This window comes from Neolamprologus brichardi, chromosome 23, assembly GCF_056152115.1.
Source record: "Neolamprologus brichardi isolate AB-2024 chromosome 23, ASM5615211v1, whole genome shotgun sequence".
NCBI classification, from domain to species: Eukaryota; Metazoa; Chordata; class Actinopteri; order Cichliformes; family Cichlidae; genus Neolamprologus; species Neolamprologus brichardi.
The window spans coordinates 32,529,887-32,601,975 of record NC_142125.1 but is presented as its reverse complement, the minus strand read 5'-3'; the positions used below and the strand labels follow the sequence as shown (position 1 = coordinate 32,601,975).

Genomic DNA, 72,089 nt, shown 5'->3' with positions numbered 1-72,089 from the left:
ACTGCAACTCTGCTTCCTGGTCCCAACTCTGGATAGTCATGTTTTGAGGGGTTTAATAAATTTGTCGATATTTCTAGAAATGAGAGCTGCTCCATCCAAAGTGGGATGGATGCCATCTCTCCTAACAAGACCAGGTTTCCTCCAGAAGGTTTGCCAATTATCTATGAAGCCCACATCATTTCTGGGACACCACTCAGACAGCCAGCAATTTAAGGAGAACATATATGATGGTACAACAATATAAACACGCTAACTTTTTCCCACTCTATAAAAGTTATCGTGAGCTTTAAAATGATTAGCGGTAATAAAAGCCGAGGGAGGTCAACAGTGATCACTGACTGTTTTAAGAGGTTTTTGAGATTAAATAGAAGAAAATACAAAAATTTTAAACATGTTAAAAACACAAAAGCCATATTAAACGCAGACTACTTTAAGCAGGATTCGTCACATCATCACTTAAAGACCGGATACTTCGTGGCCCACCATATCCCAGAATTCATAGCGCGGCCCAGCCAATTCCAGTTTCCAACAATGGTGGCATCTACTTAGTTTTAATATTACTCTTATTACTCCTTCTGGGTCACAAAATAAACTTTAAAGATATTTTCAGGCGAGAATGCAGCTGTGTAAACTTCAAATATCTGCTCGGTTTATCAAGACATCACATATTTGCAAAAGTGCTCCAACGTTTTTGGAGACGTCTGTTACCAATAGCTAGCCGGGGTTCAAGGCTCACTAGGGCCGGCGAGAACAGCGAACTCCCAGCACATCGTTTTCATACCCCCCGCGGTCTTTCGCTACTCAGGTTAAACGTGATATATTAGTCACTTAGATAACTTAAAAATGTTAATGTTTGCCTTTTTTCGGTGTTTTAGTTGTTCATGAGTAAATTAGATTAAAGTTAGTTTTCACACAGCTGAATAAACGTCAAACAGAAAATTGATTAAACAGAAGTGTGAGATGGTCAAGAATTTACGCCAGTGTCCTGTTATATTTTAGATAGCAAGGAGCGGACGGCTGAGTTTATTAAACTCCACAGAGACAGCGGTGATGCAAATCTGAAGGCTAGACCGTCCCATTTCACAGCTGCTCACTTCCAGCCTACCCGGCCTTCGGAGGACCCGACCCACGTAGACCGCCTCTGGCCTCGCTTAAAATGCTCACCTGTCACCCATCTACTATAATCACTCACTGTGGGTTATTGCTCCTCACACTCAGTGGAGCTTCTTTGCTGGATCGTTGTGCTAACTAGTGTCAGTGTAGCACCAGCTCGCCTAGTAATTCCTTGTAGTTGTAGTCCTTGAACAACCTTCTCCTCTCCTTGTACAGACTTCCCTGGACCCCAGCCTGTTTCTGTGGATGTGAATGAGCACGAGTGGACTTTCGTGGATTAGATTAGGAGTGCAAGTGAGTCACGGACTGTGTGAAGAGGAGTGTTAACGTTTCCCTGCCCTGGACCTTTCTCCCTTGGATTCCCTGGAGCCCATCTTCCCCTTTTTCACTGTGCATATGTATATATTTCACCTGGTGTGCAACTGTAAATAAACCCCTTCACTTTTCTCCAGTTTTGGAGTCCTGCACCCAACAAATCGTGACATGAGCATGTTTCCACTTTAGTATTTTTAATGCTGCCTCAGACACGTGACCAATTAAAATGTGCTGCAGCTGTTTCCTATCCTCACACCTTGCACGCAATGATAACAATAACTCATCAGCTGCGGAGAACAAACTGAAAAGCATTTAATTGCTTTTAGAAATTGCTCAGCGCCACCATAAAAGATCAATTAACATCAAACTCTCTTCACGCCGCACCAAGTGCCATTTGGATATAATATAACATAATAGAGTTGGCAGACATTTATGGGAATCAGCCTTTGTTTCTACATGGGGCTGAATTACCTCTGTGGAGGGATTTTAAGGTTGTCAGGTTCAATGTGAGGTAAATAGAAGCGTTTCACTGAGCACCTCTGGGTGTGTTTGGAGCCTTATATGACAGCCACCACCATTGCGTAACATAACGTTCACCACCTACTTGCTTACTGCTGCTGTGTTGTTAAGAAGTTTTCATGTCAGCCTGGCTGCTTTGATCTCGCTCCAGGTTTGGCACGTTAGTTATTATCTCCTCTGTGTTTTCCTCTGGCTTCCTACACACTGTGAAAGCCAGGGAAAGGCAGTGGGAGTCTATCCAGAGGCTTATATCAAGCAAAGTCATAGCCAGATGCTCCTTTTAAGTGGTTCTTGGTAGAGTGGCGAAGGGGAAACTTGCTGACATGTTGGAAAAATGTTTTTTTTTAAGACAGATGGTTAAGCAAACGACATGTTAAACACACGATCTCTGTTACTGGGTGTGGCTTGATTGTTATTGCACAACATATACCATCAATACATTGTAAGTTTTAGACCTTTTTATTGGTAATTGTAAAGACAGGAGGATTAGTCTTAGGAATTTGCTAATGTAGTCATTTTCACACCATCCCTTAGGGCGGTGCTTGGAAATATTATTATGAGGTGATACTAAATACATGATTCGACACCAGTGATGTTCTTGATCAAGACTGTTCTAGTAGCTGTTTTTCCTCCAGCATCTAAGTCGCAAAGGTCATTCAGTCATTTATTACAATCCCAGTGTCTGCAGAGAGGACGCCATGCAGCTGGCGTTTGAAACAAAACTGACTAAAGCATGTTTAAGTGATTTAAAATGTGGATGCTGTTGTGATCCACTGACCAGTTCTACTCTGGATTCTCTGTCAGCAGATAAAAGTTGCCTCAGTTCTCATAAACATAACAGTTAATTAGTAATATTGCACGTGGTTCTTCTCCACAGCTGTTTACTTCAGACTCTAACCAAACAGACCATAAAAAGAGTATATCCAGTCATCTGCCAACACCAAGCCTTTTTCCTGGTACTATTAAATCACAGTGTTTACAATTTCGACAACTTTAAGACAAGTGATACACGTTGCTTCTAAAATCAGACCTGTCAGCTCATGTGGGATAAAATGTATATATAAGAATTTCCTGCCTCCATTTGTGTACATCTTGATTTTAAAAAGGGAAAGTATTAGATGTATTAGTCTTCTAAGTCGCACTATACATTAATATTAGCATTTTTTTTAATACATTTTGAAATGCCTAGTGAAACACACAAATCTTCAGATTTTACTTTTGTACATTTTAACACAAAATTTATGTTTATGACTTGCTACAATTTCACGTTTCTTAAGCAGAATGTGTCGTATTTTTTAAATCCACTGATGTTTTCTTTTATACACACGTGACTTTCAGATGACCAAAGTGATGGGAAAGTTATCCTGTTCCTAAGACAAATGAGGGATACTTGTTTTTTGTCCTGTTAGATTTCCTTCTGTTGCATACAAATGAGTTTTTCTGACCCTGATGAAGGCCACAAGCTGAAACGCGTTGGTCTATTATTAAAGTTGTTCATCTTCCCTCAAGTGTTGCCGGAGTTCCTGCTTTGTGCTTTCTAAATCTCTTTATAAAATACACTTGTTAGCATGACTGTTGGGGTAATGTTGGGCTTTTAATGCTGTCTTTGAACTGCTTCCAGGATGGAATGAAAAGCAAGAATTGGGTGCAAAGTTTGAACAAACACAAATTTCTTGTTTTTTAAAGTCATTAAAGATGCATGCTGTACAATCATTACATCCTGGAAAAAGAGCCCAACATTACCACGACATCCATTCCCATGATGAGTGTGTGTAAACTACCACAACTGTACAAAAATAACACAGTGCAAAGTTGTCCCATATGGAAAAACATACATCTTACTAAATTTTTGGACTGAAAAGTTTGTGCAGCAGAAATGACAGTTAAACCGCAAACAAGCTCCTAAATACATTTTTGTAATAATAAACTTCAGCATTTGGGAATTAAAAAATATTATATAGGTAATGTAATTTTAAAAATTAAAAAAAAAATAAAAAAAAACAACATAACAATACACTAAAACAGTGGCAGTGTTTGTAGTATTTACAAATACAGTTATGTAATTTAAAGATGTAAAAAGAAAATTATAAACATTATATTTAACAAAGCTGTGAAACGCAAGTATTCATGCACTTCTGTTTAACCAACATACACAGAAAAAAATGTTATTTATGAACTAGGAAAATGTAAACATGGCAGCTTTCTCAGGAGTCTTATAGGAGGCTATAAATAAATACGGTGTTACGACTTCTTTTAAAAAAGGATAAGCCTTTATTAGTCCCGCAAGTGGGAAATTTGCCTGGTCACAGCAGAAAGTGGACAGTATAAATTTAAGAGCAGCAAAAATTAAGAAGAACAATATAATAGAATAAAATACAATACAATACAATACTACATCAATTGCAGATGTATCAGAAAAATTGTACCCAGTAATATTACACATAAGCGAGACTAAGCGAAGACTACCATGGTGCAGGGGTGTCCAAGTCCAGGCCTCGAGGGGCGGTGTCCTGCAGGTTTTAGATCACACCCTGGGTCAACACGCATGAATCAAACGACTAGTTCATTAACAGACCTCTGGAGAACTTCAAGACATGTTGAGGAGGTCATTTAGCCATTAAATCAGCTGTTTTGGATCAAGGACACATCTAAAACCTGCAGGACACCGGCCCTCGAGGCCTGGAGTTGGACACCCCCGGTATATTGGATGTGTGTGTTTTCAATATGTGATTTGAGAACCTAGTTCAAAAAGAGTGTTTATATATATATATATATATATATGTATATACATATATATATATATGTGTGTGTGTGTGTGTGTGTGTGTGTATTTTAACTGGGTTTTTACTATGCAAAAGCCACACTTTATTTCTTTAACTGACCAACAAAACTACAGAACTGCGTTTCCTAAAAACATTCCTAAAATAAAAAAGTAAATTGCTCCACATGCTGGATGCCTAATCAGAGAGAGAGACACCCTCCACACATTGTGACTGACTCAAAAGTGTGTGATGTCTAACTGAGGTTAAAATTGTTTTCTAAATCATGTTTCCAGCTCTGATTTTGAGCATAAATTCAAACCCCTGAATAACCCAAATATGTCACCACATGTTTGATCTTTGCATTCTCGTGAGGACAGAATATGCACGCACATGCTGGTGCAGTGATTCCAGTGGCACCAGTGGAGAGTGCATTTACGTAACAACGCACGCTTGTTTGTGATTGTACATGTGTGTGACTGTTTTAAAATTGGAGAATTTTTAAATGACGGTAAAGAGAGAAAGTCTTTGACATGTGAAGCAGATAGACTCAGGCACTGTATGTTGCTTAAAGTGAGAGTGAACGCCTAGTTATAGTCCTAATGTGTGTTTGTGAAACCATCCAGCACAGCAGGAGCAGCTTGACTAATTTAAACCTGAAATCCTTGAACAGAAGTGACTCACCGACGCCGGCACGGAGCAGAAATACGACAGCGAGTTGTTGTGACTTCATTTGTACGAGCTTGAGACAATTTTTCCACGCTGGTGGAGACCCAGATATGTCATATCTGTGATGCGTTTTCTAGAAGACTTATCTTTTTGAATTCTGAAGCTTCAGACCTCTACTCCAGTGGCTGGGTGTTTTTTTGTTGTTTTTTTCTCCTCGGCCATAGATTTGCTTGTCAGATTGTGTAAACATGACGCCCTCCTCTCTGCATGAGAGACACACAGCTGCATGCACACTAACAAGAATGCAAGCACTGTAAATATGTGGACACGTATACACACTTTGCCCTCTGCTTGTTGTTAACAATGTCGCTGTGTATGTGTAAGACCACATGAACTATAATAACAAAAACTCTAAAATGCCATTCTTTTACTTTGTGTCTATTTTTTTATGCTGATATTGATAATTTACATAAATAAAGCAACACAAAACAGTTGGACATTGCAGGCTGAACTAAAGCTAAAGGAAAACAAGTTCAACTGGTACAAAATCTCTCACAGCTCTGGCTCTAGGGAAATATAAATTAATTGGTTCAAGACAGGCCAGAACACCACACGTGGGTTAATCCACAGCTGGAAATATTCCACAATAAATGTATAGCCTGCTGTTTAAGTCATGTTATGTTAGAAAAACAAGGTGCTAGAAACATGTCTGTGAAGGTTCTCAGTCATCCAGGTCATTGTAGTCAAAGGAGCTTGCAAAGAAAAGCGTCTGGACTTCTTTAAGTTGCTTGAAGACGTTTCACCTCTCAGGTCAAATGGTGGGGAGTCCCAGATATAAACCTAGTGGGACTATCCCCCCACAGATCTCTACATCGGAGAGACCAAACAGCCACTTCACAAGCGCATGGCACAACACAGAAGAGCCACCTCCACAGGACAAGACTCAGCTGTCCATCTGCATCTAAAGGTCAAAGGTCACTCTTTCGAGGATGCCAATGTTCACATTTTGGACAGAGAGGACAGATGGTTTGAAAGAGGAGTGAAAGAAGCATCTATGTCCACTGTGAGCGACCATCTTTGAACAGAGGCGGTGGTTTACGACACCAACTCTCTGCCATCTATAATCCAGTTTTGAGTTCCCTCCCCAGACGCCTTAACGCCCACTCACATCCTGGGCCATCTGACTTCAGGAATTCACATGATAAGGTGGGGCCAGGTTTCACAATGAACTCCCCCGAAACTCTGGCTGATTGGGACCACACCCAGTTTCACACCTTGGCTCAGGCGATTAGAGGATCATCAGGGGGTCCTTTTGTCCCTCTGTGGGGGGACACTCCCACTAGGTTTAAATCTGGGACTCTCCACCATTTGACCTTAGAACTGAAGAAGCTTCTCGGATGAGAGGTGAAACGTCTTCAAGCAACTTAAAGAAGTCCAGACGCTTTTCTTTGCAAGCTCCTTTGACAAGGTGCTAGAAACATTCCTCACACATTTTGGTCCATGTTGATACGACAGCGTCGCACAGTTGCTGCAGATTTTCTGGCTGCACATCAATGATGTTAATTTCACTCTATTAGATTGAGATCTGGTGACTTTGGAGCCAATCTGAGCACAGTGAACTCACTGTCCTGTTCAACAAGCCAGTCTGAGATGATTAGACTTTGTGCTTCATCCTGCCCGAAAGCAACTATCTCATAAATGGTCAGCAACAATACTCAGGCAGGCTGTGGTGTTTAAACAATGTTCAGTTGGTACAAAGGGGCTCAAAGTGTGCTAAGAAAATATCCCCCACGTCATTACACCAGCAGCAGTAGCAGCTTGGATCAGTGATGCTATACAAGGCAGGATGGGTCCATGCTTTCATGCTGTTCCCTTCTAAATTCTTCTTTTCTCTAAAGTCTGTGCTGTTCTGTGGCACCTGATGTGGTCTCCTGTTGCTGTAGCCCGTCTCCTTCAAGGTTCAACGTGTTGTGCGTTCAGAAATGCTCTTCTGTATACCTTGGTTATAATGAGTGGATATTTGAGTTACTGCTGCCTTCCTATCAGCTCAAAGCAGTCTGTCAGTGATCCTTCGACCTCTGGCCTGAACAAGGCATTTTCCCCACTGAACTGCCGCTCACTGGACATTTTCTATTTTGCGGACCGTTCTTAGTAAACCCTAGAGATGGTTGTGCTGGAAAATTATTGCAGCTCAGCAGTTTCTGACATACTCAGATCAACCCGTCCGATATCAACAACCATGCCACATTCAAAACCACATTTCTTCCCCATTGAGCTTCAGCACGTCGTCTGACCATGTTTACACACCTAAATGCACGAGGTTCTTGCCATGTGATTGGCCGATTAAACATTTGTATTTATGAACCATTAAACGAAGTGGTTGTGACTATGATTTGATGTAATTCAAATCATAAAGCTGAAGTTGTCTAAATATATTTCAGTCTTTGTGTTACCTCACAGCAAGAACGTTCTGTTGGCTGTAGCTGTGGGTCCAAGACACGTAACGGGTGTAAAAGCAATGGATAGGGTGCTGTATAAAAACTTGAATGTTGCCTATAGTGTTGCAGTTGAGAAGATGTGAAAAGTACATTTCAGTTGTTTTGATTGTGTCTGTCTCTGCAGCAGATTGTTTTCTGCCTTTTTTCGACCTTTTCAGATGGGCTGAAAGTGTGGCGGCATGTTCACCGCGAGCTACGAGCTTTCTGCATGTTTACTGTGAATAAAGGCTTTTACAGAAGCCTTCAGACGACATCCCTACTGGCTCTGCAGTGATTCTGGCACTGTGGCCAAGCTGTTTAACAACAACTCCAAACACTGAAAAAAAACCTTCAGAATTACTTGTTTTGTCATCCATTACTTAACTGTTCATCACAGCTGTGCTATAGTAAACAAAACAAAGCATCTATGTAGGTGTGAGGGGAGAGCACAGAATAAGATGATGTTATCAGATACAGCACAATTTGAGTTTGTATCATGACCTCCAAAATAAAGGTTTAGCAGCCAACAGGCTCTTTTAGCTTAGAGACATGTTTCCATTCATGGGTTTATGAAGATTTATTAAAACTTAAAGGTAAAGAGGTAGTTTATTTGTTATTTAGTCCTGCCAGAAATTGTAAAAACTGAACCTACTTTGTTATTTTCTCACCCAACTATAACTGTAAGCCATAAACTGTAACTAAAAGATGGAGATACTGAAGCCACTGTGATGTCATCTTTGGATTTCACATTTTGTAGCCTTAGTATTAGCACCATTGCCATGTCAGTGTTTTGGAGCCAGAAATGACTATATTTGGACAAGAATATTAAATAATGAGTTATCAGCACAGGCTAGCAAGCTTTGCTAACAGGCAGTGTTTATAAAATGTATACAAACACACACACATATATATATGCTAATTATCGCTAAGCAAAAGATTTATGAAATAATGAAAGTCACAAAAACTGAAGCACAGACTTCTTGCACAGCTTTACCAAACAGTGAGTAATATTATTCATGAGATAATTAAATGAAAAATGCTTCAAAAGGACCAACATGATGAAAAAGTCCAGTTCAGTGTGTTTAGTCCCTTTTCCATTCCATTTCCATTACAACCCAGTATGCGTGCTTGTTGTCATAGCAATGCTTGTCCCGTGATGTAATTAATGTGCGACACGAACGCTACAACAAAGGTGGACGTCGAGGCAAGAATATACCTGCTGCTCGGTCTGTGGCTTTTCGTCAGACTCGGGACCGGTTTTAATTTTCGTAAACGAGACGGTCCCGTGACTCATCGATTAACGTTACTGACCAGCCAATCGGTGGCATGGAGCGTGACGACGTCACATTTTAGTACCTGCTCGGATCGCCTGGAACCCCAGTCAAGTGGGTACTAAAAAAGTACCCAGTACCAGGTACTATGACCTAATGGTAAACCCTGAAATCAGTGGCAAACGGTAGATACTAATGGACAAGGAGGCTGAAGTGTCAGGATATAAAACAAATCATGCACCACACAGTTGTTATAAAGGTGTAAACTATCCGCAGAGGCTAAAAACCTGTGTATCAGACTGTAAACATGATGTAAAGTTTTAACATAGAAAACTACGGGAACTGACTTGTTTTTGGAGCCAGCCTTAAATATACTGGTTTCTGAAAGTTACACAGCTATTGTGAAATATTCACAAAATATACTTAATATACTTATTTGTGTACGTTAGCATGACTTTTCCCTTTTTTCCACTCTATGTAAACATTTAATTGATTTAAAGATCAAATATATTGGCGGGGGGGAGAATTAAGATATTTTGCCAAATGAAATTGTTTTTTCAGTAATTCTGGAAACTAAAGATGACACAAAGTCTCCTGGGAAATGAAGTCATTGAACAAGAGAGTCAAACGTAAATGGACATGTCCTTAAGCTTTAACAGGATTGGACGGTGATATGAACCTTAAGCTATGAACTTATTTTTTCTAATGTACCCACTTGACACTTCGCACCACTTGGTGATGGTTTTCAGCCTTTCCTGGCACAGGTAAAATAGATTTTCTGACTTGTCGTAGCAACAAGCAAGGGCAGAACACATGACCTGAAACAGATTCTGAATGACTTGATTACTTCAAGTTTTGCAGACAAAGACAAGGATCGCTCTTGTACTCCACCGAAAACTGAAGACAAATAAGACACAAATAAGTTGTTCTTTGGCAGTGTTGCCATCCATAATAATAAGTGTATCTGCAGTCTGTTTGCTGGATACCAGCAGCAGCCTTTTCATGATAAAAGCAGCCAGTCTGACGCTTTAGGCTCTTTGTGCTTTGTGCGGTTTGTATGTTTTGCTTTGTACTTTCAGGCAGTAAAGAATAAATCTGTTTTTTTTTCTCTTACAGCCAGAGGACAGCGCTCTAACAAAAGCAAGCTGCATATCGCTCATATGCAGAAGAAGACAGATGAATCAGGATTAAGTCAAAGAGAAGGTTTGCCACACTGTGTTGAACAGAATGAGGCAAACAGTGCGTGAGAGAGACAGAGAGGCATACACACCTTTACATCTCCTTACATAGAGGATGTTTGTCGGAGGAACTGAGCTAGCAGATTGGCTGAGTCACAGAGTAAACGCACAGGTGTTGTGTGGGCGTTAAGCATCTTACAGATTTAGATGTTTTGGTGGCGTTCACTCCCAGTGTTTGGACATCTGGAGTTCTTTATGATGTCTATATGCTGCGTGTGTGGGAAAAAAACAAAAACACATGGATATAACATGCATGCAAATGCAAAAAGGAAAGGGGAAGACACAGCAGTAGTCAGCTAATCATACAAGACATTTAAGCTGCTTGCTCCTGAAATGTGATGACATTGTGGAACAGATTATTTTCTGTCGCTGTGTGAGACCAAGCTCTTACTCTCCTGCAGCTCCACAGAGGCATCAGGTCACTGTCGCTGGGCTCATGAATGTCCTGCTGTGCAGCAAGTCTGCACATAAAAAGGCAAGTGCTTTTCTCTCTCTCTCTCTCTCTCTCTTTTTAATAACAAACTGATTACTGACCAAGCCGGTGACACAGGAAGGAAAAGACATACTGATGTGGAGATCCACGCAGGAAAGTCAGCGCCATTCCAGGTCTCTGCTGTCACTGCTTTTCTCATTTCAGATCAACAGCGAGCAGCTAGTAGCTGATGCAGATTACAGACTGCTGGAAGCCTATAGGGAGCTGTAGTGTTAATATGTCTCAGCAAAATATTTTAGTAATTACCTGAAGTAGTTTGCATGATTTTCTTCATATTTCACATTCACACTATTTGAAATATAAAAGTCATATGCTGATATAACAAGCAGATCTGCACTTTGTAATAATACAACTGAGATTTTTTTTACAGAAAAGGACAAGACTGTGAACAAATCCATCCACCTATCTATGTATGTCCCTCAGCTTATCTGGGTCAGCAGCAGAAATGCACAAACCAAACCAGGCTTCTTCCCAGGCACCACATCCAGGGGGACACAAAGCTGTTCCCAAGACAGCTGAAACATAATTTCAGCTGGGTCTGCCCCGGGATCTCCTCCCAATAGGCCATGCATGAAACACCTCTCCTGAGAGGAGGCATATTTCAATAAGGGAAGCATCTCCACCCTTTATTGATTGCAAAGGGCTTCATAATAAGAGGTGTTCATGCCTCCAATTTTTAAGAAATAAGTGGGCCCGTAAAAGAGGTTAGCAAGAATGAAATGAGAGTCCTGTGCGATGCGTTCCAAGTGGTTTCTGCAGTTTTAAGGGGACTGAAGAGGTCATAACAACAAGGAGAACAACCGATATCACAGAAGCACCCTCAGAGATGCACTCATGTGCCCTTCAAGTCCACACAGCACATGCTTGGGCCAAATTCCCTCCAACAAATAGCTTGATCACTTATATAAACCTCCATCACATCACTAAAGATGTTTTGCATCAAAATGCAATGCCTCATCATTTTAGGCCTCTGTTCTAATGTCATAAAATCAAATGAGCTGTCATGGTCCATCAACTTTTTTTAAAAATTATTAATCCTTTATTTATCCAGGTAAAAAATCTAACTGAGATTAAAAATCTCATTTCCAAGAGAGACCTGGCATCATGGCAACAAAAGTCACATAACACATAGGTATATAACATTTACAAACATGTGTAAAATATACAATAACAGATCAAATTAAGAGTACATTAAAAACTTCACGTGCAAAAACCGACAATTAAAGGAATTGTACTCTGAATTTTAGCACAGACCTTTAAAATATCCACCTGCTGGTATCATAAGTCCAAATATTCAAATATACTTACAGTACCTAAAAGTAAAGGAATTCATTATTCAGAGATGTCATTTTCATATTTAAAGACTATTAAAGGTATATTATTTATTATTTCTTACATGCTGCTTCTGCTTTATTTCCTTTGGATTTATGCTTAAAGATTTGGAAAAAAACCCCAAGTATGTATAGCTTTAAAATAAATGAAATATAGTGCATGGGGTATTTCTATTATCTCTTAGTTTTACTTTTTATGTGTTTTCCTAACTGGCTCCATTGTAAACTATTTAATCTATCAAAGCATTCAACATTTAAAGTCATTTGTGGAACTCTAAGAGAAAATCTAATCTCCTTCTATTTTTGGCTCCTATATGATTTGGCACCATTTAATCTTTTCTTATTGTCAGCGAGATAAGACTGATGGAGGGCGTTAGATTAGGAAATGAGATTTCATGAATTTCTTTTTTTAAATTAGTAAAGTGTGAAATTGCAAATTCTGAAATACCGACTTCCTCGGGAATAAGCACAAAAGAATATAGTGTTAATTGAAATTTGTGTTGCACTACAACTACCTTCTATATCTCAGCAATGAAGTAAAGAAAATCCAGGTAATTGTGTTTTCTTTATTATTATTGCTGTTTCGCTCTTTCTAAGCTGCTCTCTTGTGTCCCTGGAGCTCTTACTTGGTGTTTCTACTCCCATTTTGTAAATGGAAAAGTTTGGAATTTAATATACTGCAGGACATGTTTGCCTGGGAGTTCTGTGATTCAGGGGAAACATTGTTACTCACCTTTATTAGATCGCTTTGGTTGATTTCCAAATAATATTACCCAAGCAATGAAACTCTCACAGAACCTTTGACGTTGTTCCGCCAACTGCAGCTTTTTCTTTGTATGTACATTGGAAACTTTTACATATGAGAGCGTCGGTCCAATTCGTACATGCAGTAACCCAAAGGTGCTCTTGAAACGTAATCTCTGTGTGCTTGGATTAAAACTGATTTTCCCTGCCTGCAGTAAACACTGGAAGCATTTTATATGTAATAGTAACTCCTAAGGCAGGGTGGGCGATATTATTTCCACACGATATTGAATCAAAATTCCACATGTGCCACTGCACAGTCAGTTTATTTGACTGGGCTCATGCACAAAACTGCAGTTAAAAGAAACCAGCTACCATTAAATCCACATAAGGGCACAGCTGAAAAGTGCAATACAAAAAAAACGCAGACCATTCTCTTTGACATTTTTTCCTGTTATTTCTTAGACATTTAAACATTTAAACAGTAGCAGAAAATCAAATCAGCTTTCAAAAGCGTCCCAGTTTATTACACAAATAAGTCGCTTCATTTTATGCTTTTTATCTCACAGCATCTGATTCTCAGCGTGTGTCAGACAGCACAGCACACTGATCTCTTCACAGTTAGATCAGTATTCCAGTTGATTTAATCTTGTGATGAATATGTGTCCCCAGCTGTGACGATGATAAAGATAACTGCTGTAATTTAATCACCATCGTGCGCTGCAGTCTTCACACATAAACAAGGGGCTGGTGTGCTGTTGGCTCTGATGATCGATAATGTAAAAATATTAATAGCTGTTTTATAAGCAGATGTTTTAGTATATGTTGTAGACATAAAAGCTGCATTGATTTCTTTGTTCTTCTTTTTGACCGCTTGGATTTGTGCATAGACTGTATATAAAAGACGGCCACAGCAGCAGGCACTTAACCGTAAATAGAAGTCAGGTGGATAGTGTCATGTCCCAGTTTTTTAAATTCATTATGCCTTTTGATTTTGAGAATGGTTCATGTTTGAGTTTTGTTTGTTTTGAAACTAAACCAGTATTTAGTATATAGAGCTATTCTTTCATTAAGTTTTGTACAGATTTTCTTATGGTCCTGGGTCATTTTGACCCAGCGTTCTTAGTTCTCTTGTGTTCTTGTATCTCAGTTCTCATGCCTCGTGCCCCTCATGTTTTCTTCCATGTTTTCTCCAGCCCGTTATGTCTGAGCTCTCCCCGTGTTCTCTCCTCCCTTCCTGTCTGCGCCTCTGTGTACTTCCTGTTTTACTTTGACAGTCTCCCGTCTCGTTATAATTATCAGTGTCACCTGTGTTCCCCATGTGCCCCCACTTCCCTCGTTTACCCTCTGTGTACTTATGTCCGAGTCTCCCTCAGCTCTGTGTCACGTTCTCCCTCTTAGCTGTGTGACTTTCCCCGTGAGTTTAGTTTTCCCAGTTTAGCTTTGTACTGATTTCTGTATCGACTTTTCCGTTCTGTTAATAAAGCTATATTTTGAGTTAAGTCCCCGTTTTGGTGAATTGCGTTTGGGTGTAATTCCTGCCTGCACACAGCTGGATCATGACAGGTTTATTTTCTATTCTTCTTATTTGAGCCTTCTGTTAAGTTACTAATGATTCCTTAATCTTTCAACGCTCCCATGTTTAGTTATATCTCACTTCCCATTTTAATTTGGTTACTTTTACCTGTATCTTGTGTTGAGTTTCACTTTCGGTTTTCCAAAAAATAGTTATTGCATAATTCAGTGATTCTGGGTTAAAAAATACTGATACACATATTCAATCCCTCACAGCGTTGTCATCATTTTTTTTCACATATGGTATACACTTCTTTTAACCATGACCATGCAGCAGGACACATTTTGATTTACACTTTAAAAAATAAAACTGACATTTACTTAAGATTTTTGAGGCAACACTTTTACACTGAAAAATATTGAGTAGATTGGAAACCAGTCAAATCTGTTCAATATACTTGATCAATTGAATAACTAAAGCTTAAACATATTAAGATGAAATGAATAATTGTAGTTGTTACACAAAATTGAGTAAATAACACTGACATGCTTGGTCAATGTAACTGAAATATAGATGGTCAGTTAATCCAGAATTTTGTTCCATTTACTTAATATTGTAAACTGAACGTAATCAAAATTGTACTTAATATTAAATATGGTAAATGGCCTGTATTTAGTCCCTAAGGACCCCTTTACACTACATTCAGTCATCCACACATTCACTCACTGGTGATGGCAGCTACATTGTAGCCACAGCTGCCCTGGGGAGCACTGACAGAGGCGAGGCTGCCGGACACTGGCGCCACCGGGCCCTCAGACCACCACCAGTAGGCAACCGAGACTGTCAGCACTGGGGCTCGAACCGGCAACCTTCCGATTACAAGACGAACTGCCAACTCTTGAGCCACGATCACAGTGATTTAGGGATGCACCGATACCACTTTTTTGGAAATTTCAGTACTCACCGATACCGAGTACTTAATAAAAACATGATTTAAATTTACAGGTAACAGCTTTAGTCCTATAATTTAACAAAAATTTAAACAGTGACAGTGCAACTCAAGTATTGTTTTCAGTTTATTGTAAACTCTGCCGCTTTGGACAACACAAGGGGCATTAATAAACATCTTTGCTATTTAGTGCACAATATTTGAATAAACTAACAACATCCACTGACATAGAGCTGTGGCAGTCAGTGCAACTGAGGTAGGCATTAACATCAAGTCTAAGATGACTCACTTAATGGAGAGAAAAAGTGAGTGGCAGGTTTTTTTTTAAGAAAAGTAGCTTTTCTGCATTATCAGCAGTCAGACTGTTTCTGTTTCATCTATAAAGTGTGACACTGAGCTAAAAAGCCTTTCACTTTCCACACTGCTACATGGGGCTGAGAGGTATTTACGGGCTATTTTAGCCAAAGTGGGGAACCTGATTTTGTTGACAGCCCAGTACTTCGGAGGACTGTCTTCACGAGGGCTTGGGGCCTCTCCGAGGTATGTGTCGAGCAAAATGGCAGCACCTGCTGCCAGCAGCTGTGCTGCCTGGGGCTGCTCCTTAGCGATTTCGTCAAATACAGTGTCCAGACTGCTGCTAGTGCTGGCCTGGGCCTCGAGGAACAGTTTAGCAGGAGGTTCTGCAGCTTCTGCCCGACTCCCCTCTGCCTCAGCTCTGGACATCATCTGCAGCTCCTGCTTCAGGTGCAGCTCGGCCTCTGGAGCAGTGTTGTTGGAGAAGAAGCGATCTTTGTACCTAGACAAAATTCATAAATGTATTAATATGTGGAAAAATAGGACTGATTTTAGTTTCCCCTAAACCACTGTGACAAATGCCAGCCATTTAACTTTCTGGTAGTAATAAGGGAAATGTATTTCATGTTATATATATTGCATACATTTGTATTTGTGTATTTTAGTTACAAATATATAATATTTCAGATGTAAAATAATCTTACATTTAGCACTGTAGTTTATCATTGAATACCTACAGCACACAGACTTTACCTTGGGTCGAGTATGGTGGAGATGAAGTACAGTGGGTTGGTCTCGACGTCACTGAAGCGCTTCTTGACAGCTGCCAGTAAGGTTGCTTTCATTGTCTTGACGCCGTGGTCCTCATCTGTTTCTCTGTTTAGAAGTCTCACTAGCACAGTCACAGCTGGGATAACATCAGAGGCTAGTGTGTCGTAGCTGCTCACTTTTTTAGTTAGTTCCTCAAAGGGGGCGAGGATGGCAACAGTCGTCTCCATAAGAGCCCATTGGTGAGCGGTGAGATAGTCAGGAAGTTCGTGCTCGGACACCCCCAGCACTCGCATTTGCTCAGTGAGGGACTGGAGCATGTAATACGTGCTGTTCCAGCGCGTCTGTACGTCCTGCTGCAGTCTCTGTATTGGCTGGTTGAGCTGTCCCTGAATGTCCTCGAGGCGGGAGTAGGCTAAGGCGGAATGTTTAAAATGCCCAACTATTTTCCGTCCCACTGCTGTAGCATCAGCTATGCTCCTCTGTGCTAATAAGCGTGGGTAAATAAGCGTGGGTAAATAAGCGTGGGTAAATAAGCGTGGGTAAATAAGCGTGGGTAAACTCTTTGTACTCGTTGTCGTGTTGGGATTTTAGGTGCTTCATTAAATTACTTGTGTTAAATGCGCTACCTTTTGAGCCTCCTCTGGACAATTTCGCTGAGCACAATTTGCAGTCCGCCTTTGTTTTCACGTCTTCGTTCACTTTGAAGTAGTTCCACACCACTGACTTGTCTCACCTCACCTTCTCCCAGCTCTGAGATGCAGCAGGGGCCTGGGGGCGGGCACTCGGCGCCTGTGATTAACCCCTTACATGCCGCTCAAACATAGACAGGGCTCAAACCGTGGTATCGGTCCTCGGTATCGGGGGACTTTTAACGAGTACTTTAGAAAATGTGGTGTCGAGGCCGATACCCGATACCAGTATCGGTATTGGTGCATCCCTACAGTGATTGTATTTCACTGGAAGTCTAAGTCTAAAAAACCAAACAAACTAATATGTAGTTGTGTGTTTCATAATACATGTATGAAAAATGACCACATGTTAAACATTTTTCCAAATGAAATTTTCATAAACATGGCAATAACTTGAAATAAACAAGCACTAAAAAGACAAGAGCCTTTCCACTTTTAGCTCAAAGCCTTACATACTTGAAGGATATATGGCAAACCAGGAGAGCAAACACAAAAGCTCAGAATATTTAAAAAACAAAATGAACTAAACAATGAAAAAGGCTCATGGTAGTCAATTACTCTACGTTATCGTGTTTTACACTTTTCAGTTGTAGTTGCTGACAATAAATAATATTGATTTGAATAATTAATGATTTTAGTACAGGATACTGATGAGTATAGATACCTATATCTCAAATATTTTGATTCAATTTTAAACAAAAATATTAAGTACTTGCAAAGAAGGTATTCTGTGAACCACATACTGAATTTTTTGTCTGAGATAAATGTAAATGAATACCTTAATTTAACACAAACACACACGTTAACATTTTAGACATTTATTTCAACTTTCAACTCAAATAATTACTAAATGGATATTCATAGATTTTATCAGGCTCATCTAACATATTTATAGTGATATTTACTAAGTCTCTGGATTACTTTTTAGAGTGTAAGCAACCCAAAATTAGTAAAGAAAAAGTGTCAGATTTCATGCAGGAAATCAGTGTTTCTCTGTCTGCACTGACTATGTGTTCACTTTGCAGCACTGAGATCTATTTTATCAGACATCTGCTTGTATTTGAAAATTAAGAAATGAAATGAATTGTTATAGTGAATAAATTAAGGGCACAGGCTGCAAAAATCAAAACAATTAGCGGAGAGACGAAATTGAGAAGTCAGGTTGTAATGTTCTGCTTTCTCTGACCCAGTCTTTTCTTTGCCTTTTTAAGAGACAGAGGTGAGATGTGGTTTAGTTTGCAATTGCAGTGACTTGTTTTTACAGGTAAGGATGTAAATTTTAAAGCTACACTTCTCTTGTTAGTTACTAATAACTATGTTAATCCTGAACCAAAGCGAAGTAAAAAGCTATAAACTCAATAAATGAGTCACTAAGTGTAAATGTACATGAGGTTCTACATATGAATGATACTGGGTAGTGGTGGTGCAGAAGTTAGCGCTGTCATGTCATGTCCAAGACATAATTGTTATTAATTGGTGATTCAAAGTGTACAGAACAGTGTTATATGAACGTTAAAATGTGACTTAAATTGTTTTGAGTGGTCAATAAGACCCTAAAAGTGCTTGTACATTACATACTGTAAAAAGTAGTGTAACAGTATATATAATATAATGCTACTTTTCTGTGTAGAACTCAGATTAGACACTAAATATGAAGCTAGAGCCAGTAAGCGTTAGCTTAGCTTATGTTAGCATAGATACTCATAGCAGAAGAAACAAAAACTAGACTTTCTGGCTTTATATTGTCGGAGGTGAGAACATTAAAAATGTTGGAGTTTGGAGTTTTACCCTGAGGGCCAATTAAGAGTTCAAAAACTTAAACTTTTCCTTTAATATTTTTTTTTATACCTAATTAGTGAGTTTTCGAAAGTTTTGTTGGCAGATTGTATAAACTTTAGTCAGGGCCACTGCGTCTCTCTCTTTAATAACAATACATCTTCTGTCAGGCTTTAAAAAAACAGAACAAAACTGTCGACAGATTTTTCAACTAGATACATACAGGACATATAAATCAATGCCTGAAACCTGTAATTAAAAAGTGAAGTCTTTCCATATTTTATTGGCTCTTAAATTTTTTTCCTAATCCTTTGATACTGTGAGGTAATACAGAATCGAATATCATTCATAAACATGCTTCTTCCTCTTTGTAGAAAGAGAACGTACATATTCTGAGAAGCACTTGCTAGCCTTTTGGGTTTTTGTACCCAATGACGAGAAGAAAAAAAGAAGCTATCAACATTGTGACCCATAAAAACAGAGATTTGGTGGCAGCAGAAGTGACCAGACGTAGACAGGTGAAGCCATTGCTGCTTCAACCCCCACCCACACACTCGCTCACCCTCGAGCAGGTGGTTAAAGGCAGAGTAGTGACAGGCTGCAGTGGGGGGCGGTGCCGTTGATTTGAGTGGACAGAGTGTCACTGCGGAGCACAGAGGGCTCCACAGCCTGCTGTCACATCCTGTGTCACTCAGCAGAGATGTCTTTGAAATATTGTGAAAATTACACATAAGCCAATTGGTTTACAAGAAAAACACTTCATTTGATTGAGGTTTATTATCGCTTAGATGTGAACAAAATGATCAAATCTTAACCACAGGGGATCTTATACTGTTTTATGTAATTCCACTCAGTTCCAGGTGAAAAATGATCTATTCTTTACACTGAATGTTGACATAATGGTAGCAAATAATCTCGACCCTAATTGGATTCATAAACATACGTGCGAACAGCCGAACCTGTCACTCAAACTGAATATTAAGCCGTCAGTTTGCAAGATGCTACTTCTTCTATTTCTGTGTATGTTGATAAGAAAATGGCAAAAATGGCTAGCATTGATTGCTTTCTGGTTTCCCGCCGATTTAATGAAACGCGAGTTGTGTTTTCCTTTCTCTCTGCCTCCTTTGTTTTCTGCCTCTTTGAGAGAAGAGTCGCAGGGAGCTACAGATTAAATGAACAGTGGCATATTCCCCTAGGAAGCTGAAAATGATATCACACCGAGCCAACGTTCTGCAGGCACTGTAAAATGTTGATAACACCACTTTAAATTAATTTGTTTCATCGCTTTAGAACGAATTCGGTGCATGCTTTATCACACCACACGAATGCAATGCGATCTCTGTTATGTCAAATGTTTTGAGGTATGGTTGCATTTTTTTAAAACTGCACAATTTATGCATTTCATTAAAGTAAAACGTGCATGTTTTCAACAAGAAATTGTGCTCTATGAACGACTTCAGCATTATCATGTAGTGGAAGAGTGACACAGAGGCCTCAGGGTGTCAGTGTAGTACTGCCAACCAGAAAGCTACTGTATCAAGACTGATTTCAGCATCACAACGCTTCAGTCTCCGATTGACCCACATGCATGCTGACATATTAAATATGGAGCTGTACTTCATTAGACAGTGCACAGCAATGATGGCTGCTGCTCATATCACTGCCCGTCAACAGTTAGGTGAGTGTGTGTGTTTTAATCAGAGGCTGTGCTCCAATCACTGTCACTGCTCATCAAGGCATTATAGTTTAATGCGGCTGCTGCCTGAAGCCATTTGCTGTGCAGTAATGTGAGGAGGGGGAGTTAGTAATGAAGAGCATCAAACAGCATTAATGTGGTCTGACTGAGAAAACTCATTTAGTAAGTGATTATAAACAAAACTATAATCATCTAATTCACAGTTTTCTGAACATCACTTTCCAGAAAAAAAAACAAAACAAAACCTTTTAGTTGTTTTTCCACTAAATTTACATAAGAACAAAAAGGAACTGAGAAAACATCAATGCCTCATACACCGTGTGTCAGGGGTTGCTGAGTGGAGGCGAGGAAGTGACCCAAACGCAGGACTCGTGGATAGTTAGGTGAAGGCTGGAGTTTATTGCCGATTCAGTGAACAAACAGAACAGAGGTAGGAAATGGCTGGCTGGCTGGCTGGACGACTGACTGAATGAATGAATGAAGGACGGACGGACTGAATGGCTGGCTGAACACAGGCGGAAACGACAACATAACATCAATGACACGACAAAGAACTGGTGAAACCGAGGAACTTAAATACACAGGTTGAATGATGGCAATGATTGGAAACAGGTGAGTACAGGGCTGAACATAATCTGACTAATGACACAAGCTGACACGGGGAACAAACAGGAAGTGAAACAGGCAGTGGCAAAATAAACTGAACATGAACAAAACTGAAAGCACTGGGTCGGTGACCCAGGAACCCTGACACCGTGTTGCAAAAAGTATTCAGTCACCCATCCGAATCATTGAATTCAGGTCCGCAGGTGTATAAAATCAGTCACCTAGAATGGGTCGCTCTCAGGAATAATTTCCTTGCTACTAAATATTCGTGACTTCAACCCAATAGAACACTTTTGGGATGCATTAGTGAATTACAGACAGCATCATATTAAAGCCTGTTGATTAAGAATGGGATGTGACTCAGAAAACTAATGATTGTCATTGTACTGCTCCAAAATCTCCCTCAGGTATTCAGTTTAGTTGTGATCAGGTGACTGTGAAGGCCATAGCGCAGTGGTTCCCAAACTTTTTTTGCTAGGCCCCCCCTTTGTTTTGCAAGAAAATCTTCGCCGCCCCCCCCCACAATCACATCCTCCAACCACACACACCCATATTTTGCTTTAAAACTCCATTGACGTTTATTTCACACCTCAAATCTTTTGTAGACAATTAACCAAATAAAAGTAAACTGCAATAAATTACAGGTTGCAGTTAAATAAACCACTAAACAAACCATCTTTATGGTGTAATTATTTTACGTATAGTTGTTTTTTTCCTGTATATTCAACATTGCTATCAATACATTTTTCAAAATATGCCTCTCTGTGCAAAATGGGTTCAAAAACATAAACAGCTGTGGGATACTGTCTGTCTGTGATTTGAACAAATTGGGGCAGGATCAGCCTGATATTACTTGTATCCCACTGTAACTTTACTGTATAAAGAGCTAACGTTGCCAAAATGTCATTGTAAGAAGTGTTTGTGGACTAAAAATCCAGAATGTGGGATACGGTTTGTCCGTGATTTGTGCTCCCGACGCAGGGGAAACGAATTCTGTCGGGGAAACCTACCTTGGCACCGCTGTTGTGCAGGTGAAGCCAAAGGCAAAAGATGCTTCATCATATTTTCTAGTCTTTGGCTTGGAAGGAAGTTGGTTTGGAAACATATTTAGTGATGCTTCATCTTCTGCTTTGCATTGTGTGTGAGCCCCGTCAAAAACCTCTCCATTATGTTAGCAGTGTCCAAACATTCTTTATTTTTTAATTCATGGCTCTGCGCCCCCCACTTTGGGAACCACTGCCATAGCGTGTGATTCACATAATTTTCATTCAGTGACTGCTCATGGTGATTATGGAGGCATTATCATCCTCCCAATGAGTACTCTCACTGGGATAGAAAGTTTCACCCTGAGATTAAGGTTATTACTCAGAGCAACTTTGCATTGATTCCAACATTCTGCCGTAGCTCCAGATTGTATTCATTTATACCCTCTCTGAGTCTAGAACGTGACTTGTTTGAAAAACCCTCATGGCATACTAGAAAGTCTTGAATTTTTAATTTAGGCAGATACAGAGTAAGTTCTTCCTGTCAGTTGTTCCCAAACGTTCATGCTTTTCCAGGTACCAACAGCAGCAAACCACAGATATCAAACTTGTGCCATTTCATTCATATTGCATTCCTCCCTTTGACCAGAGAATCTCAGGTTATGCATGGAGGGAATCAATCTCAGGGACCATCAGTGTGAACAGGTTTAACCAATGCAGTCCCTGATCAGTTAAGTTACTTTAAATTTAAATAAGAGCGTTCTAGTAGATTACACTGGGTGCACTGAATAACAACAGTTGAATGCTGTTAAATCTAGCTGCTATTTCACATTCATTTAAAAGAGAAATGTGTTACTGTGTAGTCTGCTTGGTGTGACACAGTTTTCTTTCTATTACCATATGCACCCAGAAGCAACATACATAATGCATGCACGGAGCTAATATGCAACCACACTGCCATGTATCTGATGTTCTGTTGACTTTGTACAATTAGTTTTAGCTTGACAGATAAAATGGGGGAAATGTAGTTCCTTGCATGAATTTAGCATGGTTAAATGATCTCGCCTTTATGTTTTATTATCTGTGTTAGTGGCTTTAAGCCTGTGTTAAACACTGCTTTATTCTCTGCAAAAGATATTGTAAACGGCGCAGCATATTGGTTGTTTTTGCTTTATGAAAAGAGCTTTTTTCTTTAGAATCAGGGAGGTTTCATGTTTTTTTGGTTCTCCAATCATGAAACAAAAGACGTTGATATAGAGATGGCAGACCGGGTCGCTGTCACCCTCATGTCTAACATGAGGTCATGCACTTAGGGCATCAATCTGCTCATGCTGTGATGGAGGATTTGCCGTCCCCTGTAAAAACAAGAGAGGAAAAAAAGGAAAAAGACGAGCTCAGCAGGCTGGCGTGGTCATTCCTATCTTGTGCAAGGTCACAAAACTGCCACTGGGTAATTGAGTAACGCTCGCCTGGTAGCTGCAGATCAGAAAAAGGCGCCTCTCTTCCATCTGTTGGGAGTAAAAGTGAATCGGAACTATTTCATATCTGCTGGTTTTGTGTGGCGAGGAACAAAATTTCTCCTCCGCTCGTCTATTTTGGACGCTCAGCAGAAACATTCAAGGCAGCAAAGGCAGGCAAAAATGGAAGTTTATCTGCTGGGAGGAGTGGTGCAACCAGATGCGACCGCTTCCCCTTGCTAACCCTCGTTGCCCTTCAAGGCGACAAAAGAAAGCACTCTCGCAGGACTCACAGTGCCACACAGTCGCAGTAAGTGCATCAGCCAGGAAGTGAATTCATGTTATTTGCCCATTACCTGAAGGCACAGAACTGCTGATGGCAGGGCTTTCTATATTCGTGGAGCCTCTCTTTCCCATCAGTGTCTTGTCACAACCAATCCAGCTGCTCCTTCTGATAGCTTTCTTTCAGACCTGTCTCTCTGCATCCCTGGTGCTGCGTTTGTTTTTGAAAGGCCATCAGCTCTCAACAATGTCTCTCAGAGGTCCCACATGTCCTTGACCATATTTGCTGTGTGTGTGAGTGTTATGTGTAGGAATAAGCAATTGAGGGTGACACTGTGTGTACAGAGGTAAAGGGAAGAGGTTTTTTTTATCCTTTGCAGAGTGCCTGAAAAAACAGCTGAATCCTGGTTGGTCAAGAACCACTCCATAGAAAATGAAGAAGTAGCGCATCACTGCAATTTACGCCAACAATCATTCAAGGTTCCTCAGCGCAAGAAGATAATTACACAGATTCCACACATGCCTGCACATCCAGACGGCTAGCTTAATTTACTTTGAGCAGGGTTGGTGCGACCTTGACGAAATAACTGTCTTCACAAAGCAGAGGCCTAATTTGACTTGAATTTATTGTGTTTTCACAGCAGAGATAAGATGAGATTTTTTTAAAAAGAGAAATAATTATCTTGTTGTTGAGAGTTTAGGAAAAATATTGCTACCACAGTTGTGTCTGTATGATAAATATAAAGCTAGGGGCAACAGACGGTTAACCTGAATGTAGCCATTCCTGTTTTCCAAGGGTGCTGTGTCTCCCAACTGGCACATAATAGGAACAAATCAAAGGCTACTGTGTTCCCAGGGTCCTGTATTCACATAACATAGAGTCCTTTGGGGGCTATAATAATATAATTATAACATAGATATTGGCCTACACTTTAGAAAACTATCAAATTGTATCTGGGAATCACCAAAGGTTGTTAGGGTCCCTGGGTCGTCGACCCAGTGTTTTTGGTTCTTATATTTTGTTATTTCATTATATTCTAGCTTTGCTTTATGGGTTTTAGGATTATTCTTAGTTTAGGTTCTCTGGGTGGGGTTTTGTTAGAGTTTTAGTGTTCTGGTTTTCTGTCTGTGTTCCATAATTGCTGTCTCCCCTGTCTGCTGTATCCCCGTGTCCAGTCAGTGTCTGTGTCTGTGTCTGCCCTGGTCCCACGTCTCTGTTCCCTCTGTTGCAGTGCGCGCGTGTTAGTCTGTGTCTTTAGTTCAGTCTGTGTCATGTTTCCTGTTTTATTTTGAAGGTCTTTGTCTGATGTTAATGTATCTGGTTTTGCTTCCCTTTGTCTCATTAGGCCTGATTTGCCCCAGCTGTGTTTCCCTCCTGTTACCCATTCCCTGATTGCTCCCTCTAAGTATTTAAGATTTATTTCTCTGTGTCTGTGTCGTGATCTACCGTTTATCTAGCTGTGTGTTCTGTCAGTCTTCCGGTGTAAGTTTATTTTGATATTTCCAGTTATGTTATATTTGAGTTTAACATTAAAGCTGTTTTGAGTTCAAGTGTTGCCTCCGAGTGTCTGCACCCTGGGTCCTATTCCTGTCTGCACACAGCCGTTCCATAACAAAGGTAAAGCTTAATGTTTTCTTGGGGCTAGTGTTAGAAAAGCCACGTCCATAGACATGTATGTTTGGTTAACTGGTGACTCAACAGTCTTATCAGTAGTTTGTTCCCTCCATCTGAAAAGACTTGTGACAACTGGCAGATGTTAACTTTTTAGACCCAACTTTTCGATGGGTTGCCAATAAACTGGTGGATGTAACAAGGTTAAAAAAGAAGAAAAAAGGACAATTTTTATCATATCCTGTTTAATTTAGCTAGCATAAAAACAAGCATGAGAAAACAGATAAGCTGTGTCCCAAAATGTAGGCTGCATCCTCCTGAGGCCATTTGTAGATTGATTACGTCACAGCAACACAACGAAGGCTGTCCCAATTCGTAGACTCCTCCGATCCTGGCCGACAAATGCGTCCTCCTTTTCCCCAGATTTGAAGGATGGGTCGGGTGTATCCTTCGTGGCCCACCATATCCCAGAATTCATAGCACGACCCAGCCAATTCCAGTTTCCAACAATGGAAACTTAGTTTTAATATTACTCTTATTAATCTTTCAGGGTCACAAAGTAAACCTTTAACATATTTTCAGGCGAGAAAGTAGCCGTGTAAACTTCAAATATCTGCTCGGTTTATCAAGACATTGCGTATTTGCAAAAAGTGCTCTGTTCTCCACTTGCTCAATAGCTAGCTGGGGGGTTCAATGGTCACTCGAGCCAGCGAGAACAGCGAACTCTCGGCTTCATCGTTTTCAGACCCCCGCAGTCTTTCGCTACTCAGGTTAAACATGATATATAAGTCACTCAGATAACTTAAAAATGTTATTGTTTGGCTTTTTTGAGTGTTTTATTCTGGAGTAAATCAGTTTGGCTGAGATCAAAGTTATTAGATTAAATAAAACTTTATTAATCCATCAGATGGGTTCCTCCGGGGTTTTCACACAGCTGAATAAACGTCAAACAGAAAACTGATAAAACCGAAGTGTGAGATGGTCGAGAATTTATGGGAGTGTCCTGTTATATTTTAGATAGCAAGTAGCAGACGGCTGAGTTTATTAAACTCCACAGAGACAGCGGTGATGCAAATCTGAAGGCTAGACCGTCCCATTTCACAGCTTCACACTTCCGGCCTTCTCAGTCTTCGAAGGACCCGGCCTACGTAGACCGCGAAGGCCGGGTCCTCCGAAGGATGCGGCCTAGGTTTTGAGACACAGCTATAGCTATCTCTTTATTAACCTAACATTGAAGGTTAGTTTAGGGTGAAAAGTTAAGCAAACAAGATGCATAGTCAGATTTTTTTTTTTTTTGAAAACTTTTAACATTAGTATTGTGAGGTCACCCATTCCCAACAGCATTAAGTCTTTATGCTAATCTTATCTTTATGCTAAGCTAATCTTTATGCTAAGCTAAACTAAATGAATATCAACTTTTTTTCTAACATTTAAGAAACTGCTGAGACAAAAACTGTGTCCAGTAATAACATGGATGTTGTGTAGCTGTCTGTTCACAACCATTTCGTGACATGATTACTTTGCAGTCATGTATTTTTCGTTGCCTTGTACGTAGGTGTTTCAGCTGTGGTCGTTAGCAACACGGCAGATTAGCAACACTTTGCTTGCTTCACTACAAACATTGAAGTAGGATCAATCTGCACATTTAATTCTAAAGAAGAATTTGATGGACTTACATTTCCCAAAATGTGATAAGAGATGCTGTCAGTGATAATATGGGGAGCCTGAACAGGCTCGAACGTAGTTGTGCATCGCTCTCTGTGTTGCATGTCCTTCACCTTCCTTTAAAACACACAATGCCCAGCTCAGCCGAGAGGCTTTGTAATGTGCTGTCAAAGCCCATTTATCTCTGTTATTTGGCCCCACTGCTGCACTGTGAGTGCACAGTAGGGGTAGTAGGTTTGGTACTTTGGATCTGTCACTGTCTGTTACTGTGGGGTATTCCACAAATTCATCCTTTATTCCTTTTCTCTCTTTATGTTTTTACTTGGATTTGTTCTTTCTCCCTCACTGCTCATAAACAGATATTTCTGTGGTGTTCTTCTTTCCAAAAAAGCACTTATTGAGTCAGACTGATTTTCTGGGTCTGGTTTAGCCTGTTTTTTAATGCCTTTTTCTGCCAACATTTTCAGTGAAAGTCAGTGACATTTTTTTATGGTTAATTGTGAGTCCATCAGGCATAGAACCCAGCAATATGTCACTAAAGCTGCTTTAGACAGCATTTTTTATCCACCTTATATTAGAGAAGCCGGTCAGTTAAACCCACAGAGAATAAACATGAATCTGTTTAACTGGATTAAGTCAGGCTAGCTGTTCAGATATTTGATTATTCATCTATTACTTTTGTACAAATACATGAATGTAATATTTTATCTTTCACTCAGTGAGATGTGTTTCCAGCCTCAGTATTTTTTCTGCCTGCATCTTTACCATTTTTATTCAGTTAAAACCTAAATCTAAAATTTAGCAGGTAAACAGATATATTTGTGATATGAGACACAGAAAATATAGCTAACACAGGCAACATTAAAATTCAGATTTATTTTAACATGATTCGACATAAGCTAGAATCTAAAATACAATACATTTGTCATAGTTTCTGCACATTGCGCACACACACAAAACAGCATTTGTCTAGTTGCCACCAGGTGTCTGAAAAGTCACATATCCAGCTTTTACACAAAACTATGCAAATTTGTCCTTTCAGTCAGATGTGTTTTCAAGGACTTTTTTTTTTTTACCCAAATCTACTTTAGCAGTTTGGAGATGTATATTATTTTATTGATTTTTTTTTTTGTCCATCTTTCTTTGATTCACTACATTTTGAATGACTCTTTTTGCTCACTGTTGTCAGATTCAGAAGAAAATAGATATTTCTTGAATGCTAAGAAACAGGACTATTAATGCATTTGAATGTTACTCTGTCTGTAGAATACTTACACATAGGCGTCACTTGATAGAGGTGATAATATGGCAATTTAACAACCAAAAGCTAGTTTAGCTGTGACATAATAGCCACTGATGGTTTGCTACCTTATGAGAAAACTTTATTGGCTCTCAGTTGTACTCAGTGTGACCTTGTAATCCCATATCAGCTTATCTAACCTTGCGGATGCTACTGCTCAATAAATTTGCTATTGTCTTTATTCACTTAGCGCTTATCTTGTCTAGTCGTCAGACTAGATTTAGTTTAGCCTTTTTAGATATAAATCTTAAAATAAAATAACACTGTATTGCAGAAAATGAGAAACTGCAATTAGAATCACAAGAACAAATGAACATCTCTCTCTTTTTATTGATTTTAAACTCAGGAAATTGAGTCCGATTTAGGCTCTGTTATGAGTTTTTTGCCACTGGAGACGATGCAGGGCCACACTGAGGATGGACAGTGTATGTTGGGGTTACATGTTGGGATGGATTTGTGGAAAGATTAAAGCAGGTAGGCTTATTGATTGGCAGATAGGTAGCAGTGAGGTGGCTATTGATTGGGCAAACAGCCAATTTTTGACCTCGAGTACTCTGGGTGAATCAATTGGTTTAATCCAGTGAGAGAGGAAACAAATGAGATGGTTAGTTCTCTATTTTTGGTGTCATTTGTCCTCTTTTGTGGTTAATGAATCTCGTATATTCCTTAAATAATAAATAAGGATAATTAATGTCATCTTGGCTTTACTCTACACATTTATTTTTCTACCCCAAACTATAAAGAAAGGTAATGAAATAATCTACATATACCTTTTTTTTTTTTTTTTAAATGTCAGAGTGTTCAGGCTGGTCCAGCTGACCTTTTGAAACAGCTGCTCATTCAGTACCACAGAAAACAGTGTATAACTTTTCCTATTCATGAATACCCCAGAGAGCAAAGACTAGACTTATTGAATACTTTGGCATATAAAGATGTTTCCTAATAGTTCTGCTTAGATTGTTGAACCTAAATCAACACCTGATGTCACATTACAGACAACATGCACAACAATTTCTGGGATCTGAAACCAGTTGCTGAAAACACATTGAAAGACAAGCATACTAGTTTATTACAAACAGCAAGCTAAAGTCAGACCATGTTTTTGCATAGGGTCAGTGCATTTTTACATTAGTTTAGGAAACCAAACAACAAATGCTGAGATTGAGACACAGCCTAAATGTGATAGCAACTATGGGATAGCAACAGAAGTACACGGCAGACCTGTATCACCTAACACACCACCATATCCCCACCTGTCAAGCTAACAGCTGCAGGGATCTGAAACAGTAGCGTGGTTGCTGACAGTAACATGACTGGATCAGAGATACCCCACCAAATTAGGTCAGCAGTGGTTGGATCATTGCTCCTGTCGGACTGAGAGAGGTCAGCGTTTTCACCTTGTCTGGCATGCCTTGCTCATCCTGTGCAGGATGCAGGCACAGAGCTGGGAGACAAAGTCTGCTAACAGCACAACAGCATGACACCGCTTCAGTGCTCCCCACTATGGTCCTGCCTGCAGACTGGAAAACACAAAAGCAGGTGAAGCGTGGCAGCGGGCGGATTTATATAGCATAAGTTGTTTAGGGAAAATGGCATGCACACTTTAATATGTCACAATGCTTTTAATTAACGATTCTGTAGAGCAAAGGTTAACGAGACCGCGAGAATGGAACAGCGAATTGCCCAGAGGATTAATATAACTGCAAATTCAAGATGGATTTGCATGAAAGCTGCTATAATCAATAATTGTGTATTAACAACAGATCAGCAGCATGGTTTGAGAAGGAGCCAGCCAAAGAACTCACCCAAAGGGACGCCAGCCTCTGTGAGACAATAGAACGAGATTAAGACCCCACAAGAGAGGTGTGTCATTATTCTAAGAGCAAAGCAAAAGTGGAAAACTGTGATTTGTTCATAATGAGAGGCTGTTGTTTGTTGAAAGAAATGTGCCATAATGAAAACTGCACAAAGAGGCAGTTAAATAAAGTAAGATGTAAGTTAACTAGAAACGAGAGGCGGGGAAAAGGAAAAGACTTACAGTGATTTAAATGTGAAAGTGGACATTAAAAAATCTCCAAAAAATGCTAAATAGTGTTTCTACCACTTCCTGTTTAATTTTGTAATCCTTGTTTGTCTTAAATTGTAGTTTCCACTAACTCGGCGTCTGCCTCACCGTTTCCCTCTAATTTTCTGAACCACCTGTGTTCAGTTAGTCACTCCCATTACAGCCAACAGCTGTCATCCACCTTTCAGTTGTCTTTGTTCAAAGCAGTTAAGCTTTATAGCTAGAACTACTGTATGTTTCTTGCATTTCCTTCCTTATTACATTTCAGCATTTTCTCTTTTTTTGCCTCCTCTCTGATTTGTCTACCGACCATCTTTGTACGACCTCATCTTGCCCAGTGATAAAGATTTTGATTTATTATCTGGTATAGTCAGTATCTTGTAAATCCATGTTTGAGGATGGCAGTACACTGTTGAACAGTAGCAGGTGATTGATTAGTAGTAGATTTTGATTGATTATCTGAGGACAGACATTAAGCAGAAAGTCTGGGAGTTCTCTCCTCTCCTACATTGTCTGGATCAATTTTTATTGTAAATGTATGTATTTGTGTGAAGTAAAACACAAATTTCAGGAAGCAGATAACAATTCAGCATGTACACAGTCTCTTTGGTATTTTTTTATTGCTTTAGAATAAATATTCATGAAATATTCATGACTTCTCTCACATAATATTATCCCTGTTGTGCCAGCACACATAATTTGGTCTTCTGTCTGTTTTTGTGTTTACCTGTAATAAGTGAAAAAACAAAAGGTTTGAGTATCAAGCTACTGTTGTGTCTTTAGGGGAAGCATCCTGCTGAGATTTAAAGGATAAATTAAATATTAATTGATTTCCCTCTGGATTTTAAACCTTAGATGTGTTTCAAAAAGATTTCTGCTCATGTTCTGAAATGATTTATAAGGATTCATGTGCGTTTTACTGAGGCTGCCTGAAAACAAGGACATGCTTACCTAACTAGTAAGACTTCTAAACTTGAAATGCTTGACAACTGGTTTTAAGATCAGAAAACCTCCTCCTCCTTTCCCCCTGTAGTTTCTACCATACTAAAAGTCAGACATAGCCAATCTGTCCTTGGATGACAGTTCAAAGCTTTAGCATTTTGGCTCTAGTCATCTTGGTTTTCTGGAGCCACAAGTTATTTTGGATGGAGTTGTCAATTCTTGCTAGCAAGCCTGATTAGCAAGCTTCATACACATTAGAGATGCAATAGATGAAATAATAAAGACACAAGATACAATTTCATTCACCAAAAGTGAAGCACAAACTTCTTGGACAGCCCGCACTTCAACACAAGTACATGTTCGTTGTTAGATAAATCCATAAAAATGCTCTAAGAGACAAAAAAAGCTAAAGCCCCGTCAAGAAAAGACTAATCAGCTCCAGCTTCCTGCGATCAACCAACTTTTAGAATATTTCTTGCTGTTTTTGTAAATTTTTTATGGTCCAAGGTTTGAAGATATAGTTGTCCCTCACTATAATGCAGTTCACATTTTGCGGCCTCGCTGTTTCGCGGATTATTTTTGTGCAATTTCGTTTTTTTGGTTTTTTACATCTTCTGCGTCCTGATTGGCTGTAGACCATTGTCAGTCAATCTCCTCTGTGCTGTCTCTCCTGTACAGTACAAAATATGTTCAGCTTGTCAAATTTACATAAATCTTCAATCGCTAGCAGTGTGACTCTGAAGTGCTGCACTGTATGATTGTAATTTTTCTCCGCAGCAAGCACAACAATGTCGACAAAACATTTTGCAGCGTCAAAGGCACCTGCGGTAGCACACAAAAGGCAGGAGAAGATGCTAATTTTTCTACGAAGGTCTGAACTTTGAGGGTGTTTAAACAAGAGAGAAAAGTGTGAAAATGTTAATACCTGAGAAAAGTGTATGAAGTGTGTATTGAGGGGTTTTACAGCCTTAAAACATAATTGTAATAATTGTAAAAAATAAAGTTAGTTACTTCGCGGATTTCACCTATTGAGGGTTATTTAGAGAACGTAACTCCCGTGATAAACGAGGGACCACTGTACACATGCTGTTTGATATTAGCTTCATTTATAAAATACTTTTCGAGATTTTTTTTGAGAGATGGTCTGTTGACCCTCTTTCAAACCATTTTGCCACACGTTTCAATGTGTGAAAATGTTTGAACATGAATATCTTAAAAGCTATTAAAGCTAGAACCCTGAAATTTTAACTGGTCCTTCTTACCATCGAATTGAATCAGGACCTGCAATGTGGGACAGATAAATCAAAAAATGTATTGGCTAGTTAAAATATGAAAAAATGTCCAGCATTCCTGCAAAGTCTCATATTTGAGCACAATCTAATTTAAAAAAATGACATGACAAGACAATTAGTGATTTCTGAATGATATATAGTTGTATTTAACAATACTGCAAAATAAAGCACATAGAAAATGCCATTTTTTTTTAACTTTCATGCTGGATTGAGCAAATTAAATATAACTCAAAATATAATTTTGTTAAATATATCCTTAAAAGTTTATATTGGAGTGACCTAGGTCTTGAAAATGACAAAATGCACATATTTCTGAGTTATAATTAGAGCAGCATCAACAAACTTTTGTTCTATTGGGACAGGACAATTTACTCATAGTTGTGTTTTTATGGTAAAACTTGGCATAGTTGCTCAATCCAGCATGAAAATTGAATGAAAATGGTCATGAAGATTGAATTGGCTGTGTCAGTCAAAGTGACCACAATAGATTACAATAGATCCTATTATAAAAACACACTTTTCAATCCACTACACTAAACAATGTAATCACATATACATGAGTGCCTGCTAACAATGCAGCAGTCCACTTATTATAAGTATAAACATTAGTCGACTTAAAAAATCTTTGGTCTTTGTCGCTTTTGACCTTTAATATTTTGAGGTTATTCGGTCAACGTGAGGCCACGTGTTTCTCAAAGGTGCTTTGCCTCTAGACATCATATCATGCTGATGTGTGTATTCCAAGCATGAAGAGTTAAATAAGCCTCGGGGTTCATGGTGTGTGACGAACTCACTAGAACACCTCCAGCTGTCTGCTAACATTATCTGCCCTCCTGTTTAACAGCAGTGGTTATTTTTCTGGAGGCTAATTGATGCTTTTAATTGTTTTAGTGTTACCCGGTTAGGGCGGGTTCACACGTGTGTCACAGATATGTAGCATACAGTAAGCTTAAAGACTTCATAGGCTTTGCTACTCTAAGAATTATTAACTAAAAGAAGATATTAGGCTTTGCAATATGGTGTCATGTAGCTCTTTGATCGAGTGCTCATATGCCAAATGAATGTTTCAATGTACTACAAAGCCTCCAACTTGCCTTTCTGTTGATATTGTTGTCTGGCATGAAAAGTCCCTGTGGCATGACTTTATCAGACATCAGTGTTTCTCTAATACGAATGGAGGCATTCAACAGTGAGATTAGCTAATGCGCCACCTTTGGGCACTGAGTGTAAAAACTCGTCTCCTTTATCAAACTGTGTTAGAGTCACAGTGTTGTCGCCTTTCTCCCAAAGATGCCACCCCCTCTAGGTCTGACAAGCACAATGATCTTCTGTTGTTTTGAATGGAAACTGAAAGCGCAAGTTAGCAGGGCACTATAAGCTGCAGTATTGCCAAGCCCTCTTCCACACCCTTTGTGACCTACACAGTCACTGCAATGCCGTCTTGTGTCAGTCAGCCAGGAGGTTTTTCTCACAGGGCCTGGTGGATAAAGTGAAAGCAGATAATGTGAGGACATCACATTAAAACAATGATACGTTATTGTTCCTCTATATAATGAGTAAAACTGGGAATTTGTTTATTTCTACTCCTGTTTCTTTTACATGCTATTCTTCTCATGTGTAGATAGCAGATATTTCTTTGAGATGATCAGATTTGTCATTATATGGCATTATAATCAGAACGTAAGCAAGCAGAGACCCAGGCAGTTCATTAGAGCAGAGTTGTCACAACAATGTGATCTGACTATGTTACAAGTGTGGCTGTTAAGGCCTGTCCACCTGTAAAGCAATTCAGTCGTCATCCACTGCTTTGTAGTTCATCTTTGATTGGTTGAACCTTTCACACCTTGTTATATCCTTTACTGATTGGTTAAAAGTTCAGTCTTTGATTCAAAATATGATTGTATCTGCCACTTCTTGTTGTTAAACATCCCACTGTCATGGGACCGCTGTGTGGCAGGCAGGAAGAGAACCTGATGTGGGACAGAAATAAACTCAACATCACAGCTTTATTGCTGGCAACAGATGGCGTAAACAAAACAATGATGGAGCCAGGCAGGCAAAAATTGACTGGAAATGAGAAGCAGGCAGGCCGACAGAACACACAACACGAGGGTATGAGGACATGGTAAAGAACAGATGCGAGCTGGGGGTTTAAATGCACAAGAGGCAATAAGCAGACAGTGGAAACGCCTGGGGAACACAGCTGAATAGAATCGAACTAATGAGACAGAGGAAGCAAAACTGAACATAATGCATACGCGATGAGTAACCATCAAAATAAAACAGGAATTACCTAACACAGGGAGCAGGACTAAGAACTAAAAGGGGACCATTGAGACAGGACACAGAGAAACCAGACAGATACGGGACACAACTGGGACATGATTGTAAACAAACACAGAGACATGACTAATTTCCACAGGGTATCACTGGGTGGCAGGCATGAAGAGGACAAGACACAGAGATGAGACTACGTTACAAGAACAAATCTCCCGTTTGCGGCTCACCCTATCCCAAGATTCATTGCGGGCCAAAGTATACACCCAACCTGTTTTGAAATCCAAGGAAAAGGAGGACGTGTTTGTGGGATGGGTTTGTAGGAGCTTTGACTGTGGACAGCCTATGTTGCTCTGCTGTGAGGTAATCAGCCTTCAAAGGATGCAGCACGTGAATTTGGACACGCCCTAGGACAGACTGGACACGAAAGTGAGCTAACATACTAACATCAAGCAAGAAACCAAGAACTATAGATAACAAACTCAGAAACTACTAATATTCCCAAGAACTTGAACATAAATTATCTTTAATCCCAAAAAAGTAAATCATTAGTGCACAACAAAAACCTAAGACCAATGAAGTCCAAGGATAGTGACACAATTATTTTGCCCTATTTAAAATCTACAAGTTGCCCAGTTTTTCAGGTATTTTTGGTTCTCTGGCTTTGGTAGCCTTTACCTGCACCGTCCTAGTTTCTCATGTGGTCCCTTGGAAAAATGAATTGCCCACTCTTGCTTTATACAATGTGATATACGAGTAACAACCATAAGAACAACTCCGGTGACCTGGAATTCTGTCCTTTCCTCGTGGTGTAGCATAACAAACAGTTTGCAGTGTGTGGTCACACACACTGCAGATAGCATCTGTGAAAAAGCTCTGCATAAAAAGGCAAAGATGATAGTGAAGTCTACTTCTGTGGCTGAAAACAGCAGTTCTCTCTGTCATAGTGGTCAAATTGTGGATAATCACTTCATTAGTATTCAGGCTGTTTTCCTGCATTTAGACAGCATAAAAAGCACACACAGTTTAACATAAGCTGTTACTCACCAGGCCCTTTTAATACTCACTGAAGTGAAGGGGTCTAATTTCATTTCCTGTAAATCAGACATGTCAGAACTCTGATATTTTTTCACACTTTCAGAGTGCTTTCCCTGTCGACACAGCACATTCTGCTGCTGTAATCTAAGCAGACAGTGCTGCGAGACAGTGGCAACATTTTACGTGCCTACAGAAATGTCACCCTGCTTCGCCTCTGGTGCCTCAAAAATGATGAGCGTCGACTCACACAAATGCTTCCAAACTGACAATGTTTTAGTCACGCAAACACTTTTTTGCAGGTTTAACAGGAGTCACTGGATGTCAGCTAAATGTCAGCAGCTAGGGGTTTCTAATCATTTTCGCCTGATTAAAAAGGTGAAAGAAAGAAAAAAGAGATACTGTCATTGCCTGGCTGACCTTCAAAGTGAGCAGCACATAGCTCTTGTGACCAAACCCTCCAAAATGCCTTACATAATACAATTCAATACTATACCTATATACTGGATGGAAAATCAAGTCATTATGTTTTTATTAATACACTGATACACAGTTACAATTACCAGTTGTCAAGTTTTGCTGAGTTGCATGTAAATGGTATTACTGGAATTAGGTTGCTTTTGTTGTAATCATGTTGAACTGCATGTTAATTCTTGGAGGTTCTGCCCTCAATGAAGAGGTTACCTCCAGGGCTGAAAAATGAACTCAAAGCAGTGCTTGTTACTGCAGGTCCTCTATTGGCCACTTGAGGCTGGCTAAAACCAAGTCATTCCCCTCAGGCTGTGAAAAAAGGAAAACGAAACAGCATTAAAAAGCATGTTTAGGGATGGTAGAAAAAGAGTTTTTGGTGTCTGTGATTAATTTCTATTTTAAATACACAGACAGACTGAAAAATGTGCATTATGAAGCAGGTGGATGAAAAGATTTTCACAATTTAAGAGGTAAATGACAAAACTGAACCACAACTCTTACTTGCATTCCATTTTTTTTCTTTTTGCTCCACAACATTTTTTATGTGGTTAATACTGAGACTCCAAGTCTCTCTGTGCTGCCAGATTCCCTCTGAAGTATGCAGACCGTTCAAAAGGAACCTGGTGGAAAAGCTATTGAAGGGGGGGGGGCATTGCTTCACAATGAAAGCATGCAGGGTGGTCAGAAATAGATGTGTAATCATATTTTTTATTTATAGCTGCTACTTCAGGAGAAACTGTGTTGGGAGTATCATTCAAAACTGAATGCTAGGCCCGTTTGAGCCTTTTACAGCACAGTGTTGGATTTATAAGATGTAAAGATATGTAAAAAGCCATAAATGATCAGGGCGCCACACGCCTGAGTGTTCTCGTATGCAAGCTATGTAGTTATCTTCCATATAATTACTACTCACCTGAATTTTAATGAACCCCTTGCTGTATAAAAAAGCTGTTTCAGCTGTGACGCTGGTGTTACTGAACAAAGCGAAACAGCCATAAGAGATGTCAGGCTGCAGAAGATTTGCCTGCACATTTAGAATCTGCCTTAAATTGCCACCAGTCGCTAGTAGAACATCAGTTGGTGCTGCAGCTGCATACCCGGGGCCGTCGCTACATATACATAATCTTATGTGCGCAGTGTAACTGCACACACATACACACGCTGCTGCCTCATTAGTGACTGCAGCCCCGAGGCTCACAACTGGGAAAGGGCGTAATTGCAGAGTTCAGCAGCGCTGACAGTGCTCAGAGCGTTTTGGAACAGACTTCGACAAATGAGCATCAGGTGCAAGCACCTACAGTGATATTCTATTATTTCTGACCCTTCCTGTCACTGCTGCTACTGCCAACTTAAGCTCATAGTGAGTTACTTTAACTTTGTCGAGCACCAAGGGACCAGACAAATCACTGGAGTTCACAGAGAGCGGATAAGTTAGACTCACTGTGTGTTAAAAACTTTGTGGAGCAGGGTTTTAAATCTTTTTTTGATAGGTTTGTGTTGGTGTGTTGCTCTGGACTGTAAGCTTCACTGTAGTCGTAGATGCTTTGTGCTATTTTAGCAGCATGGATGGCAATGACAGTCTATGTTTCAATCCAGCATTGTATAAATGTAATGCATGTTACAGTGCATGCCACAGCAGGTATATCATTTATTATAAATCTCAGTTTGATTTCCGTATTCATCATCTCCCTGAAATGTGATTATCTGTTCTGTTCTCAAATATGCAGCTAGACCCTGCATTTTGTGCTCTGACACAATGACATCTCTTTAATTGTTCTTATTCTTTGCTGAGTGGTCAGAAGTCACACTTGTAGCAGGCATATCAAAAATGAAACTACTGATTGTGGAGCTGACTGCTGTTTTTTGGAATCTGCTTTTCGAAGCCTTGAGTTTTTAAACACTGCCATGCTTTCTGGAACTAAAAATGCCCATATTTGGACCACACAACAACCCAAATGATAGATAACCAGCAGAATCCTCTCGTGGGATGTTTCTAGACCATAAATCATGTCCTTTGCACTTCCCTGAGACTTTAGAGTACATATTTAAAAATATACCGTTCCTCAGTACGTGCACCTGCTGCTTGTTTATTACAATGGATTCAGCCTACCGATTAATGAGGAAATATATATACACATATGCTAAGATCACTGTAGTAAGATTCCAATAAAATGCCCAAAAAGGCAACAACAGCACAAACATGTCAGGGCAGTCAGTTATAAGTGAGTTTTCTTTTCACATTTTTACTTTGAAAATGTGAAAGAAAATCAACTAAACACACAACAGCTTAAATTACAGTTTATTTTAATAAACACCTGTTTTCTAAGGTTGCTCCTCTCCATAATGCTAACATTACTAATGATAATTTTTGCTGGTATGGCTGACCCCCATCCCTCAACTGGCTATTTTGTTTAATCAACATTGGTGTAAGACTAGTAGGTAACTATGTTTTTTAACCTATTAACATCTGCCAGGTTTCTGATTCAGATTCAAAAAACTATTTATCCCTCAATTCAGTTTGACAGTCCACAATAGGTAAATAAAAGTACATTCAGAAACAAATCAGCACTTTACAAAAGTCATTTAGAAGCATTCAACATACATGATTCGGCAGTTTGGGGTTGGTTTAAGGTTCATATCTATCTGGAATTCTATGCTATGCTAAATTATGCTAAACAAGCATAGTGTAGCTGAGTAGGTTCTCACTCATCCACGGCATGGTAGTCTAAGGAGCTTGGAAAGAAAGCGACTGGACTTCTTTAAGTTAAAGAACTTAAAGAAGTCCAGTCACTTTCTTTACACACTTTCTTTTTAAACTTTCTTTTTAAACACGCATAGTAAATTATGCTAATGATGCTATGCTTGTTTAGCATGTAGCTAAATACAACCCTAACCCTGTATTTGCCTCATTGTTGTCAAGAGGTTTAAACTCAGTAAACCCAGAAATGAATAAAGAACATTGGTTCATTTTTTAAACTGTTAAATATGAAGTGAACCACATACCATGCTGCTGAGAAACTGTTAGCATAGGAATTGTCTCATCTGGGTCTTTGAAATTAAGATTTTAAAAATCTGTAAATGATATTATCATTTCATTTCTCTGTAGAATTCCATTTGTTTGTGTGCTGTTATAAAAATTACCATAAATCATATCCTTTGCACTTGCTCGAGACTTTGCAGTACTTATTTTAAAATTTACCGCTCCTCCGTGCCTGCACCTGCTGCTTGTTTATTAAAATCGATTCCAAAATGCTGCGAGCAGTGTCAGTAGTGCTGAAATGCTCCATTATTTCCCCAAGTGTAAGCCTGGGGTTTACAGTCATTAATGAGGTAGCATCGCGTATGTGCGCTTATTCTGTATTCATATAATCATATGTTTCTGGAGGGGTTCATGCATTTTGCATCAGTGCCCACTGTGACCATGCTCACAAAGTTGGCTCAATCAGGGAAGACATAAAAAAAAGAAAATGAAAGTTGGTTTAGCATATTTAAATGATTAACCTCATCAAAGAAACCTGTTAATTGGACCAAAGCCCTGTAAATTTCAGACATTTCCAAGCTCTCTCCCTGGAAAGCAGCAGATAATGCCAAGAGAGACACATAAAGTAAAGCAGTTTAAATGCCCTGAACAAAAATGCATGCACAAAATTCAGCCAGTGCTTCAGATTTGGATATTAAGTGAGACCTAGAGTTCGGGGCGCAACAATTGTGCATACATGTTTTCCACAGAAAGTGTAAAAGATGTCTTAACGACAGGATTTATTGGCCTGGAAGCCAGAAGTTATACAGATAAAAGGGTACCAAGTACCAAGTTACCAGCTAATGCTAGCAATCTTGGTTAACAAGGTGCATGTATATATTGGCTAGTTAGTGCTAATTAACAGGCTAATGAAGGGCTAAAACTTCACTCACCAAAACTGAAATACAAACTTTTTGGATTTGTTAGTTCAGTCTCTGCTATAAAGTCCTTTTAATGCTATAAAGGTGGCCATTTTAGTAAGGGAGTCTATAGGGATCAACTGACATTTGATGCCAACCTCAAGTGGTTTAAAATCATTGTGTGAAACAGTGTACAATTCTGAGATCCATCTTTCCCCATTTGATGGGTTTGTCTACAGTGCAGATAAACAAAAAAAGCAGGAGAATGGCACTTAGCACCCTATCTGGTGCTACGTGGAAAAAATAATTTCTGAAGTCCCTGAAGTGAATTTCCATGTAAATGTTAATGCTAATGGATTTCATTATAAATCAGAGCATATTATACCTCAGACACCTGCAATGAGCAGCTTATAATGAAGACTATTCTCTGTTTAAAGTCTTTAAGAACATTAAACTTTAACCGAATGGTTTCAGAATGAAATTTTGCTTGTTTAGCATGTGGTTAAAAAGCAACCCCAACCCTAAATAATTCATTGATGAGCTTGGTAATATGAAATATATCATCGATATGAGTGCCAAAGCCTAAGTCTCCAGTTTGGTCAAAGGAAGCAGTCGCTAACCTGAAGGACTGTACTGTAGCCTGGAGGCAAATTGAGTTTACATACTTTACACATAAGCACCAGCTTTTGTATCTAGTATGAGCATGCATGGGCTGTGAGGGGTGACCAAAACATGTAACTCTCCCATCTTTATTGGTTTGTCCTTTCCACATACCCAGGAGATGGGGAAACACACCCTTAATGGCCCTCACTTTATCATTAGTTAAGGAGTGAGTGCGGTTAACGGTGTGCTGACACAGGCAGGTAGCTCACAGTGTGCGAGATGGGAATATGGTTTTTGACAGAGGATGAAAAGGCAATAGAAAATTGCTGATTCCAGACAACATCCAGTGCAGCTTGAGAGCACAGCAACAAAAAGACCTCAACTGACTCATGACTTTGTCTGGAGCTCGTAAGGCTGTGCTGCACTTTGGAATTCCTCTCACAAAGCCAGACAGTGCTGTCCAGGGAAAAGTGTTTCGCTAGATTGACAGTGGGCTATTACTTTACACTGTGTGTTGGTGAGTCCAGCACCCGGTGGAGGTTTATTACTGACCACAGCCACAGACAAACGGACTGAAAAATGCACCTTGAATTGGACTTAACTGCCTCATGTAATTGTTTCCTTGAACATTTGAGGTGATTGTGTTGAGTTGCACAAAAAGCCTGATAGAGATTGACATGAATGGTGTTGGTGCTGGTGACAAAGTGGATGTTAAGAGGTTCGGTAAGTGCTTTATACAACACGGCTCATTCACACCTAAGAACATCGCCTTTCTTTCTACAACTTAGTGCTTTCTATCCAATATTTACAACATAACCCTTATACTTAACAGGCCACTGGTAACCTGATAAATTGTTAAGCCATAATGACATGGCTTGCAGGTACCCTTTGGCGTATCTAATCTATGAAGTCAGTAAACATTTTCCTGGTGAGTTTCTGGTCTTATTGGAGTCTTTCTGAATGTAACATGCTGTTTGTTTTGTAAATTATGGTCTCCTTCAGAGTCAAAAAGGACTGTGAACCAGCAGTTCCACCTTGTGATTGACAATGCGCTACTGCATAAGCGTGGAGTGTCCCTTACTCCATCCATTCATCCATTACTGCCAGTTTCAGAACACCACACTGATGGTGACGCCCAGAGTGTTGAGCTTGAGGCTGCACTAACCAATGGGTGACATTCAGTCTTGGGGGTTCAATTCAATTCAATTTTATTTAAACAATGCCAAATCACAACAAAAGTTGCCTCAAGGAGCTTTATGTTGTAAGGTAGACCCTACAATAATACATACAGAGAAAAACCCAACAATCATATGACCCCCTATGAACAAGCACTTTGGTGACAGTGGGAAGGAAAAACTCCCTTTTAGCAGGAAGAAACCTCCGGCAAAACCAGGCTCAGGGAGGGGCGGGGCCATCTGCTGCTACCGGTTGGGGTGAGAGAAGGAAGACAGGATAAAAGACATGCTGTGGAAGACAGACAGGGATTAATAACAAGTATGATTTGTGGCAGAGAGGTCCATGAACACATAGTGAGTGAAAAAGGACGTTGAAGAAGAAATACTCAATGCATCATGGGAATCCCCCAGCGGCCTAAAAATGATTGCTTCCAAGGCAGGGACCATGTTAGAGATCATTCATAGTGAGTTGCTGTTTTCATCTTTGGTGCATCAAGTCAAAGATAAAATTAAGTAAAAACAAATAAACAAATAAGATGGAGTCAATCTGCTATCATTCTGTGAACAGGGTCAAATTGGCAATTACATGCAATCTGTTTGTGATCATCCAGTGATTAAGTGTAATTAATCAGTGAAAATCTGTTGCCATCTGCATACACAGAAATTCACATTAACTACAGTATTTACATTCAGAGTTCAGCAAGAACTTCATAGATTTGAAACCGAAACCGACTTAAACCATCAATATTAATGTTTTAAGTCCAAAACGACACAGGTGCTCAGCAACCTTGCTTTATAGGAATACAGGAATATCACAGGAATGCAAATAGCTGGCAACCAGTTGAGTTGGGCTCTTTATTTTTGCAGATGTGCTCTTTGGTGCAAACTGTTGCAAACCAATACAAAGTCTTGCCAATCTTTCTACATTTAAAAGGTCAATGGCAGTTATTTGCAGATCTTTTCCAGTCTGTCTGAGAATGATTGCAGTCATTCTGAGTCAGACTACAAACAGTGGGAGACAGGTTGCTTCCCACCATTGCTGCAAGCTCTGAAGTCACCTTGCCATCGAAATTAGACACCGCAACTACTTCCACTTGGTAACCGACTGTGAAAAAATTCAATGCAATCGCCAGGCAACCACCAGGATTTTGTGACTGAGTCATTAAACATGGTGCTAACTGAGAGTGCTTCTGTATAACCTCTATATTAGTACAGGGATTTATGCAGATATGTGGACATAAGGTGAGCTGGTTACCACTGTTATGCCTGTGTGGGTTTTGTCCAGATCATCCAGCTTCCTCCCACAGTCCAAAGACATGCAGTTAGTAGGGTTAGGTTAATTGGTGATCTTAAATTGACCATATGTCTGAATGGGAGGGCCAAGGGGCATCTGGCTCTGTTAGCCTGTGACAAACTGGTGATCTGTCTTGAGTGTGCCCCCCTTTTGCCCTACGGCAAACAACACGGGTTGTTGGGGGCTAGAAAAAAATGCATGTTAAGTGGCTAACCGCTAGTTAGCTTTGAACATCGCCTGTGTAACATCACCCATGTGACCTCTAGTATCATAGGTGATGTGGCAGGCTAACATAAAAGTAATGTGACAACAGTGTAACTAAAGTACTTCCTAGAGTAGTAAACAAGTAAATTAATGCATTTTTTATTCTAAATGCAATGTGTAATTTAGTTGCTGCTGGCCAAATGAAAATCTCATACTATAATGTGCACAGGAGCCCCGTCGAGCCTAGACGCTGTAACAAATGATCCTGTGGGAGACGTACTGACAGCCAAGTTCTGCATGGCTCCGCATGCCTCATCACCACTCACACACAAGTGCGTGCTGGTCCCAGGGTAAACTCCCACTGCATATCCCGTCAGCTCAGAGAAAGTGTCAATCAGCTCATCCAAGTCAGCTAAAGGGATGTGTCTACGCCAGCAAATACTGCCTGTCCTTGTCCTTCGCTACTTCTGACAGTAAATAATGCCCCTCTGGCCAGGATAGCTCTTTCATTCTGATTATTACACTTTATCATGCAAGGGAGGGGATTTTGCTGAACAAGTGAATACGGTTTCTTCACATCATCCCACCTGGGAAATGTCCAGTACAAACATTTTTTTCAAGGTAATTCTCAGAAATTCAGCAAGCCAAACCTTAAAAGGACTAAAGTCAAAGTGAAAATGAGTTTTAGGTGCTTCCATTGGACACCAGAGCTCTGTCTTCAGAAATAAAACCTACTGACACTCTGTCATTTGTCATCCTAATGAATGCAAATGACCACCAAAGCACAATTATCATCACACCGAGACCCATTAAAATCAACAAAAGTGAGTGGTTTTATCATTTAGAAAAATGCATTTGTGAGTACAGTGGTTCCCTGCTTCCTGTTTATCTCTCACGAGCAGCATGTGCTGAACATAAAAGCAGCTGCACTGTGGCAGCTATCATGAATATCATGAAAACTTTTCAAGGTAACAGACAGACACACACATTAGTGTCACATTACAAGGCGAAGCAGATCAGTGCTGCTGTTATAAATACTGCCTTGGTTCTGTTAACTGTTGATTTGCTGCCATCTTGTGCTGAGATTTAAAAAAGATCATTTGAATTTCACCATGTCGAAATGTTGTACGCTTTGCAAAATCTCCGCTCCACATCCAGGCTGATCTTGTGATTGGATCGGAGACTATGCAATTATGTGGGCTGCAAAGAAATGCCTGGATGAGATGTGGAGTGTGAGGAAATGTCTTAAAAATTTTGGTTAGCTGATGCTGATTTAAGAGTCTTTGATACAGTGCATCTAAGAATATAGAGAGGGTGAAGAAAGACGTAATAAAAAAGGGTTGTGTATTCAATGATTTTGATGTGGAATTATTCATTCTCATTCAGCACAGATACAGGTATGATTTACTCCTCTGTCTTCTTTAGTGTTTGCCCAGTTATAGACCTAAACATCAGCGTAACAAGTTAAGAAAATGCACCCAGCAAGGCTGAGCTTCTGACAAAGAAAGAAGAATAGAAACTCTGTAGAATTAAACAACAAGCATAAAGCAAATGTTCTTGTATTGACAAGAAGTAATCGTAGACAATTTTCACTCACTGACGGAGACAACTGCAAACCGCTCACTAGATGGCGCTCAATGCACACAGAGCATACAAACGTGTAGAAGAAGAGGAGGGCGATACGGAAGTCGTGCGGGGTTCATTTGTCCCTCCTGACTTTCCGTCGTTGTTTTGTAAAAGCATACAGTACGTGTAAATCGACAGGTACGGAACAGTGTGTACTTTTCCTGCTGTACTCCCAACGACACAATAACATTTGTTTTCTTTATTATGAACACGAAGGCGCTTGTGCTTTGCACTGCGCCGTGGTCTTTTTAAGGTCACGTGAAAACAGGAAGTGCTTTAGATGAACTCTTATTTAAAAAAAGAGAAAGTGATAAGAGTAGATATCAGCTGACCGAACGACTCTCCTTGTGATAGCAGGTGCTAAAGCTAGCTGTGTTGTCAGCTAGCTGATAGTTGAACTTGAGGTATTTTAGAGGAATATTGTCTGTGTAGATTAATGTGTGAAATAAGTGTATTGGTCACATGTGTTTCCGCATGGGGGGGACACATGCAGTCATTGCATCATACAAGCTATTTTAACTCGGCTGGTTAGCAAAGCTAACATTTGGGAGTTTTAATGTTTTCTTTTGTGTTTTCTGTTGGGAATAACAGTTTCTGTCTTCTTGTTACTCTTTCATCAAACAGGTTCAAGGATAAAAGGCGAGGGAAACTAAGCACAATGTCTAATGTAAGTGACCATTTTCCTCATGCTAATGTTATGGCTCATGCTAATGTTATGGGTACTGCTATTCACTTAGGCCAGAGTAGATTTTAAAAAGAATGTCTGATTGTCCAAGAAATGACTTTAAATCATTTTAAAACGCTGCACAATGATTTTGAAATGATTGAAACCAGTTACAGGCAGTACTAGCTGTTGGCCCATTCAGGCCAGTAACATTTTTATTCACCACTCAGGCGTAGCATTAAAGCAGACTGTCTGAAACCACTCGTCGCTAATGAGTAATTTGGGTTTTTGTTTTTTGGGGTTTTTGTTTTTTTTATAGGCATTATTTATTAAAAGGTCAAAACTTAATCAAACCACATGTTCAAATTGTGTAAATGCTAAAGAGAACAATATATTTTTATCTGTATCCAGCCAGAATAAAAACAACATAAAAATAAAAGATTAAGGGAACGCTAACTCATAAAAATGAGTTTGTAGCAGTAGTCTAAAGAAATGACACAATCAGTTGTCCTGATTGGTGGAGGGAGGCTGTTTCGCAGTTTGGCCGCCACTACCTCAAAAGCACAATCATCTCTGGTTTTATAATCCGAGCAAGGGACAGTTAGGAGACCTCGGTTAGAAGATTGGAGAGGTCAGCTGGAGTGATAAGGTCTTAGAAGCTATGTTATATAGGAAGCTCATGTCCATGTGTTGAACTGTGCCATCCTTCTCCTCTTTATGAGATCAGTTCCAAAAAGATTTGAAAAATTTTAGTCTGGTCACAGGAAAGTATTAAATTCCTCAATACTGCAACATATTGGATGCATCTGGCTCTTTATTTCCAGAGAACCAGAACTAAATGGCAGCATCCAGTTTGTCCTAAATAAAACATACAGTAAAAGTATGAAGCTGCAGACAGTCCACCGTGGGCAGGGCTGTTCCTGTTTCATGTATCTGTCTGTTAACACATGATGTCGTCTGTCTGCAGGTGCTGTGTGGTCAAAGCAGGGCGGTCCTGTCTCGTGCTGCTGGCTGTCGAGCTTTAGCTTCTCTCAGGGCTGGAACAACCAGAACCTTCTCTGCTGCGAGCTCAGATGAGCCTTACATAGCAGTATCACACACAGACTCAGGTGAGTCGAACAGGAAAGGACGTCAGGCAGTGTTGCAATGCAGTTTTCAGTAGTAAACTGTTTAGCACCTGTGGCAGCAAACGCTGACAAATCATCTTTGTCACGTCACTCCAGGCCCAAGGACCGTGTGGCCTGATGAGAACATGGGACCATTTGGACCTCAGGACCAGCGCTTCCAGTTGCCTGGTAACGCTGGGTTTGACTGCCACCTGGAGGGCATGGAGGACCAAAAGAAGGCGCCGGTCCACAAGACGGTGCCTGATGTGCTGACGGTTCCAAGCAGCACAGAGAGACACCAGTTCATACTGGCCCAGTTTGTCAACGAGTTCCATGTAAGATTTTTGAATAGTTACGTTATGAGCTGTAACGCAGTCAGAGCTTTTAGGACTACAGTTCAGAGCAGAGAGAGAACAAATCAAAGTCAATGTCTTTGATTTATTTTAAATGTAAGTGAGCTGCTGTGGCTCATTGGTTACAGGAGAAACACAGATGTCAGTAACACTTCATTGTAAGAGTCCAAGTGTGACAATTAACAATAAATAAATAAAAAGAGCTACATTTTTACCACTTTGGTCTGAGAGGGTGTGTGATTGTTTGTTTTTCAGGGAAAGCTGGGGCCTATTTCCACAAGAGTAAGCAAAGCTGAGCAGTACTTTAATCAGACAGAAACAGACTGTGCCATAAACTCCTGCCCAGAGCTGCTGAAGAAAGGTAAGAGAGATTCACCCAGCATTACCTTCGCTGACTGTGAGTGTGGGCAACACAAGCCAAAATGATATCTGGATATTGAAGGAGAATTTACGATAACGATATTTCTGATGATATAGAAGAAAAAATACTGAATAATGTCAAATTGTGGTCATAAATATTTTGTACTTGTAAATCAGACTGTGTTGTTGTGAGTTTTGTAACCTTGCAAACCAAAATATCTAAAAGATTGATGTTTGTGCATCTATAGATGTGTATATTAAAAAAAAAAAGATTATATGTAACGGAGTGAAGGTGATGTTTTTCAGTGTTCGTTTAAAGGAGGGGAAACCTTCCTCCAAAACGGACAGAGCAGTGGAGCCGCCAAGGGAAAGCACACGAATTTAAAACTATAAAATTAAAATATAATTTATTATATTTAAATAGTTAAAAATGTAAAATGAATTAAAACAACCCTGGCCAAGGGACAACACAATAAAAATCAATAAAACACAACATTAAAAGTCCGGTGGCGTCCGCCACGATATAAGAGTAACTAAAAGTTAAAAATCCAGCGGAGCGGTGCAGGAGGGGAACCCGGCGGCGTCCTCGCCTTCCTCTCCACGTTCTGCGCCCCGGTGCGCTAAAGGAGGGAGGCAGCGGCAGTTACTACTCTTTTAGGCAGCTTTGAATCATTAAAAGGGGAAAGTCAAGAGACTTACCCCGGGTGGGCAGAGCTCTCAACTCCGCCCGCCGCTTCTTTGTAACTGCCACTCGGCACCGGCCCGTCTCGTCGCCTCCAATTCTCTGCAGACGCGTACTCCGGCCTCCTGTTGCTGCAGCAATCGGACCGCTCGCTCTATGTCTCTCGTTGCCGGCACTGTATCCTCCTCTGTCCTGACGCCAAGCTCCACCAGCCCTCCGGGCTTGCAGGCGCCGCCGCCTAACACCACTCACTCCTGCCCGTCTCTCAAACCTCCTTCCCCAGCAGTCTTCCTCAAGCCTCTTTTTTGTGGTCCGCCAGGCCCTCTTATTGGCCTCTGGGACCTCCCAGGTGTGATTAGGTTTGTAATCAGGTAGGGGCGGAGTCTTTCCAGGACAAGTCGCCAAATAAATACCATAAAAACATGCAGTAAAACTCATAAAAACAAACCAATGTACAATATTAAAATATTAAAAAAGGTAAAACACGGCAAAACATGCATAGTAAAAAAAAACCTAGAAACTTGTCCCTTTCCACCCCGTGACATATACACATACAAGGCAAAAAAACTACTAACTTAAAATTTTTAGATATTTTGGTTTGCAAGGTTACGAAACTCATTTCCAACTACAACAAACAGAATGGTTTGAGACATGTCATACAGAGATGAAAAGAGTTATATTTGGCTTTATTAACATACGTGCGCCCCTGTGTCTCAGATCTGGAGCAGTTGTTTCCTTCGGCGCCCACAGTTTCCATCACAGTGGTGACGGTCACGCAGACGAGCGGCCGGTCAGAGGACAAGGAGACAGAGCTGGATAGAGACCAGCTGCTAAGTAAAGTAAGTCCTCGTGTGTTGCCCATTACAGACTTCAGAGGTTGTAGCAGTTGGTGACTGTGACTTTGTCCTAACTGCAGTTTGTGAGCGGGGCAAAGGAGATGTGTTTCGCTCTGTGGACTGCAGGATACTGGGCAGACTTCATTGACCCAACAACGGGAGCAGCAGTGAGTAATTCTGTGTTGACTGTCCCTGTTCTTTACTGTCTCAAAGCATATACTTATTCTATGAATGAAGCTTACGTTAGTTTAATTTTCTTTGATAGAAAAATGTTGTATTGAACTAGTTGTCTGTTAGGTGGGGAAAGCCCAAACACAATATGACGTGAAACCACACATGCTTATAAACCTTTTGGTTACAGTGTTTGGAAAATATGGAAAAATGTATTTTCCCTTGTAACATTTCTAGAGATTTTTCCCGTTAAACTTCCTGTCAACTCAAATTCTGGTAGTTCAGCTGTGAAAACTGAGGACAACAAACAGAACAATATTGTTTTAATAATGGAATTTTCCCCCTTTTCCTCAACAGTTCTTTGCGTCTCCATTGGGCGAAACCACACTGCGAACAGACAGTGAGCTGGGACATCGGGGCTTTCACATCGAGGTGTCGAGCTCCTGCACAGTCATCCGCCATATCCTCAGGGGGACTCCTTTGTTTGTGGGGACTATTTTCACCAACGCACCTGTTCAAAGTGCTGCTATTGCTAGACTTCAAGGATTTTCAGACGCACTCAATGATGAGGAATAAACTTTTTCTTTTTAAATAGAATAGAATCAAATTCAAACAGAAGGGTTCTGTTTATGGTTTGGAGAAGCCGCTAACGTTTCCTGTTATGGAGCTGGTTTGTATCAATGGGAAGTTGTGTAATGTTGTAACACAAAGCATCTGTGCAGACCTCGGTGTTGCTAAGGATCTAACTGACACTCTAATGCAGACGTCAGTGCTGTGTCTGACTGACAGAAGCGTTACCCTGCTCTGCATGCAGGGAGACACTCAGAGAAGAAACAATTTCACAATGTGATTCATCTGTAGACAATGTTCATATTTTACAGTTTGAGTATTTATGAAATACTGCGACAGATGTTCTACAGCTGTTGGTGCTAACTACCAGGAAAATCTTTCCGTTTCAAACACCTTAACATGTTAGCGGCTCATATTCTTTTTACAGCAGCATGCACAGTGTTGGTTTTCTCTGATCTGTTGCACACAGTGTAAAGAAACGATGGAGAAATATTATAAATAGTTTCAGAAGATTTCAATTTATTATGGGAACAACTCCCAGAATACACACTGACCTGAATGAACATGGACACACTGCTTATTAAATTATATTTATGTACTTCAGCTTTTTTGTGACTGGCTATGTCTTGCAAACAGGTTTAAACAGCAAGTGGGCGGGGCTTCAGTGCTCTCAACCAGTGCTCTGATGACCATATTAGGGAGTCCTGAGAGCTTGAAAAAGGAAGGCAACTGGACTTCTTTAGGTTTTAAAAATCCAGATGTCTTCTCTTATTATTATTTAAGTCTATAATGATCTGGATGACTGAGAACCTTAAATAGATACCATATTAGGGATAGTCAGCATCATCACACAGAGCCAGGAGTAGAAGACATATCTGAGACAGTGTTTAGAACATTATGAAGCCTGAGCTTTTGACTCAGAGCTGTTTATTATGAGCTATATACAAAGTAACATTATAAATATAACAGAAAACACAGAAATGCAGATCGACTATTAAAAAAGTGGAAAAGAAGAAAGGAAACCAAAGTTGAATCAGTTGTCTTACATATAAAAATGGCTTTAAACCTTCAGTTACTGAAACACGCAGCCAACACAGGTCCCAGTTCTGCCGCTACACGTACCAGCTGTTCTCTTTCTACGTGTTTTCTTAAATGATGTCTCCAACACGTCCAGCTGTGAAGATGACAACAATGATGGCGATGATGATGTAGCACAGCGCTCTAGAATGAAGACTCCCGCTCAAACTAACCAAAGGAGAAATGGAGGAAAAAATGGCACTGCTGTCATTTCTGGGCACCAACACGTTGCAGATGTTTCCCTCACAGCAGGAAGAGCACACCTGAGGGACGAGAGGAAAGCCTATCACGTTAAGGTTGAGGAGACATCTGAAGGCAGAGCTCTCCACGTACCTGGTAGCCAGTATCGGCAACGTCAGCACAGCCAGTGAACAGACACTCCTCCAAGGTGGCGCAGCGCTTGGTCACAGACACACTTTCCCCACTTCTATCCATCATGTGGAGGGTGGAGCAGTATTTAGTATCTGAAGGACAGTAAAATTCCCTTCATGTGACCAATTATGTCTTAATAACTTGACAGATTCACAGGCAGCCCCAATATGAGGAGTACAAGTTTAAAACTGCCAACAAATATTTAAATATAGAAAGATAAGCACTACCAAACGGTACTCTTCAGTGCATGACACTTTCAGCTTTTGGTGATCACAGTTTGTTTAGAGAGTTGGATGGCAGGTAGATGATTTTCAGATTCCACAGTGGGCTCTGGCCCTACTGAGTTTGGGAAAACGTGTTTCCATCAACTCTGTCTCACTGCACATTAATTAGCATCTCCCTCCACTCACCTCCAAAACCACCTGCAGCAAATGGTCTGATTCTGCTGTAGGCCACTTCCACTTAAAAGGGAGTTCTTCCTTCCTACCATCGCCAAATCTCATAGATTGTTTGATCATTGGGTTATCGCTCTAATATTATACCTTTCTACATAAAGAGCCCTGAGATGACTGCTGTTGTGTGCTGATGCTTTACAAGTAAAAATGAAATTATGTTTGTATTTTATTGTAATATCACATATTTTATATATAGTTTTTATAACACATCAATATCTTGAGCGATAACATTGCACATTTATTGAGTAGTGATGCATTAATTAATCATCAAGGTAGGATAACAGTGTAAGAATATGTTTTGTTTTTTATAAATGATTTTTAATTCATTTAAATTATAAATAAATTACTAAATTATTATAAATATTTTTCATATCAATCTATTTTATTTATTTGAATCATTTTCTTGATGTTCGTTTGTAGCGCATTCCCAAAGAAACACGTTTCTCAAGAGAAGTCACTTGAACTGACATCTCCTTGAGCAGGCAGCCACAGATGAATCAAGAGCTGACGTACCCTTTGGACAGTACATGTCCGGGGCCCAGCGGTTGCAGTCGTAGTTATCTACAGCATCTTGGCATGTGAAGCACTTGAATCCGCCAGGGTAAGGTGTAGCTGTGGAGACACAACTGTATTCAGTTTTAAATTCAATAAGTGAAGAAGGTGTGTTTTCATTCCTGTCCTGTGTGTAATATCATTCCTGCAGAAAGGGACCTTCATTCATCAACCTTCTGGGGTGTTTTTTTTTTTAATTAGCTCATTCAATCCCTGTACACATTCTCCGTGTTACTGGATGATTTCAGAGTCTAACGGAGACGAATGTCCTAAAATTCGCCCACCCCTGCCTTTTCCTGGCTTCTGACATGGTTATGAAGTTACCCTCAAAGCACAGATAGGACCAGAAGATGTGAAGGGCTTGTTAATCAAAGCTGGAGGGGCCCCCAAACCAGGTGCACTTTGGTACGAATCTTCCTGAAACGAGTTTCCATCTTATCCCGAGGCTTGTTTTTCCGAGGTGCCCCGACTTCCTTGCAAAGAAATGTGTGTTAGGTTTTTGGGGATTGGATACTTGGCTCAGGTTTGGATGTAAGATAGACAAAGCTCTTAAAGTATATAAATTATGACTCTCATAAGTATTCTCATAGCTGAGAATCAAATCAAAACTGCTGCTGTTTTTACATAGTAAAACTGTTTTCATATTTCTTGTACCATTTCTATTTTGATGTATTTGTTTAATTCACATGTCACAATGTTCACACTGTTCAGGTTTGATGCTTTTCTTATTAAAATAAAGTGCTGTATGACTGTGGCCTGTAGTATAGCGCACTTTAAAGGTTACGTAAATAAATGTATATACCAGCCTTTTTTTGGTTCAAATTAACTGCAAGTTCATCCCAGACCAATTTCATTTTATATTAACATTATTTGTTGCAGAAAAGGTTTTGAAAAAGCCAAGTGTGTCGCTATGAGTCTTAAGACTGTGTTTGTGTTGTTCACAATTCCACGAGGCCGAGCAATTTGTGCACCTACAATGCCATATATGACATCATGTTATTTTTGTTTCACAATACTAACATTTAATTTTTATCCCCAAAACATCAGTTTTCTGTGGTATATTACGACACTAGCACTTTACCTAGGAACCGCCTAGCAGCAGGTTAAAATTAGCTGCTTTTTTTTTCTTTACACACTTAAAAACACCCTGTTGTTTTATCAGTAACCTCTGATTTGCCCCCAAAAAAGAAAAATTGAGTAAGTCATGATTGATGTAGACAAATAATTTCCATAAGTTCTCGATGGGCAATTGAAATGTGTGAATACAAAGTGACAAAACTGCTTTTTTTGGTCATTAGTAACACAAAACCCACTGGTCTACAATGCTTTGTATACCACAGTGGGGAACATTATGCATATATTACTAACTGTGTTAATAACTGTGACTGTCATCTGACTGTTACTTTAGAAAGGGCAGTGGCATTAGCATAGGTGCACTTTCTTGGTAAATACATTGGACACTTAATCATTTAAAATAAAACAAGCTGTTGTCCAGTTTTTTGTTTATTCTAGGCAGAAATTTCTGTCTTATATTGAAAAAAATCTACTAAAACTACTAAATTAAAACAAATCATGTTACTGTCTAACATGCTTCTCATTAAAGTAAGACACTTTAACGGTTTTACTGGATATTTATGTTTTAGCACATTTCATATATTAATTTAAATATTTGTATTTTGACTTTTAACTATTAGTTCTTTAATTCATTCAGTGTGTGAATAAACATGTATAGTATATCACACTTGTTTTGTTCCTTTCACATCCTTATAAAGTCCCTACTTTTATGCAAATCAGAGATGGATAAGCGGAAAATGTAAAAACTTCCTGATTTGAGATGAAATGACCCATGTGTATACATTTATATGGATCATTTTAACCGCATTTTGAAATAATAATAAGAGTTGTAAAGTGCTGAATCAGAATATACAGGTAACCTAACGAGTGAAAGGTGTTTTAAGCTAGGGAAAAATCATTGGTAATGGAAATTCAGCTCAGGTGAACCTCTCAGTTTGTCTCTGTTCATGTGAGTCCTGCAGCTCATTTTTACATGAAGGCTCTGGCAGGTACACAAACTGTACAAACAAGCTTCTGGTTGTGAAACTTTGGGTTAATTAACAATATGTCATTTGGTCAATCACCTTCTGATTTTCTGCTTATTTAACAATTCTACTGATTACTAAAAAAGAAGCAATAAATGTGTAGCCTGTGTCATAGATACTCTCCAAAGATTTATGGATACTCATCAGTCTACTCCACGTCTCTGACTCAGGGATCAAACAAGGACCAGCCACTTTTCAGTCAAAGAACAATCCTGTTATTCTCAACAAAGACACAAACCAGTCGTTTTGATGATCATGAACCACATCCTTGTGTAATGAGTTTCCAAGATTTTTTTCAGGAATTTTGAAAAGGGATTCATCAGTGTTATTTCCAAGAATTAATTCCAAATAAATATGAAATACATTTGATCTTTTAAAGGTGCAAGTAGCAAATAGCAGAACTGTAACTTGTAACTGGAATAAGTTCACTTAATATATGTTAGTGTTTTAAGAACACACATTTCAATCAGTGTAATCTATATTATAACAGCCCAAATCTGTTGCTTTTGTTTGTCTGTCATACGTCAACAGTTGAGAGAATGAAAGCTGCAGAACCAGCTTACAATCAGAGAAGGATGCCAACTATACTTTTATATATTTATATTTTAACATATTGTAATGAACTGTTGTTTTGGCAGCTACAACTGATTTAAATACAAAACAAAACTTTCCATTAAGTTTCATTTGTGCATGTGTTGCGTTTAAATGCTTCTGTACTCACTCGTTATTCATTCAGTTAACATGACTTTTGTACCTTTGTAACATTTATTTATTCAAATAAAACAACAGTTTTGTTTTCTACACCGTGCTTGCTTTCTGCTTTTCTTGCAGCTTGTTTCCGATACATATTATTAAAATGTTCCATTCAAGTTCAGTGCACGCTATTTAAAAACAATGTCGCTAATGTTATTCAGTCATATTCAATATCAAACCTTTAAACAAATTGAGATGTAAAATAGTACTCTTATACTCCTACTTGAGGGGTGCAGCAGGATGATATCCTTCATGGTGAAGTCCCGTGACTGCGCAGTTTTCACCCAGTCAGTGATGGTGGTCAGCAGCAGGACCCAGGCCACTGTTGGCCAGGCCTCCATTATTGGACCAGAGTGTCTTCATGCACTTAGGCCTGTTGAACATGAGTGGATTAAAATGACAATATTAGAGAATCTTACACAGATAAAGAATGTAAACACTCAGCCTCCCTGAGCTTTTTTCAAAGATACTACAGAGTCTTTTTAATGTTTTGTTTTTTTAGTGTACAAGAAAGCATGATTAAACCACAGCTGAACTCAACGAAACATCAACAAAAGGCTTCAAGTGGCTAATAATAGAACCAATAAGTCTATAAACGTGACCACCTGTGTTCCTTCTCATGCTGTGAGCCTGCTTCATTAATCAAATGTCAAAGGAACTCTACGAGCCAGCTTTAAGCCTCAGCATCCCTTTCTGGATTTAACAGATAATGACAGTGCTGATATTTTCATATTTTACTCAAGAAACTGAACACTGTTCATGTAAACCTATATTAATGCTCATTATTTTAATGCCAATCAATAAAACTCTCTAGAAACTATTCTTGAACTAATCTGAAGGTAATATGAAGTTTATAGGTCTGTAGCAATTGACCCTGCAGAAAGTTGGTATCCTCTGTGGACTATGCAACCCAGCATCCACTGACCAGCATCACCACCTGCAGGAGCCACCATAGAGGTCAAGTGTAGTGCATATCAGCTGGAATGGGAGAGGACCTGGTGGGCCGATCCCTGACTGTTGAAATTAGCTGTATTGACACAAATGTCACATGTCTCGTGGAGAAGGAGACTGAGCTAGTGGTGGAGGTTATTGGAATCAATCTCCTGGAAAGGGCCTGGCCTCCCTCCAGTCTGGGGTTGCCCTTGGTGAGAGATTGCGGGCAGGGGTAGGTAGGTATACTTGTATCCCCCAGCGTTCCTGTAATCACTGAAAAAAAGAGTATGGTTTGGGTAACCTGTGGGACTCCAGAGGAAGCTGACAGGTACCAGCTGGCAGATTACAGCTTATGTAGTAGCTGAAACAAAAAGTCTAGTGTGGGAGAAGTTTGGTGAGGTCATGGAACAAGACTTTTGGTCAGCGTTGAAATGATTCTGGCAAACCACCAGATGACTCAAGAGGGAAAAGTGGTGCTCTATCTATCTATAGGGGTTCTGCTGACTTCAGCTGAGGATATAGTCGGAATTCTTCAAGGATCCCCTCAATCCCAGTGACAATGCTTAGCGAAAACAGAGTCTGGGGACGATGGGGACAACTTGCCCATTACTAGGAGTGAGGTAATTGAAGCAGGTAAACAACTACTTGGTGGCAGGACCAGTAGGGTGGGTTCCTTAAGCCTCTGGATGTTATGGGGCTTTCTTGGTTGACATCCCCCTGCTACATCACATACAGATCTGGGGCAGTGCCTCTGAACTGGCAGACTGGGGTGGATGTTCCCATCTTTAAAAAGGTTGACCAGAGGGTGTACTCAAATTGCAGGAGGATCACACTACTCAGACTCCAAAGGAAGATGCACGTCAACGTACAAGAGAGGAGACTATGTCCTGAACCTTGGACTCAGGCGGAACAAAGCAGTTTTCTTCCTGGTCATGGACCTCTGGACTCTTTGGGTTGTGTTGGAATTTCCCAGTCAGTCTACATGTGCTTTGTCGACTTGGAGACTGTATTCAGTCACATGTGTAAATGCTGTTAAATAATGTTCTGTGTAGAGTTCATGATGTGGATGATTGATTTATAATGGGTTACATAATTTCATGAATATATATAGTTAGTGTTAAAAATATCTTTATTTGAAATGTACATGTGTAAAATGTAAGAGCTGGTGTCTCATGAGAATACCCTTAACGAGAGTACGCAAGACCTTTCGTGGACTGCGAGGGAGCAGATGTCTCTCATGAAGCATGTTAAGCTAAAGGTTTATTAAAAGAAAAGCACCACAAGGACTTAAGGACCTCTTTTCAAGACAAACAGTCAATGAGGTAGTTGTCATTTGTTTTTATTTGTGTTTGGACTTAATATGTGTACTGTAAAGTTGCTAACTGGTTTGTACTGTTCACTCGTGACCAGTTCTCACGGCGTATTGGCGTACTGGTGTACTGGTGATGGTGAAGCTGAGGAGGAGAGAAAGCCCAAGTAATAAACGCCCGTTTCAAAGAACCGACCAGTGTCTGTGTCGTGAAGAGAGCTACAACATGCAGCTTCAGGAGCATGGAGTATCTGGCTTGTTGCTACGAGCCATTCAGCCCCCGCACAACCGCAGTGATAGTTTGGTCCACATTGCCAACAATAAGTCAGAGTCATTGTAGTAAAGCTATTTATTTTGCTATAATTAAAGCCTCATAGAGGATTTTGCGATTGTATTGATATTATATCTCAATCCTGAGCTTTCAGTTAGAGTCCAGTCAGAACACTCCCTCTTTTTAGATTCACTGAAACGTCAATCAGTGAATTACACACCAGATGACCTGGTTTTATCCCTGACTTTTATGTTTTATCCCCAGGCACTGTGCCAGACTGTGGGGCTGTAAATGCTTGTTTTCTTTGCATTATGCATGCCCCAGTAAAATGGATCCACATCTTTACTTTGGTCCAAACACCCATAATGTAAAGTGCTACAAGAACACACTTGTTTTACTTCCAACACAAAGACATGATTATAAGTCATAAGACCTGAAACTAAAATAATTTCATTAAAAGGAAGCTTAGTAACCGATTGACCACATACATTTTCAGGCTAAAATGTTAATTTTCAATGAGTCCAGGTTCTCAAATGTGAAAATGAATGCCACAGTGTCTAAGTGGTAGTTAATATTCAGGATTAAAATAATTAAAACCTCCTCTCTAGATTTGCATGTCTTTTCAGCATGTGAGAAACTAATAAACACACGAAAACACAAAAAGGTCTGTAAATCAGGCTTAATAACAGGATTAATCTAAAGCCTTCACAGCGGTCTCCTAGTCTTCAGAGAGGTCTCCTCCTATTGCATTCATCAAGCTCCTCGAAGCACAGTGCTACTGTATAGCTCTTAATCATACGCTGTAGGCTGAAAGAAAAACTTGAGATTAGGTCCCAAACTTTGAGCTGTCTGAAGGATCCCTGGCTTTGCCTGCAGTAAAATCTGTTTTTAGGTCTGAGAAGAGAAGGCAGGAGTGCAGGGATTACATACAAAGGCTCCCTGTTACAACTGGGGGGATGGAGAGGGTTCAATCAGCACCAAACAACTCCTTCGGTCCCAGTTAAAAGGCTGTAGAAGGCTAAAAGAATCTGAAGGAGAGTCTGCCAAGACAACAGGGGATGAAGTTCAGAGATAGTGTAAACTGTAGATTGTTATCTGTTTAGTTACACATCTGGATGCATCCACACATTACAAAAAAAACTAATGTGATGCAGATATATGAGCTAAATTGAAAGAAATGGCTCGGAGTTTAAGATGAATCTTATGAATATGTATTACTTGATATGCACTAATGAAACAAGCAACAGACCCAAACTGTCGTATGGACATCATGAAGTTCATGATTAGAATTATTTGCACTTCATTTTTGGCATAAAAGAAAGTAATGTGCAGAAACATGTGCAACTTGTTACATCTTAGAAGAGAAGATGTGGAGGCAAATATAATGAAAGACTAATTAGTGACAGAACACAACTGGAAACTACAATATGTCACATAAAAAGGTTCAAAACAAAAAAGAGCAAAACATTAATTGATCTAATAATAATGGCGGCTCCAGTGGTTCCAAACCATTTCAGTTAACTATACCTCCACAGCTATGTCAAATAAACTCAAATATCACCTCACTGATGATGAGATTATTTCAGTGCAATTTAACCTGATTTTTTTTTTTAATTGAACCTTATTTAATTTTGCTGTGATATTTACAATACAATCGAACTTGAATGCAGGGTTAGTTAAATTATGTACTTTTGTAGTACAACCATTTCAACATCATCATAATTTATCTGTGTGGTCACTGTATTAGCTTTTTACATGTATCATTTGGCCATTATTTTGAGCAATTTTATTTAACCACCTGTCCCCTAATGCTATGCAGCTAGCTTAAATGTTAAATGTTAATCCAATAATGTTAGCTTGATACTGGATATTCATTATACACAGATTTTTTTTATTATTATTATTTTCAACTACTATTTCAACTACTAAGTTTAGACATGAACTAATAGTATATAATAGTGTAACCCATATATAAATATAAATTATTTATTTTAACCATTATCTGTGCTGATGGCTAATTATTAGCCATTATGGCAACCATTATCCAGTGCCAAATTATCATAATGAAATGTATATTAAGTTTTTATTGCAATTTTTAGCAAATAACTACAACCTTATTTACGGTAAATAGCTTTTAGCCAAATTTCTTAACTGCTATGAAATTTTAGCTAACTATTGAAACTGAACAGTCTCAGTAGGTTTGCCTGAATATTATCATTATCATTTTAGCTAATTTAACACTTTTCCCATTACATTTTAAACTTCAGCTAACTTTTTCTCTTGTTTTAGCTATTATATTTCCAAAATCATAATGTTCTAGTGTTGCACTTGACTCATAATGTCTTCATTTCCTTCAGTTTACACCCAGGCAAACTCGGTTGTTGAGCTAATAGATCTAATTTAGTAAAATCCACTAACTCACCCTGCAGTCTGACCTGACAAAAATAGCTGGCTTATTGCTCCAAATTGGTCATGTGTTTCAAAAGAATACGTGATCAACATTTAGACCACCAGGGTTGACTTTGAAGTTCAGCAGCTCAGCTCTATTGACCAGACACATATGGCAGGGGCTTAACTTCTTTCATTCCACTGATTTTCTCCCTATCTATACTCACGTCAGATATAATTGACTGCATTCACAAAATTCTTGTTTCTCCTGTATAATTGGGTGGTTGAAATGTCATAAATATAAAGTCCCCTTCCCAAGCATTGGCATCTGGATTTACTGACACACTACATCACTGCGTGATTTTTGTGAGGTTCTTGCTTAGCTCATAAAACATCTGACATTTTAACATTGTTTAACATGACCAAAAAGGTCACAGTTGGCCAGACACTCTAAATGAATGTAGTCTCCTTACTGCCTATTTGTATTAGCTGATTCATTATGATACATAAATCAAGATAATATGACGAGCAGACATTCCTTGTGTGACCTGTGCTATATAACATTCATAATTGGATTATTATCTCTTGTTATCTCTAAAGCTGGTCCAACTTTAAACTGTAACCTATTGTGACCAAACTACAAAACTTGGCTTTAAAACCACAAAACAGTCGTGCTGAGAGGTCAAGTCTAAAGAACTGGACTTTGTAAGTGTGTATTTTAAATTTTCATCAATATTTGGGTAGCATAGCTTCCACACTATAAGGAAGGATTTAATTGAGTCCAATACAATATTTTTGCAATGTAGCTGCTCATATTTATATGTAAAATAGGGGTGTGAGACATGTAGGTCAGGACCAGAACTGACCCAAAAACTCCAGGTTTTGTTCTTTGGCACATGTACTTTGAAGGCAATGCAATAAAAACATGTAGTATAAACTGTACTTTTTGAAAAGAAAGGCAGATTAAATATAGCTTTATTGGTTTGGCGACACATCAGAATAAACTGGGTTATATGCGGCCCATGAACTCAAATGTAATGTTCTTATAGCTGTCAAAATGATTCAATCATTAAGCAGAATATAATGTAGAAAATACTGTAGGCGCACTTCAAACAAAGTCTACCACATTAAAAGCACCATGGAAACTTGTGTAATCACAGTAAATTTACAACTTTTAACAAGGTACAAAGATTTACTGGGTTCCCACATAGTTCAGTTTAAAATCATATGCTGTCTCCACAACTATATTTGCTCTTCACTGAAGTGGTGAATATGAACTAAATCTCACGATCAAAAACATGACAGCATTTCATGAAATATCATATCTTCAATTCATCTAAACTTAACGCTTCTCAATTGCACTGATGCGCACTGAATTGATTTAAACTTACATGTGTTAGTACAACTTGACTCTACGACTTTATCGCAACACTTTTTTAATAAGAACTTACCAGCTTTAAATGCGCGATAGGACGCTCTCCATTCGGCGCGGATGAAGCTCAGAAACTAGTGAAGTGCAGCTCGGCGCAGCTGAGGAGGGGAGGGGGAGGCTGCAACGTCACAGACATCGGCACTCCCACGAATAGAAATGGATCATACAAAAAACAATGTAGGCTCATGTTTTTTAATTCACCTTTTTTTCATGGCGGGGATTTATATATTATATATGGCAATGCACTGATATACAAAAATTTCCCTTTATGATTTTTTTTAAATACGCATTTTGTTAGTTATCAAAATGTATTACTTTAATAAACTAATTAATAAGTATATGTATGCTATTTTTCTTATTTTTAATTTTTTTCTTAATTTAATAAAATACTTTTTACAATTTTTTTTTTTTTTTTGCCTGTCCCGTTTGGCTCTTTTGCCATCAGAATTATTGTCTAAAGGCGAAGAAAGATGCCCAACGGATTTTCTTTACCAAATTGACCATCCCAGCTTTGCCGTAATGGTCCATTTGATTCACCTTTTATTATTTATTTTATTTTCACTTGCTGAATACGGGACAGACTTGACTGGGGGAAAGAAAAGGGAGAAAGAAAGAGGGAAAGAAAAACAGTTGAGAAGAGGGACGGGGGAGAAGGGCAAAAAACAAAAACCAACAGAATAAGCAGAAAAAAAAATACATATATCAATCACCTGGATCACCTGTTGAGAAAGAAAAAAGAAAACAAGCAGAAGAAAACGAGAGTAATACAATAAACAACATCACAATGATATATGGGAATATGACAGTAAATACTAAATATTAAACATTATTGTGCAGCACGTAAGATCGACAGCACAGTGTGCTTTGAGGTAGGAGCCAAAAAGGGTGTAGTTTGTGTGTGTGATCACCCGTGTGTACACCTGTGAGCATGGACGCGCTTGTTTTTTAAAAGGTTCCTTCATGTAATGATCTGCTAGAGGGGGTGTGGGGGGCCACTGCCCCGTCCTCCAGGGCATGAAGCAGGTATGAAGGAGATCAAAACTCCGGACATCCAGAGGCCCCCAGAACACAAGAGACCAAGGAAGACCAACAGAGGGGCAGCCGTGCCACTGTCCCAGAAAGAGCTGAGGAGAGTCCCAGATGAGGGGTCATTCAGCAGCCACGGAGCAAAAGCCAGGGGGGGTTGCAGTGACGTGCCCGTGAGCTCCGCCGGCAGCCAGCTGTGCCTGAGTGACCGAGCCCCAGGCCGAGAGGCCGGGGGCACCCCACCTCCGAAGTGGCCCGAGCGAGCCCCAGGCTCCAGGCCCCGATAAGCAGCCGCCAAGGAGTGAGCCGGTGTGTACCTGGACGCCCATCCCCGGACACAAAGAACCACCAACGCACCGATGTCTGCGGGCGTCTGCCACCGGCAGGGGAAGTGGTGGGGGGAGATAGGCCTCCATACCTTGGAGGGCCTGAGATGTCCACAGAGAGGTGGCGTCTGATACCCAACCTGACATATAGACACAGACATACAGGCACACACAGATACAAACATCCATTCCCACCCTCATGCTCTCATATGCACTTACTCCACACTCAACCAACGTGGAGACAGACATAAAGAGACGCTGTACACACAATCACACTCCCCCTGCGTACTCTACAAACCGGGTCTAGGTACCCTTGCCCCTGGAGGGGGGAACTGCACCCAGACCCAGGTTGTGTTACCCTTTTTCCCTGCGGTGGGGAGAAGCAGACTGCCCCGACTCCGCAGCAGCAGGGAGGCCCCACATTCCGGACCCCAGTCGGACGGCCAACTCCTCCTCCTAGCCCCCCTGCTCCAGCAGGTCGCAGAGAACGGGGGGTGAGAGAAGACTCCTAACCTCCCTCCACCCGCTCATTGTAGTGTTGATGTATGTGTGTTCTAAGGTGCATTTAAAACCCAGGAGGGCATGGAGCTACCTGCCAGAGAGCAGCAGGTAAGCGCATAGCCCCTCCTGCTAGCCCTCAATGTCTACGTGTATTTAAAATTGAGAGGTGGGCAACGACGCCAGGGGTGAGGTGTACACCCTGATGGTAATTTGGATTCCGTGTAGCGTGCCCACCCCCAAGATCCTATATGTATGTGTAATGAGAGTGTGAGTAATGTGAATGTCTAAGTTGTGGGATAAAATTGAGGCAGAGGCAGGCAGAAGGGACATGGGGGGGGGTTACCTCCTCTGCACCCTGGTGACACACCCCTACTCCAAGGCCCTGCATGTGTGGGTGGTTGTGGTGGAGCGGGAAGAGGGAGGCAGCTGGAGATGGGGAGGGAAGGAAGGGAGGGGCAAGCTCCCCCGCTGACCCCAGTAGGCACCCCCATACTCCGCGACCCGCCAGGGAAAGGGGGCACAGGCCCATCCGAACCGGGGCCCAGTGCAGCAGCACCGCCCGGCCCCACAGAGCCCAGGACAGTCCACCCAACCCCACCACAGAGAAAACTGCACCCACCCCATCATCCACTCATCTTCCAGACTACATAAGACAATAGACGCCCAGGCTGAGATCTTCCTCCACCTCTCCTGTATCTCCCCCTCTTGCAGAGAGAGTTCCTGAAAAGAGGAAAGCTCCTGCAAGATGTGACAACCCCCCCCCCCACCAGTTGAAGAGCCCCCCAGGTGGCTCGACGCACCGGCGGCACCCTGCGCCAGGGCTGGGCCCCCATACACCCACCCGCCCACAACCCCCGGCAACACACCAGCCAGGGCTCCAGGCCTCACGCCCTTCCCGGACCCACCCAGGGGCAGCCAGGCTACCAGGTCAGTAACCCCCGTCCGTCAGCACAGACCCTCCCCTAGCCCTGCTGCACGCAGCCAAGAGGAAACTGTCACCTAAGAGCCAACAGAGCCCCTAATTGGCCATGACCGCTACCCCGGGTTGAGCCCCCCTTTTTACAATGTTGCTGAAGTTTAAGTGAATGTGGGGGAGCTGGCCCTAGGGAGGGGCATCCTCCCCTCCCTTCTTTTCCTCCCCATCCCCGGCTACCTCCCTCTTCCCGCTCCACCACACCCACCCACACAGGTAGGGCCTTGGGGTGCGGGTGTGTCACCAGGGTGCAGGGCAGACATTCCCCCCCCTCTGTCCTCTTCTGGCCACCTGTGCCTCAATTTTATCTCACAACTTAGACATCCACATTACTTACACTCTCATAACACACACATATATATATAGGGCCTTGAAGGTGGGCACGTTAACGGCGTCCAGTAGACGGTCTGTGTATTCAAACCTACCTCCGGCGCCGGTGCCCACCTCTCAATTTTAAATCCATGTAGACATTGAGGGTTCTCGGGAGGGGCCGTGCTAACACCTGCTGCTCTCTGGCAGCAGCACCATGCTCTCCCTTGTTTTAAATGCACTTTAGAGCAACACGCAGCAACACTACACTTGAGCAGGAGGAGGGAGGTATGGGGTCTTAACACACCCCCGTTCTCTGCTAGCCATCGGGGCGGGGGGGCTGGGAAGAGATGCTGGCTGTCCGATTGGCCTCCCTGCTGCTGCGCAGCCTGGGGCGGTCTGCTTGCCTCCACCCCAGAGGGAAGGGTAACATCTCTTGGGTCTGGGTGCCGTTTCCCCCTCTGGGGGCGAGGGTACCTGGACCCGGGGTATAGAGTATGTTTGAGGAGTGTGATTGTGTGTACATGTCCATTTACGTTTATTCCTACGTTGGGTGAGTGCTGAGTGTTTGTATATGTGTGCATGAGGGTGAGAATGCATGTCTGTGTCTGTGTGTGCCTGTTTGTCTGTGTCTATATGTCAGGTCAGGTCTTAGACTCCACCTCTCTGGGAACTCCCAGGCCCTCCAAGTGTGGAGGCCTATCTCCCCTCACCACACTCCCTGCCGGTGACTGATGTCCTCAGGGGTCGGTGCATTGTTGGTTCTTGGTGTCCGGGGCTGGGCGCTCAGGTATGTACCAGCTCACTCCCGGTGGCTACTTGGCGGGGCCTGGCGCCTGTTGCTCGGTCAGGCTTCTTCCGGGGCCTCCGGCCTCTGTGCCTGCAGCTCGGTTCACTCTGGTGCAGCCCCCTCTAGCTTCTGCCCGGTGGCTACTGGGTGACCCCTCGTCTGGGGATCCTCAGCCCTTCCCATGAAGGTGGCACGGATGCTCCCCTCCGGTGGTCCTCCTTGGGCTCTTGCACTCTGGGGCCTCTGGATGTCTGGGGCCTGGATCTCCTCCATGCCTGCTTCATGCCCTGGGGGACAGGGCTATGGCTCTCTACATCCTCTTGCAGACCATTACATGGGGAAACCATTTGAATACAAGCACACCGATCCACACAGATGTGCACACGGGTGTTCACTGTTCGTAGACTTAAATCACACCTTTCTTGGCTGCTACTTCAAAGCACATTGTGCGCTGTCTGTCCTGCGTGCTGCACAACAACATTCAATATTTAGTATTTACTGCTGTTTACACTTAGCTAGATTAATGCGATGGCGTTGTGTTTAGTATGTTGCTTTGGTTTTTTTGCTTGTTTTCTCTTCTTTTTCTCTCAACAGGTGATCCAGGAGATATATTTTTTCCCCCTTTCTCACTGTCCCTCTCCCCCTTCTGTTTTTCTTTTCCTTCCTCTTTCTTTCTCCCTTTCCTATCCGTCACGCACGTCTGTCCCGTCTGTAACAACTGAAAATAAAATAAAATAAATAATAAAAACAAAGGTCGATCAAATGGACCAATACGGCAATGCCATGATGATCCATTTGGCAAAATAAATCCATTGGGTATCCTTGTTGGTCTTCAGACAACAGTTCTGATGGCTAAAGAACCAAATGGGACAGGCAAAAAAAAAAAAAAAAAAAAAAAAAAAAAAATTAAGTGAATGTGTTATTTTTTGCCAGTTTTAGCCGCTACATCAGGTCATATAACCACTGTTTGTGATGGGAGGGGCAGCGCTCCGCGACCTCAGTGGAACTGCCCTCCTGGCCAAGAGGGAACAGAATGCCAGTAGAGGTGCCTCATTCCCACTGATGCCAAAGAGAGAAAGCAGGGGTCCAGGTGGCAGCATCACACTGAGAATCCTGGACAGGGTATGGAAAACCTTTGTCCAGAACTGGTCAAGTTGGGACAAGACCAGTATATATGGATCAGTGAGGCTTCAGCAGCTTTGCATCTATCACAGTATGGAGTGATTTCAGGATATATATGAGATAATCTGGATTTTGAGAAGTGGGCTCTATGCACCACTTTTAACTGGATTAAACAGTGGCGGGCACATAATAATGTTGCGTTGACATTTTAGCAGGGGCGTAATTTCCAGGGGGGTTATGACCCCCCCCCCCCCCCCTCCAATAAAACTATGAATTATCTTGCATAAATAGGCTGTTGATTTTCTTCAGTTATTACCAGCAAAATAGTTGCATGTTTAATCATTTGGGAATTTACCCCATTTATTTATTTAGACAGAGATCTTGACCCCCCCAATGTTCAGCACAAAGTTACACCAATGCATGTTAGCTTATGGGGCCCATGTTTTGTCATGTCTAAGTCTTCTGCCCATAATGTTCTGAGTTTGGATGAAGAGGTTTGTGTCAAGTTTAATATTTTATTGAAAAGCAGGGACATCAGCCCTCTATTGGTTGGATTGAGTTGTAGGATATTTTCTAATAGTGTAGCTCTGGTAGAGGGCTTGAGCCTGAAATCTGGGAATGAATAAAGTGCCTGACTTGCAAGTATCTGAAAAAGTGTGTTGGTGGTAGATTGTATTTATTAGCAAGTTGTTCAAATGATGCTAGTTTGTTGGCTATGAACAGGTCTTTAAAGAAAGCTATTCCACTTCTGTGCCACTCCACAAACCCACCGTCCTGGGTAGAAGGTTTAAAGAAATGGTTAGACACAGTGGGGCTGAGAGGGGAGAAGTCCCAGAGATGAAAGTATTTCTTATACTGGCCCCATATTTTCAGTGAGTGTTCAGGAGGTTCAGTTTATACCCGAAAGCTGACCAAATTGACCAAGCAGATTTAATGTAGATGGTAATGAAGTTGAAGGCTTAGAAATAAAAAGCAGGAGATCATCTGCATAAAGCGAGACCTTGTGTTCTATGGTATTTCTCCAAATGCCGTGTACTTGCAACTGTGAAACGCAATGACAAGGGGTTCTACGGCCAGATTAAAATCCAGGGGGCTGGGAGGACATCTCTGGCGTGTGCCTCTGTGAAGTTTGAATGTTTTTAACAATTGGACGTTAGTCCGTTTTGTAGCAGATAGCTGAGAGTAGAGCAGTTTAATCCATCCATAATTTTGCTCCAAAACCAAATCTGTGAACGACTGCAAAGAGATTGTCGAAGTCAACTCGATCAAAGGCTTCTTCAGTGTCCAGAGAGACAACATATTCATCAGCATCTGTAGAGCTGAAATAAACTATGTTAAATAGCCTTCTTACATTAAATCAGTGACCTTTAATGAAGCCTGTTTGGGCTTTTGAAATAATTGTTGGGAGAACCAATTGTAGTCTACGGGCAAGAATCTTTGCTAATATTATAGCATCTGTGTTCAAGAGAAATCTGTCTAAAAGAGTCACATTCCACCGGATCTTTTCCTTTCTTTGCAATAAGTGTGGCACAGGCTTCATAAAATGACTGAGGAAGAGATCCTTGTTTAATGCAGTCAGTGAGGGTTATACTAAGCTGCGCACACAGTAATTCAATTCAATTCAATTCAATTCAATTCAGTTCAGTTCAATTCAATTCAATTCAATTCAATTCAATTCAATTTTATTTATATAGCGCCAAATCACAACAAAAGTCACCTCAAGGCGCTTCATAGATACAGAGAAAAACCCAACAATCATATGACCCCTATGAGCAAGCACTTTGGCAACAGTGGGAAGGGAAAACTCCCTTTTAACAGGAAGAAACCTCCGGCAGAACCAGGCTCAGGGAGGGGCGGCCATCTGCTGCGACTGGTTGGGGTGAGAGAAGGAAGACAGGATAAAAGACATGCTGTGAAAGACAGACAGAGGTTAATAACAGATATGATTCAATGCAGAGAGGTCTATTAACACATAGTGAGTGAGAAAGGTGACTGGAAAGGAAAAACTCAATGCATCATGGGAATCCCCCAGCAGCCTACATCTACTGTTCTACATGTTGCCATCTTGTTGTCGAGCTTCAAGAATACTTTGCCTTGCCCTAGAACTGTTGAGAAGGCTTGCCAGTAATTGGTGGGGTCTGTCACCATGCATGTAGAATTTTGATTTGTCAAGCAAGAGCAAACGTTGAGTTGATTAAGTTGTGAGTGGGTCAAGTCTTGTTTTGAGTTCAACATGCTTTTTAAACATTTCGTGACTCTGTTTGAGAGCATACTGGTCATCAGCCTCCTTAATTTGTTGCATTGACTTATTTCGCTCATAAGTGGACTGTTTTTCAATTTTTGCTGAATAAGATATAGGCCTTAAAGACACGTGATACAACAAGGCTGCAAGTATTAAGGGAGGAGTTAGTGGCGAAATAAAAGCATATCTCATCTTGGCGAAACTTTACAAAACTGTCATCTGACGGAAAGGTTGAATTGAAATCCTATTGTGCAGTTTTTATAGGAAGATGTGGAAGAGGCAGAGACGGAGTAAGTGGGGCATGATCTGAAATAACTATGCTATGGTAGGCACAGGAGTGGACCTGCTGCAGACAGTTAGTGTCAGTGATAAAGTAATTAATTCTTGAATATGTATGGTGCACGTGTGGGAAGTAGTAGTCTCTCTTGTGAAGATTTAAGAAATGCCAGACATGACACATTCTATATTCAGTTGATTTATAGAACAAAGACAAAGTGCACATTCACCTTAAATGATAAGAACAGAATAACTATACAGTAGGTGGAAATTAGTCCAGAACAGGTTTTTTTTTTAAAAAAAAGAGCGAATACATGAGGTTCATAGCAGTGACCCTCACCCTCGACAAACCCTCCCCCAGACAGAAAATAGCTGCCTCACCCGTAGAGCTCTGACATAATGTCCTTGTACTGTGCCTGCTGATTAAGGACCTCGGGATTGCAGTCCTCCACAATACCTCTTAAATGTGGACAAGCATTGTTAGTCAAAGTATAATTGTTCTGAAAGATCAACTGTGATTATATAGTCCTGATTAGAGGGGTAAATACATACAGTGTGAGAGGTGACAGAAGGATCTGGGCCTATGGAGGTTTTTGGCTGACATGTTAAACATCGCAGTTTACAAAACACCAAACAAAGCAATAATTTTGGATGAATGGTGTTCCATCTTTCCAGGAGCAATTTTAAATACATGCACAAGAACCATCATTGGTACTGTTCTGGTAAGTGCTGGTCCAATGCCTTGCATTTCCTTTATTGTTTCATGAGTCTGTATACCAAAGCATGCATGAATGTGTTTCTTTCAGATTATGTTTCAGAGTCAAAGATGGAAATTTCAGGGCTTGCATTTTTCTTGAGGAAATTACTGAGATACAAGCCGCACTAACTGCTTGTTCATTCGCATTCCTTGACTCAAACACATGGTATGCTGCGACAGATAGATAAGCTCATCACTGACAGGCAGCAGCCCTCTGACCTGACTGGTTATGTGATCCGTTGTAGAAAAAGCACAGAGTGAGATAGCAGCCCTTCAGATCCTTGGCACATAGAGGAATTTATGTAGTAGGCACACAGATATGCTATAATATGCTATAAAGTCTGGACAGATGGCCACTGCTGAAAGAGCACCTCACAAATATGCACACTATTCAAATGACAAAAAGTAAGATCAGGAGAGACACGCAGAAAAGGGAGGATGAACTCCCTTTTAATAGGAAGAGGCCACTTGACTAAATTAAGCTCAGGGTGGGGAAGGCACCTGCTGTAAATCGGGGGCGGGGGGACATAAAGACTTTAACTTTTTTTTTTAAGTCAGTAGGAGTCAGTGTGCTCTAAAATATGGACTGGTACTGACTGATCAATGGAAAATGCATCTGTAGAGATACAGACTGTGTCCATGGACTAAGGCCCGGCCGGGCACAGCCCGAAAAAGGGACTGGGGCCCATCTTTCTGCAGGCCCGCCACCCGCAGGAGGCACCATAGGGGTTGGGTGCCATGTGAGTCGGGCGGCGGTTCCCGGCTACCAAGACTAGCAATTGAAATGCAACATTTACTTTAGAAATAAGTGGAACTTCACTTCTGTAGCAAAGACCAAACCTTCTTAAATTCAGTATTATTAACAAAATTGGACTAGATGTTTAACAGAAAAAATATTTTCCTGAAACAAACCATTGATTTATCTGATACAAGACAGCAAGGGACAGTAAGACAGAGTCCTGGACAGGAAGTGATCGACATTTCCTTTGTAAACCAATTGGGACTAAAGCTGTTATGTTAGTTTCAGTTAGGTTTTTGTGTAAGATATCGCTTTTGTGTCTTTGTGGGCTGATCAGCCACTATGTAAGGGTAGGGCAGTTTGTTTGGGTTAGTAGTTTTGTTTGTTGCCAGCTTTTGAGTGGAGTTCTGTTACTTTGACCTCTTTTATGGGTCCAAGATTTAGATTATTTGCATAATTTAACCAAGTTTGTTTTTTCCTTTCCTTTACTGCTCAGTCCATCAGTCTCACTTCTTAAGCGTCCCTCTTGATCGGTTAGTCTCAGCTGGGTCTGCTCGTGCCTTTTGAGCAGCTACGATAAAGCCTCTGATTTTTGCGGCCTCTCCTCATTTTCCAGGATTCTGGCTTCCGCCTCATCCTGCCTTGTGTTGGTTTTCGCTGTTTCTCCTTTAATATCATCGACTTATGCTTTGACATCTTGCCTGAAGTTGCGTATTTCTGTGAGAATCATGGATAAATCCACCAGATCCTCCCCTCTGCTGGTGCCGCCTAAAACCAGGTTTGCTGTGTGGCGGCTATCATTAGGTTCTTCAGGGGGTTGTATTTCGTTGAGTTTATCGACAGGTAGAACAGATTTCTTACTCTCAGAGGTGGTTGTCATCTTCACCCCTTTCTAAAAGTTAAGGCACTGTGGTTTTTACCTCTGTTTTTATTGGCTTCAGAATGGTTTTTGTTGACTTTTGTCTGGGGGTTGTTTACTATGCTGCCATCTCTCGCCTGTCCAATTCTGTTCTTTTAATGATTTCTTTGAACTGTTCTTTTTCCAGGGTACCATACATCTGTAATAAAACAACAACAACAACAAAAAAAACAAGAACAGGATGCACAAATGTTAATTTATTTTTCTCTAATCCACAATGGATCAAAAGTAGGTAGGTAGGTAGGTAGGTAGGTAGGTAGGTAGGTAGACAGACAGATAGATAGATAGATAGATAGATAGATAGATAGATAGATAGGTAGACAGACAGACAGATAGAT

At 40.6% G+C, this 72,089-nt stretch overlaps 3 protein-coding genes across 5 annotated transcripts; 1 reads left to right on the top strand and 2 right to left on the bottom strand.

Moving 5' to 3' along the window:
- Positions 1-15,751: 15,751 nt before the first annotated feature.
- Positions 15,752-16,776, bottom strand: LOC148096270 (zinc finger BED domain-containing protein 4-like). Its single transcript, XM_087836386.1, has 2 exons — positions 16,442-16,776; positions 15,752-16,190 (listed from the first exon to the last, which is right to left on the bottom strand). Exons 1-2 carry the CDS (start codon positions 16,774-16,776, stop codon positions 15,752-15,754), a joined length of 774 nt encoding a protein of 257 aa, XP_087692512.1.
- Positions 16,777-45,432: 28,656 nt separating this feature from the next.
- mmadhca (metabolism of cobalamin associated Da) lies at positions 45,433-50,728 on the top strand. 3 transcript variants are annotated; one of them, XM_006795714.3, is made up of 8 exons: positions 45,433-45,526; positions 46,013-46,055; positions 47,020-47,161; positions 47,276-47,493; positions 47,767-47,872; positions 49,271-49,392; positions 49,470-49,556; positions 49,918-50,728. In XM_006795714.3, exons 2-8 carry the CDS (start codon positions 46,047-46,049, stop codon positions 50,134-50,136), a joined length of 903 nt encoding a protein of 300 aa, XP_006795777.1. In that variant the 5' UTR covers positions 45,433-45,526; positions 46,013-46,046; the 3' UTR covers positions 50,137-50,728. The 3 variants fall into 3 exon arrangements, with proteins under 3 accessions (XP_006795777.1, XP_006795776.1, XP_087692595.1); XM_006795713.3 differs by lacking the exon at positions 45,433-45,526 and adding an exon at positions 45,575-45,792; XM_087836469.1 differs by lacking the exon at positions 45,433-45,526 and having other exon boundaries at positions 45,848-46,055.
- Positions 50,548-61,860, bottom strand: lypd6 (LY6/PLAUR domain containing 6). Its single transcript, XM_087836470.1, has 5 exons — positions 61,791-61,860; positions 55,662-55,811; positions 52,548-52,646; positions 51,541-51,671; positions 50,548-51,470 (listed from the first exon to the last, which is right to left on the bottom strand). Exons 2-5 carry the CDS (start codon positions 55,777-55,779, stop codon positions 51,279-51,281), a joined length of 540 nt encoding a protein of 179 aa, XP_087692596.1. The 5' UTR covers positions 55,780-55,811; positions 61,791-61,860; the 3' UTR covers positions 50,548-51,278.
- Positions 61,861-72,089: the final 10,229 nt, after the last annotated feature.

Excerpts from the sequence above, each read along its gene's own strand:
- lypd6 (XM_087836470.1), bottom strand. The coding sequence starts at position 55,779 with ATGGAGGCCTGGCCAACAGTGGCCTGGGTCCTGCTGCTGACCACCATC. Across the intron at positions 52,647-55,661 it reads CATCCTGCTGCACCCCTCAA|CTACACCTTACCCTGGCGGA; the intron begins GTAGGAGTATAA and ends GTGTCTCCACAG. Across the intron at positions 51,672-52,547 it reads GGACATGTACTGTCCAAAGG|ATACTAAATACTGCTCCACC; the intron begins GTACGTCAGCTC and ends ACTGTCCTTCAG.
- LOC148096270 (XM_087836386.1), bottom strand. The coding sequence starts at position 16,776 with ATGCTCCAGTCCCTCACTGAGCAAATGCGAGTGCTGGGGGTGTCCGAG. Across the intron at positions 16,191-16,441 it reads TCCACCATACTCGACCCAAG|GTACAAAGATCGCTTCTTCT; the intron begins GTAAAGTCTGTG and ends AATTTTGTCTAG.
- mmadhca (XM_087836469.1), top strand. The coding sequence starts at position 45,945 with ATGTTTTCTTTTGTGTTTTCTGTTGGGAATAACAGTTTCTGTCTTCTT. Across the intron at positions 46,056-47,019 it reads AACTAAGCACAATGTCTAAT|GTGCTGTGTGGTCAAAGCAG; the intron begins GTAAGTGACCAT and ends GTCTGTCTGCAG. Across the intron at positions 49,557-49,917 it reads ACCCAACAACGGGAGCAGCA|TTCTTTGCGTCTCCATTGGG; the intron begins GTGAGTAATTCT and ends TTTCCTCAACAG.